Consider the following 72,089-nt stretch of genomic DNA (forward strand, 5'->3'; position numbering starts at 1 on the left):
TTCATGGCCAAAATGACGATATCATTCAACATTTGAAGGAATAAAATGAAACCATTGGGTTTGAGGGTTCTTAGAACAACCCAAATTATCCAAACAAAGACACTTCTTGGTGAAGATAGAATTGGAATTAGATGAATTCCTCTCCAAGCACAGATGCCTTCCTTGTGCATCCATGCCACTGATTTGAAACCATGAGCTCGAAACCGGCCCCCAGACGCTCCGGTTATCATCGCATTCGGCCGACAGCAACACCGGCAGTCCCTCCCCTTCCACCCTCAAGCATTGTTCTGAGCCCATTAACCAGACTGCAGTCCTGTTGCCGTTGTAGCTCCATCGCTTCCTCTTCTTGCAATCGCTCAAAACAACATTACTGCTGTCGTCCACCGAGACGCATTGCCCACTATGTGGATGGTAGATGATCTGGTATGCCGCGACAGACGATCTAGGATCTGGATTCAAGTATTTAGTTGGATATTTATCTGATGAAGGAGAAACAGACAATGGAAGAAGTAAACTGTCATACCTTGTAATGTGTCTTGGATGAGTCTAAACTTCTCTCGGAACCTTGGATTCTTGGGCCGATCCCAATTGGCATCCAGGACTCCATATGTTTCGTTAAACCCAGGGATCCCATTCCTCAGATAGTAGCTCCCCTGCAAGGCCCATAAGGCCCAGTCCAGATCCCTCTCGGCAGCGTAGCCGAGGAAGCAGCTCAAGAACCGGTTGTCGGCCCGGTTCGTGCCCCTCTGGTCCACTCCAAACTCGCTCACGAACAATGGCAGCGATGTTCCATTCTCATTGCGGATCACAAACCCGGCTTGCTCGTCGAACCGCCGGACCATCTCCGAGCAAACCCGGTTCGGAGGCTGGTCGGCCCACACCAGGCGCTGCCCGCCGCTGAACGCGTACCAATGTGCCTCCAGTACTAGCTTGCTATCGAAGTCGGACCCTAGAGGCCGTTTTCTCAAGAAGCTTAAATCCGTGTCGTAGCTTAGGCCAGAGGCTATGATGAGCACGTCAGGATTCGTGCCGTGGATCTTTTGGGCACCACGAGCTATGTTGCGGTACCAGGCCGGCTCACTCTGGTTCGGTCCACGGAGTTCATTGCGCATGCTCATGCCGACGACCTGCCGCGTAACGAGCCCAATTAGGTTGATCACGGGGAGAAGCACAGCTACCGTTGGTCTAGTCTAGTAAAAGCTTGGATCCAGCTACAAATTGCGTGTTATGGGCAGGAAAGTTCACTTTAGTTGGTGAATATCCGTGAACAAATTAATAGTGGGTCATTCTTTTTTTTTTGTACATAATTATATTATTATATTGCATAGTTATATCTGCTTTACACATGATTTCGCGTATGTTACGTATAAATCATGAATTAAATATAAAATAATCATGAAAATAAGAAGTAGACCTTAATAATGTTGCATGTTTAACGCTCGATAATTAAGAATATTATGTAAGATTCTGAAGTCAGACGACCATATTATGTTTTATCCTTAGCCTAATAGAAAAAGCTCCATAAAAGAGCAGTAATTTTGCACAAAAGGATAAAATCTCAGCCTCCTTCCGTGGTGGACCAAACTCATCGAGTTCTACACTTTAGAGCAATTTAGAGCACAATTCTAGAAAGAGTGGTCCTAAAGAAGAACAAAAAATAAAAAAATAAAAATCCTGACCTGGGGGTTGTCCGATCTATATCGCGTGGCGACGAACTCCAAACCCCGGAGCCACTCCTCCGGATCGAAGTACGTATCCCCAAAGAAGCCGTTGCCGTCGTCGTCCCCGCAGCACCACTGCGGCCGGCTGACGTGGTTGTCCAGCACCACCATCAGCCCCGCCTCCCCAATCGCCTTGACCACCGCATCGAACGCCTCTCGTACCGTGATCCCCACCATCCAGCCGTTGTTCCTCCGAACCCCGTCGAAGGCATCTCCAAGGCCCAGCGAGCTCAGCGACTCGGAGACGGTGAGGTTCTCGTAGCTCTCCTTGGTGAAGAGGTGGGTGGCCCAGGTGAGCCGGACGCAGTTAAATCCCAGTCCCGCGATGCCGGCGGCGATGCCATCGAGGGGCTGCCGGTCGAGTCCCTCGGCGAGCACCGCCGGCATGTGCGCGGCCCAGTTGACGCAGTGGAGCTTCACTCGCTGCCCCGAGGCCGAGTCCACGACCCATCTTCCACTCGTGGAGAGAGGCAGCGCATGGACTCGGTACGCGAGGTAGAAAGCAAGCGATAGGTACAGCAAGACTTTCGAAAGGATGCCGAGAGCTTTGGCGCATCGCATTTTCGAACGTTAGAGATTCGTCGTTGGTGGTGAGAGGGAGAACATAAATGAGAGACAAGAGGCTTTGGTAGGAGAAATTAATTATTAGTTATCAACGGATGTTGGGAGTTTTATTTCTGGTAGTTGGGAGAACTAAGTGTTTCTGCTGCACCTAACGAGACCTACTATGTATATACGAGTTTTCAAAAAGCTGGAGAATGCTGACTTTGGCGGGGGAAAGTGAGTTTGTTGGACTCATATTTTATGCATTTGCTTTGCCAGGGCCGGGAATTTGAACCTTTCTTCTCATCCCAATCTTGCCGATTGGGTTGGTTGCAAAGCACTAAACGTGTGAACGTTGCTATGCAGGTCAGTTTTCTGTTGAAATATTTGGAGAATAGAAAAATAAAAATAAATAAATAAATAAAATGAGAAAAGTAATTTTATTTCTCTATTGCATTATATTCGGTATATATGAAGAATTATATATAATCGTGTATAGACTCCATACATAGAAAATAATATAGGTTGATATAGGATCTCACTAACGATGGCAAATATTATAGGTAATACAGATTGTCGTGTGATTCCTAAAATCACTTTAACAAGATTATGCTACCAAAGGAAACTAATATAGGTTGATATAGAATTATGCTGATAAAAAAAAATATTATGAGTGGTGCAGGTTGTTACGTAATTCTTAAAATTATTCTAACATCCCCTCAAACTCAAGATGGTACTATACGTGCCAACTTAAGTTTAGAAATTGGATCACGAATGTACCGAAAAACTGGCATACTATATGTGTGAACGTTACTATGCAGATCAACCTTCCAATAGGATTGGATTGTAAAAATTAGTGGAGGCTGCACAATCTCATTATCCATTCTCCTCAAATTTTTCCTCACTAAATTCTAACGAGAGTGTTCTCATGATGGAAGCTCAGGATGAATGGAAAACAACCACTCACAAGGGAGCATGTGATCTTTTCGTTCCAGGGGAGCGGAGGTGGGACGAGGACCTTGTCAGATTGATGTTTGGGGAGCCGCTTGCGGAGTAAGTCCTCTCTGTACCAATACCTGCACGAGTGACAGCGGACAGGAGGGTCTGGAGCCTGACTGGAAGATTTGTGGTGCGAGCTCGTGATGTGTCTGGGTTGCTGGGGAGGCCCCCGGTGCGACAGCTAGATTGCAGATGGATCTGGAGGATGCATATCCACCCCCGCATTGCTTTGTTTCTTTGGAAAGTGGTGTGGGGGTGTCTGCCCACTAGAGGCGTGTTGGTCAGACGGAGAGTGAGGATCACCTCAGTCTGCGTGGCTTGCCTAGGGGTGGAGGAGTCTATCTACCACGCCCACTTCGAGTGTCCGCGTGCTGGTCGGATTTGAGAGTGTGCCTCGGCCCACCCCAACTATTGGTGAGGATGGTCGTCTATCGAGGACTTTATGGGCTTCTTGGGGGGCTCTGTGAGGAGCCCCGACCATGAAGAGGGGGATACATGGGCTGCCTAACTTGCTTACCACTGTTGGATGGATAGGAATGTCCGGATCTTCGAGGACGGTGGCTCTCACCCGAGGGTAGTGGCGGACCGAGCCCTATTGCATGCTGTGGAGTTTCTCGGCATTCCGGAGCCTGCGCCTACTGGGTTAGCTAGAAAAATCTGGGGGCACTCATTCTGCTACTATAGCGTCCATGTCCATCCTTGTCTCCTGGGTGCCCTCAACCCCTGGCTTCCTCAAAGTGAACTTCGATAGCACTGTGAGTGAGAGAGGGAGCTGCGGAGGTATGGAATTTGTCATCAGAGACCATGACACCAGACTGGTGGCAGCAGGGGGATGACGGATCTTTGACATGTCAGTGGTGTGCGTTGAGCTCCGTACTGCATGGGAGGGGGTGACCTACGCGCAAAGGGGGCTGGGCGCAGAGTGCATACTCTTGGAAGAGGACTTGACTATGGATCCAAGGGCGAGGATGCATGCCTGGGGAGCGGCCGCTGCTTCATGATCCGCCACCTACTGGGGGAGTGTAACTCCCACTTGGTCACGATTATCGGGAGGTAAACAATGCTGCAAGCTGGGTTGCCTCCTTTGTTGTTTATCATTTAGAAAGATTCATTTGGGTGGACTACGAGTTGGTGCTGGAGCCTCTATATAGCTTTTTTGTTTTCTGATCTTATTGACCGCAATCATACCCGTCGGATGTAAGCCGCTGCTGTACCAAAAAAAAAAAGAATAGAATTTATGTATAATCGACAAATCAACCTGTTTTACTAGTTTATAGAGTTGTAATTATATAAATAATTAAGCATGTGATCTAGTTTTAGTATGTCAAAAACCATAAAGTATATTTCCAGAGTAGGGTTGAGTGATAAAAAAAAGAGACAAGAATGAGATTTCAACATAAGACAATGCTATCAGAATAATGCACCAAGGGCAATATTCAAAACCTGAATATCACACTCAATTTTCCAGTGGATAGAAGGTTTTTGAGCGCAGCTCTCCCAGCCTGCACCACAAAGTAATAATCAAGATAAACTATTCAAATCTCTTTTTTTTTTGCTGAAAATGGATTTTCATACAATATGTGTACGAATGCACCCAATAAAGTCAAAAAAATACTAACCCACGGAGAGCCAGTGGTAGCTCCCCCTCCCCCACCCAAAGGGTGTACCCTGAATGATGAGCCGCAAAGGCAGCCACCCAATCGGCTGCCCCATTAGCTTCTCTGAATACATGTTTCGCCTGGACGGCCACCCCAACTCCACACATCATCCCTATATCCCGAACCAAGAGGTGGTTTGTGCCCTCACCCCTGAGCCCCTTCTGGATCCAACTGATAACTGTGGCCGAGTCGCCCTCCAAGACAATGGAGCCATTCTGCAATACGTGCCTCGCATATCGAAGACCCGCCCAGGTAGCTCGTAGCTCTGCCCCGGAAACCGACGTGCCGAATAACTGACAGCCACTTGCTGCCACCACTCTGGAGTGCGGGTTCTGTATCACAAAATCCGCACCACCTCGCGCGCCTCCATCCGGAACCGATCCGTCGAAGTTGACCTTGAGAAAACTCGGGGGTAGGGGTTTTCAGGTAAAGAACACCATCTGAGGAGTTGCCGGAGCAGAGAGGGAACCCCAGATGTCCCCAGCTATCAGAGGTCCATCTGAAGAAGGTCTTATCTCCAATGCTTGTACTCGCGCGAACTCCGCTACAAACCTTGGTGACACCCTACGCTCACCGAAGGTGTGGGCGTTCCTTGCTAGCCAGATCTGATGTGCTGTGCAGGTCGCTCTAATAACCTTCTGACATGTCCGAGGGTGGGCCAACCACTACTGCATTATCTGTAAAAACTGAAGCCTCCCACACCAGACCTCCTGCGGGAACCCTGCCCACAACCATGCTGACCTCGTCCACGTACACTGGAAGAGCACGTGGTCGATCGACTCCTCAACACTGCAAGTCCTGCACTCCGCTAGGATCCCCCAGCCTCGCCTACTCAGCACTGCTCTCGTCGGAAGGCAGTCCCACGCCACCTTCCATAGGAAGAGTGCTGCCCTCGGGTGAAGCTCCGACCTCCAGATCCAAGTCCAGTCCTACCCCGGCTCATGCTCCAGCTGGATAACACCGGCGAGGTCTCCCAGTCTGACACTGGACCGATAAGAGGTGCCCCAAACCCTGACATCAGGCCCCCCACAGCCTGGCACCGGAAGGGATCGGATCCTCTCAGTTAGGTGTCCTCCGAACAACTGCCTGACGTCATCCCACGCTGACTCTCCTGGGGCAAGACGATCGAAGACCCACAACCCCTCCACTGCCTCAGCATCGATCATGGTCGGCCAGCACCTTAGTGGGACGGTATCCACCCATGGGTCCGCAGTCACATCAATACTCCGTCCATCGTCAATCAGCCACCTGGTGTTTGCTGACACCATCGGCAAGTACCTCCCAATCACACACCACATGAAAGAGACTCGCCGCCCACTCCATGCCACCTCTGAGCCGTCGCGGCCATATCTGGCTGCCATCACCTGACTCCACAGCCCGTGTGGCTCTAGCAGAAATCGAGTTGCATGCCGAGCAATGAAAACCTCGCGCCGCTCCAATAGGGACTGGATCTCGAGACCGCCCTCACTGGTAGGCTGGCAGACATGCTCCCAGGCTACCAAATGCACCCCGCGGCCTCCGCCGTGTGACCCCCACAGGAAGCATCGCAACAGTCGCTCAACTCTCAGAAAGGTCGTCTTCGGAACCACGGTGTTGGCCATGAGGTATACTGGCATGGACCCCAACACCGATCTGATCAAGGTCAGTCTCCCCATCATAGACAGGGAAGCCGCTCTCCATCCCTTCAACCTGCTCTCTACCCGCTGCACCAGCTGGAGCACTCTGCCATCCGTAGTCTGCGGCTTGTGATGGAAACTTTCAGGTAGTTCAATGTCTCCTCCTGCCCAGGTATTTGCAGAATCCCTCGAATCTCCTATATGACCTTGCTCTCCATGCTCGGGCTGAAGAGAACAGCTAACTTTTGGAAGTTAACTCTCTGACCTGACGCCGCGCAATAATCCGCTACCACCCTACGAAGGACCCGTGCATTAGAAACCCGTGCCCTGGCCAAAAGAAGACAATCATCAGCGAAGAGTAAGTGAGAAAGAGGACTAGACCCCGGGGTGGGGACATAGACCTCTAGCTCCCTGCGGGCACACATGTTGCCCAAGGCGACAAGCCAAGAGGAGGGGTGAATTGGTTCTTCTAAATTTTTAATTTCTTAATTGAGTTAATTGATGAGTGAGTGATTGTAGTGAAGTTAGAATAATACACAATGCAAATACACAAGAAGTATAGTGGTTCGGTGCTCTCCTAAGCACCTACGTCCACTCCCCAAGCGACCCCTTGGGAATTCACTATAATTTCGCGGATTACAGTTGGATTGTTTTTCGGGCTCACAATCCAAAAATCTTTACACTTTGATTTTTCGAGATCATCAAAAATCTATGTTGGTTTTACGGGCTCACCAACAAACCTTCAGTGTTGGTTTTACGGATTCACCAACAAACCTACACCGTTGGTTTTACGGGCTCACCAACAAACCTTACAAATTGATTAAGAAGAAAATAGTTGAAACTCCTAGATAAGCAAATATAATAATTATGAGCTATAAAGAAGAGTTTAGAGTATAGTTATCGCTTTGATAAGGCTCTTTTCTTCTTTGTCAAGATTGCTTCACTCTTCAAGAGTTGGTGGAGCTCTTAATGTCTCTTTTAATCTGCTCAACCACCTCCTTTTGCTCTTTGAATGTAGTGTTAGCAATATATCTCCTAACTAAATAAATAAATCTATAAATTCAATTAATAAAAAAATCTTAAAGGAAATAATATACATGCATATCATTCGGCATCCAAATAATTCTATTTTAATACAAAATAAATCTATTCTAGCACAAAGTAAATCTATGCATTTAATAAGTTTATATCATAGAATTTCAAATCCTACCAATCTACTAATATTAAATTAAAAATAAAGGTAGAAGAAAGTAGCCTGATTGAAAGCAGGTCGAAGCGCGTAGACGCTATCCCAAAGAAGTATTTGCCCCCACGTACGGGTCACCCGGCAATCCTTCTCGGAGATACGACGACCCTACAACCTCTTCTTCAGCACGTCTCGGAAGAAGTCAAAGCGAACCCGATCGGACTTGCAGATCCAGCAAAAAACGGAATAAAAAGAACTAAATAAACTGAATTAAAAAAAATGTAAAATAAAATTTGGAAGTGGCTAAGAGGGAGAAGAATTTTTCCAGAATTTTTCCACTATTTTTCTGAAATTTTTCGTGCTTCCAAAGAGATGAAATCAAGGGGTTTAAATAGGGGTTTTTACAGGGGCCGTTTGGTCATTTGCGGATGCGTTTTCAAACGCGTCCGTTTTCAAATGCGTAACGCCCGCTGGGCATTACCTTTTCTCAAACGCGCACGCGGCCCGAGATTTTGGCCGCGTGCGCATTTAAGTTTTTTTTTTTTCAACAATCCCCCACAAAAAAAAAAACTTAAATAATTTTAAAATCAAAATAAAATGCTGGATATCTTATATTATGTAATAGGTGTAGGTACCTTTCGGTTTGAACCTTCACTTAGTGACAATTGATTACATCTGTGGAGCCAAGGTGGTCTTAACCTTGAACCTCGGTCCATGGCTCAGATTAAATCAACAACACACATAATATAGCCCGATCTGGGTTCTAAGCGGGTTGCGCTGTTATGGCCATGCGCAGATATCTATCATGTGCTTTTTAGGGAATCGCCCATTTTCCATAATCGCGGCCTCACGACTGCACATATAGGTGAGTCCTAATAAGGAAGCTAGCAAGGAAGCTCCTGCCTCTTGGGTCTCGGACTCATTAAGAGTTATACAAACGAACTCATCCTACCGCTTGCTTTTATGAGCACTAGCGCCATAGGGATGAGGAAAATATGAAATAGTGCTCCTCTTAGTCACACTCCGGTTTGTTTCTACCCATTGAACCTTTTAAGGTTGGGTTCCCACCGTGGTGATCTATCTTTATGGGCTAAGCCCCATCCCCCTCGACGACTCTAGAACTACTGTTCTAGACAAGCCTTTAGTAAGCTGATCAGCCAAGTTATTTTCTGATTTAACAAAATTTAAGGCAACAACATTATTTTTCAATTTATATCTTAATGATTTATGACGCACTTTTAAGTGCCTGTTCATTTTTACATTGGCATTTTCTTGGTTGCACTTATCTATTGCAGATTTACAGTCACAATGTAAGGAGACAGGTGGTAAAGGTGACTCATCTACAGGAAGGTCTATTAGTAGATCTCTGAGCCACTCAGCCTCAGTACTAGTAGTGTCTAAAGCTATCAGTTCAGACTCCATGGTACTCCTAGATATTAAGGTTTGTTTGGTGGATTTCCAAGACACAGCAGCACCTCCTAGGAGAAAGACGTATCCTGTGGTGGATTTAACATCTAAGGTATCGCTGATCCAGTTGGCATCACTATAGCCTTCTAGAACAGCAGGAAACCCACTAAAGTGCAAACTATAGGACTTGGTACCCTTAAGATACCTAAGAATTCTCTCTAATGCTGTCCAGTGATCTCTATTTGGATTAATAGTATATCTACTAAGTCTATTTACAGCATATGCTATGTCTGGCCTGGTGTAGTTTGTTAGGAATCCTAGTGAGCCTATGATTTGAGCATATAGGCTTTGAAGGACAGGAGTTCCTAAGTTCTTCTTAAGATGAGTAGAGGGATCAAATGGAGTAGAGACAGGCTGACAATCCGAATAATTAAATTTATTGAGTATCTTGTCAACATAATGACTTTGGGATAACTCAATTCCATTTGCACTTCTAATTATTTTGGTATTTAAAATTAAGTCAGCTTGTCCCAAGTCTTTCATATCAAACTTATGACTTAAAAATTGTTTTACTTCATCAATTATCTGAAGATCTGTCCCAAAGATCAGTATATCATCTACATAAAGGCACAAGATCACAAATTTGTGTCCAACTCTCTTATGATATACACATTCGTCTGTGCTATTGATTTCAAATCCAAATGTCATTATGGTTTCATCAAATTTCAAGTGCCATTGCTTGGGTGCTTGTTTAAGACCATAAAGAGATCTGACTAGTCTGCAAACTTTATTTTCTTGGCCTGGGGTTTTAAATCCCTCTGGTTGGTCCATATAAATTTCTTCATTTAAGTCTCCATTTAGAAAAGCTGTCTTAACATCCATCTGATGAATCACTAATCTATGAATGGAGGCTAATGCTATAAGGACCCTAATAGTAGTTATCCTAGCTACAGGTGCATAAACATCAAAGAAATCTACCCCAGGTCTCTGAGTAAAGCCCTTGGCAACTAATCTAGCCTTAAATTTATCTACAGAGCCATCAGGCCTAAGTTTCTTCTTAAAGATCCATTTGCATCCTATTGTTTTACAACCAGGAGGAAGATCAGTCAATTCCCAAGTATGGTTTTGGATAATTGATTGCATCTCATTGTCCACAGCTTCTCTCCAAAAAGGTGAATCCAAAGATTTCATTGCGTCCTCAAAGGTAGTTGGAGAGTCTTCTATTAGGAAGGTATAAAAATCATCTCCAAATGTTTTCTCTATCCTGGATCTTTTACTCCTCCTAGGTTCTGCTTCTACTTCTATTTCTTTTGTCCTTATTCTACTAGAGCTACTAGCTATACCGCTATCTACTCTAGTCTTAAGTGGAAAGGTGTCTTCAAAATATGTTGCATCTCTAGCTTCTATGATAGTGTTGTTACTAATATCATTTACTTCTGAACTTATCACCAGAAATCTATTGGCATTACTATTGGCTGCATAACCTATGAATATGGCATCCACTGTTTTAGGCCCTATTTTCTTTCTCTTAAAATCAGGTATTTTAACTTTTGCCAAGCACCCCCACACTTTCAAATAGCTAAGATTAGGTTTTCTATGTTTCCAAACTTCATATAGTGTTAGATCATTATTTTTAGAGGGAATCCTATTAAGGATATAACAGGCTGAAACAAGAGCTTCCCCCCACAAATTTTCTGGCACTCCTGAGCTTATAAGCATGGAGTTCACCATATCCATTAAAGTCCTATTCTTCCTTTCTGCTACTCCATTTGATTGGGGAGAATAGGGTGCAGTCACTTCATGAATGATTCCATGATCTTCACAAAATTGAGTTATATCATTGGATGTATATTCACCTCCCCGATCTGATCTCAGAATTTTAATTTTCTTTTCTTGTTGGTTCTCAGCTTCGATCTTAAATATTTTAAATTTGCTGAGCACCTCATCCTTGGTTTTAATTAGATAGATATAACAGAATTTGGATAGATCATCTATGAAGGTCACAAAATATTTGTTACCTCCTCTAGAAGTTCTACCAGAGTCACAAACATCACTATGGATCAACTCTAATAGATCTGAATCCCTATTAACGGATTTAAAAGGCTTCCTAGGGAGTTTAGCTTCTACACAAATTTGACATTTCTCATGGTTCTTAAGATCACTTTTTGGTATTAGATTTAGGTTCATAAGTTGCTTAATTGAATTATAATTTACATGACCTAATCTACCATGCCAAATAGAAGGGGGTTCTATATTCATAATCAAATGATTTTCATTTATTAAAGGAGCTATTACATTCAACTTGAACAATCCTTCACTAAGGAATCCTTTTCCAATAAACATTACACCATGAGAAATTACAACCTTATTGGACTCAAAAACAAGACGAAAGCCTTGCTGGACAAGCAAGGAACCACTAATGAGATTTCTCCTAACAACTGGAACATGTTGGACGCCGTGCAGGGACAGGACTTTTCCAGATGTAAGCTTTAAGTCCACACGTCCTACTCCTAACACACGCGCCTCCGAGCTGTTTGCCATGATCACAGCTCCTCCACTTGAGATCTGGTAAGAAGAAAACCAGGAGCGATCCGAACAAATATGAATACCAGCTCCGGTATCAATCCACCAATCAAGTGCTTGTAAAGTCATGTTAACTTCAGGAGTGAAGGAAACAGACCTGAAAGCTGTCTCAGAGGAGCCAGCGCCGGAAGTCACCATGTTGACTTGAGCACTGGATGTGTGTGGACCCTTCTTCTTAGATTGAAGAGGTGCAGTTTTCTTATAGAAGCACTGGGGAGACAAATGGTTGGTCCGACCACACACATAACAGAAACGAGCACCACCTTCCTCTTTTTTCTTCTTCTGCTCCTGGGATTGAATAGGCTTCCCATTGTAGTGGTGGTTAGGGTTTCTAGGGTTGTAGGGTTTCTTCTTGAAATTCTTACGGAAGGGTCGGTTCTGATTTTTCTTAGGAGGAGCTTCTACATTATATGCATTATTTTTGGGTCCAGTAGAGGTATTATTTCTGAGCCTATGCTGCTCTTCAATCCTAATGGAGTTTAAGACTTGGGTTAGGGTGAGAACTCCTTGGGTATGGCTCAGGGTCTTGGCAAAATCAGACCAGGAAGTAGGTAGTTTATCTATCAGACAGGCTACCTGGAATGATTCATCCAAATTGGTTCCATTAGCCCTAAGCTGGTGGATCAGGGTTTCAAATTCATGAATTTGGTCATTCATAGGCTTTGAGTCCACCATCCTAAACTTATTGAAATTGGAGGCCTTGAACCTCTTTACCCCAGCATCATCAAGACCATATTTGCTATCTAGGGTGTCCCAGAGTTCTTTGGCACTCTTGGCTGTGTAATAGATATCATACAGCCTCTCAGAAAGAGCACCTAGAATTCTATGGATACAATGATAATCTATCTCATCAGGTGTCCTAGAGGGTGTGCTAGTGGAGGCAGAATGTTCAGTGTTGGAAGAGGTAGTTGGGTTGGACCCATTATCAACTTCGGTCGTACTTTCACCTATGGCTGAGATTAACCCTAATGTGGTGAGCCAGAACCGCATTTGATTCTGCCACCTCCTAAAGTTATGGCCATCAAATTTTTCAGGTTTGGCACTAAGATGGTCACTAGTGTTTGAGGCCATAGGATCAGGGTTACAGAATAGTGACAGAAACCTGATTGAAGGCAAAAAATCTATGTCAAAAGGTTGCACTAATATTTATATTGAACTTTGGATGTCTAATTGATATATTCAAAAAACTAATAGCTAGATCAGCTCCAGATCGGTGGTGGAGCACTAGGCTCACTTAAGTACCAGCCTTTCTTAGGCACGTATGCCTTTTTGACAAGCTTTTCTTAGACACTATTAGTTAGTGGATATAATCACTAGAAATCACACAAATTCAATATTTAAAATAACCTAAATGCAAATTTAAACGAATTAACTAATTTTTGAATTTTTCGTTTGACCTTTCCGAATTAGTAACGATTGATTACTAAATTTAATTCTAGCAAAACAATTATTGTAATTGAAATCTAATTTATCAATTCAATAAATTATATATATTAGAATTGATTTATTTTCTTATTAGAATAATTAATTACTAATTTTGTAGCAAATCAATTATGTAATTAAGATGTCAATTCAATGAATTAAAAGATTTATTTCTTTATTAGAATAATTGATTGAGATCTAATAAGTCAATTCAATGAATTAAAAGATTTATTCCTTTATTAAAATAATTGATTAAGATCTAATAGGTCAATTCAATAGATTAATGATTATGTATCAACCAATTTCCGAATTTCTCGTTTGAATGGGATCTGGAAATTACTCCTTGAGGAGTCCAAATGGAGGTATAATAAACCTCTTGGAGGTTAACCAAATTATTACCTCTTTAGAATAATTTATTATTAATGATGTGCTAGCAAAAACAATTATTGCAATTAAAATCTAATATGCCACAATTGTAATAAAAAAAATTTAATTAATTATATATTACTAACAAAAGCAAATACTTCTTTGGATTGTTAGCAATATATCTCCTAACTAAATAAATAAATCTATAAATTCAATTAATAAAAAAATCTTAAAGGAAATAATATACATGCATATCATTCGGCATCCAAATAATTCTATTTTAATACAAAATAAATCTATTCTAGCACAAAGTAAATCTATGCATTTAATAAGTTTATATCATAGAATTTCAAATCCTACCAATCTACTAATATTAAATTAAAAATAAAGGTAGAAGAAAGTAGCCTGATTGAAAGCAGGTCGAAGCGCGTAGACGCTGTCCCAAAGAAGTATTTGCCCCCACGTACGGGTCACCCGGCAATCCTTCTCGGAGATACGACAACCCTACAACCTCTTCTTCGGCACGTCTCGGAAGAAGTCAAAGCGAACCCGATCGGACTTGCAGATCCAGCAAAGAACGGAATGAAAAGAACTAAATAAACTGAATAAAAAAAAATGTAAAATAAAATTTGGAAGTGGCTAAGAGGGAGAAGAATTTTTCCAGAATTTTTTCACTATTTTTCTGAAATTTTTCGTGCTTCCAAAGAGATGAAATCAAGGGGTTTAAATAGGGGTTTTTACAGGGGCCGTTTGGTCATTTGCGGACGCGTTTTCAAACGCGTCCGTTTTCAAATGCGTAACGCCCGCTGGGCGTTACCTTTTCTCAAACGCGCATGCGGCCCGAGATTTTGGCCGCGTGCGCATTTAAGTTTTTTTTTTTTTCAACATGTAGCACTTGATTGAAGAAGGCTAGGGCTTGCTTTTTCTTGAATGAACTTTGATTTTTTTTCAAAAGATGAGATGCTCTGATGAATAGTGTCACTTTAAATACTTTTCCACATCTTTTGGTCACTCTCCATTTGTCAGATTTGAAAAACTATCTGTTACTAGCCGTTGGAAGGTCAAAAGTACTTCTGCAGAACTAGCCGTTATGGCTCTGCCCGTGCTGGAGCCGACCCAAGTTTTTCTGGGGTCGACTCAACTTACTGTGCATCATATTTGGGGTCGACACAACTTCTCTAGGGTCGACCCAACTTTCACTGGGGTTGACCCTTGCTACAGTGGGGTCGGCCTTCTCAGGAATCACATAACCTTGTATTTCCGGCTGTTCTCACTGAGGTCGACTCAACCTATCTTGGGGTCGACCCATGCTATAGTGAGGTCGACTCAAACTCCATTGGGGTCGACCCTCTCAGGAATTTCAGAGACATGATTTTTGAGCATATATCCTTGGGGTCGGCTCATGTTCAGTTGGGATCGGCTCCATTGGGGTCGACTCAAGTATTCCTGGGGTCGGCTCCAGCTGGGGTCGGCTCAAGGAAGCTTGGGGTCGGCCCTCTCAGTAAATTTCAGAGAGTTGTTTTCTTGAGGCTTGAAGTTGGGGTCGACTTAAGGTTCTTTGGGTCGGCTCCACTCCTGGGGTCGACTCAAGCATACATGGGGTCGACTCCACTTACTGTTCATCTGTGCCATTTTTGCAGGAGTGTGCCAGATGATTCCATGATGTGCCAGAGTCGACTCCACTTATGTTGGGGTCGACTCATTCCACACTTTCCTGCATCTTAAGGTTAGGCTAATTCATATAATCAATGAAATATATTTCAAGCAATTTTGAGTGTATGCCACGGTAGTGCTACATATTCTTAACAATGAAAATCACTGTTTTTCCCTTAAGAGTATATTTCTCTTGAAACCTTGCTGAATTAGAATTAAGAATTCTCTATCCCTTTCTATTACAAATTTTTTCTCGTTGTTAATCATTGGAAGACATCTTGATCTCATTCTCTTAATGTATCGATGGTGTCATATTCATTAGTGATGTATCACGTTAAATTGTATTATTAATTTGATATTTCCTCAATGGTTGTGTCAATCATCGAAATAACACTAGCATCCTCAATCTTTCCCTTTTTTATGATTACAAAATATTGAGTATGAACAGATTGATACTTATATTAAAATTAGGAGTTTTGTTTTAGAAAAAGCTCAAATTGCTGAATTTCAGCTTTTCAAATTTGAAAGTGAAGATTGTTGGGAATAAACTGTCCCAGAAAATTTTAAATCTATAATACTCTACTTCAACAAATAATAGGCAGAAATAGGCTTAGAGAAAATAAATAGAGAAAGTGGAAAAATGGAACCCGAGATGCTGAGGCGTGGTATGTTGGTCACTTTCCTTAAAGTAGATTTCGCCGTCTTACAGTGCACTAGGCTTAGATGGCGTTCTACTCCTGAGATACAACAGCCTCTCGCACTGTTCCTTCTGCCTCAATGATTTGCACGGATCAAAGAAGCCTTCGAACCCAGAATCAGTATGCAGCAAGCTCGTTGATTGAAAGAAAAATAGCAAACAGGAAGAATAGAAGTTCTCTGTTTTCAAATTATATATCTTGTCTAATCCGAAGAGGTCTATTTATAGACTTCTTCGGGACAGACGCGACCCAAAACCGATCCAACCGTCGAAATCGGTAAGAAAGTTTGAAAAAACACTGGGAGTATGGCCAGCGGATGCGAGGTCGGTTGCGAAGAGGTGCTAACAAGGAAGCGACGTGGCTCCTCGTGCTATGGGTGCGAGGCACGGCCCACGCACCTCTTGGCTCATCGTACCCGTTGTCCGACCTCGGCTCCTCTGGGCTCATCACACCTGTGGTCCGACCTCGGCTCTTCGCGCTTCAATTGAGGTGGGTCGGACGAGCACAGGCACACAGAACCTCGGACGAGCAGGGCCGAGCGAGCACAGGCACAGGCGCAAAGAGTCTCGGACGAGCAGGTCGGACGAGCACAGACGCACATAACCTCGGACGAGAAGGGCCGAGCGAGCACAGGCACAGGCGCAAAGAGCCTCGAACGAGCAGGGGCAGGGCCCAGCGAGCACAAGCACATGCGCAAAGAACCTTGGCTCGGACAAGCACAGGCCCAGCGAGCACAAGAGAACCGAGCTTTACGTAATAGAAATAAAAAGGAGGGAATGGGGAATCGAACCTGTTATCTCATCCCCACCCAAACAACGCACCAACCACCAAGCCATACTCCCTTGTTAACATATATGTATAATATATATATATTAAGTATGAAAACTTTTAATCATTAATTTAACCAAAAAAAAATCTAACATTCCCCCACCTGATTAAAATGTTTTCAAAACTTTATAAAATCAGAAAATAGTCAAACCGGGCTTGTTTATGTCACGACTTCAATAAAGGTAGCTTGCGGCTTTGAACCTTTATCTAGTGAAAGTATATTTTCATCTGAAAGGTATAGTGGTAGCTAAAAAGCTTTGAACCAAATCCTTTGGTTCAGATTTCTATATACTTCACCCATGACAAATGCAAATATTGGGTTCATCATAGGTGGTGCTTTTTCTGGCCTTATGCACCAATATCTCAGTTTCATGAGTGCTCTAGGAGTTAAACCCTTATCCCCATAGACTGCGGCCACACAGTCACACTCACATAGGTGAGTCCTCCAAGGGTGCTCGCAGCACAGCACCTTGCCATAGACTCGGACTCATTCAGAGTTTTAAACTCTTCCGTATACCTCTGCTGTATTTAGCACTCACATCACAAGAAGAGACCAAATGACATAAAGTCATTTTATAATAGTGCTAACTAATCATTAAACAACTTGTTTTTCCCGTTGAACCTTTCATCTTGGGATCTCCAATCAGAATAGGTTGGGTTGCCATTGTCAATGATTCCTTATGGGTTTCAGTCCCATCCCCTTTGATGTTTCTATGACTTTGCTTCTAGCCAGTCCTTTAGTTAAAGGATCTGCTAGGTTATCTTTAGATCCAACAAATTCCAAAGTTATTATACCATTTTTAATTAGGTATCTAATAGTTTTATGTCTCACACTAATGTGTCTTCTGTTTCTCTTGTTATACTCAGTATTTCTACAAGTATTAATTGCAGCTTCATTATCACATAACAAAGAGATAGCAGATATAGGCTTTTCCATAATAGGTATTTCAGACATAAGATTCTTAAACCATTCTGCTTCTTGACTTGCAGAATCTAAGGCTACAATCTCAGCCTCCATAGTGGATCTTGTGATCATAGTTTGTTTGGATGATCTCCAAGCAACAGCTACACCACCCAACATGAATATGTATCCACTAGTTCCTTTTCGATTCACTGAATCAGTGATCCAACTAGCATCACTGTATCCTTCAAGTACAGTGGGAAATCTTGAGTAATGTAAACCATAATATATTGTACCTCTCAAGTATCTAAGTACTCTATCCAGTGCTTCCCAGTGACTAAGACTAGGGCAACTATTAAACCTACTAAGCTTTCCTATAGCATAAGAAATGTCAGGTCTACTTGTATTTGCAACATACATCAGTGTCCCAATAATTTGAGCATATTTCTCTTGGGCCACTAGATCATCTTTATTGCACTTCAAGTTCAAACCATGCTCATAAGGTGTACTCACTGGTTTACAGTTGTACTTATCAAATTTCTTCAATATTTTCTCAATATATTGTGATTGATCAAAAATTATACCATCAGGTATTCTGGTAATCCTGTTACCAAGAATTACCTCTGCCTGACCTAAATCTTTCATATCAAAATTATTAGACAAGAAAGTTTTGATATCAGTCACCATATTCATATCAGTACCAAAAATTAAAATATCATCAACATATAAACACAAGATAATACATGAATCATTTTCTAACTTTGAATATAAGCACTTATCTGATTCATTTGCTTTAAAGCCATAAGAAACAATTATTTTATCAAATTTCCTATGCCATTGCTTAGGAGCTTGTTTTAAACCATAGAGGGATTTGAGGAACCTACAAACTTTTCTTTCCTGTCCTTGAGCCACATATCCCTCTGGCTTATCCATATAGATCTCTTCCTCTAAATCACCATGAAGGAAGGCAGTCTTGACATCCATTTGATGAATTATCAAATTATGGATTGAAGCCAGTGCAATTAAAGTACGAATTGTGGTTATCCTAGTCACAGGAGAATATGCATCAAAGTAGTCAATACCCTCTTTCTAAGAAAAGCCCTTAGCAACTAATCTTGCTTTATATTTTTCAATAGAACCATCAGGTCTTAATTTCTTCTTAAATATCCATTTACAACCTATAGCCTTACTACCAGGTGGTAAGTCAGTTAAAAACCATGTTTTATTAGTCATAAGTGAATTCATTTCACTATTAATAGCTTCTTTCCAAGACATAGAATCTAATGAGTTCATAGCATCTTTATAAGTTTTAGGATCATCTTCAACCATAAAAGCATAGAAATCAGATCCAAAATCTTTCTTTTTCCTAATTCTTTTCCCTTTACCAAGTTCATTAATATCATTAAGTTCATTTTCATTTTCATTATTAGGAATAATTAGAGAATTAGATGGCGAACTACAAGATGCATCATTAGATCTATTTATTACATGCTTTTCTATTTTATCCTTAAATGGAAAAATGCCTTCAAAGAAAGAAGCATCTTTAGATTCAATTATAGTATTCTTTTCTATGCCATTAATATCAGAACTAATGACTAAGAACCTATAAGTAACACTATTAAGAGAATAACCAAGAAACACAGCATCAAAAGTATTAGGTCCTAATTTTCTTTTCTTGATTAAAGGAATATTAACCTTAGCCAAACAACCCCAAACTTTTACAAAGTTTAGGTTAGGTTTTCTTCCTTTCCAAAGTTCATAAGGAGATTCATTAGAACCTTTAAATGGAACCCTATTAAGCAGAAAACATGCAGTAAGCATTGCTTCCCCCCACCAAACCTCAGGTAAACCTGAGTTGGCAAGCAAAGATCTTACCATATCTTGCAGAGTCCTATTTTTCCTTTCAGCCACTCCATTAGACTGAGGTGAATAGGGAGGTGTAACTTCATGTAGAATTCCATTAACTCTACAGAATTCATTCAAGTCATTAGAGGTGTATTCTCCTCCTCTGTCTGACCTGAGAATCTTTATTCTCTTGTCAAGTTGATTTTCTACTAAAAATTTATAAGTCTTAAACATCTCAAATGCTTCATCTTTAGATTTCATTAAATAAACTTGACAATACTTAGAATAATCATCTATGAAGGTAATGAAATACCTTCTACCCCCTTTAGTCAAAGTTCCATTTAGATCACATACATCTGAATGTATTAATTCTAATAAAGTTGAATTTCTATTTACTATTTTAAATGGTTTTCTAGGTTGTTTAGATTGAACACAAATTTGGCACCTTTCCTTTTCATTTAATGAAACATTAGGCAATAAACCAGAGCTAATCATTCTTTTAATAGTATTATTATTCACATGTCCTAATCTAGCATGCCAAAGAGATGAAGAATATATTGAAAGCACAATTTTATTATTGTTATCAGAAGAAAAATCCAAAGATACATTATTTATTACATACAAGCCATCACACTCATAGCCTTTGCCTACAAATGTTCCATTCTTTGTTATAATCACTTTCTTAGATTGAAATAACAAAGAATAACCACTCCTATTTAGAAGAGATCCACTGATCAGATTCCTCCTTCCATCGGGCACATGGTACACATTAAATAGTGTAAGCACATTCCCAGACGTAAGCCTTAGAAGTACTTTTTCAGTTTCAAGCACTCGTGCCGAGGTGGAGTTCCCCATAGTTACTGTTAGGCCGCTCCGGACCTGATAAGTAGTAAAAAGGGTATGATCAGTACACATATGAACATTCGCACCTGTATCCACCAACCAATCGGTAGAGCAAATTGCCAAATTTAATTCTGAACTTAAAGTTACATACCGATCATCAGTACTAGTAGGACTAGTACTGGATAGCACCATGTTGGTTTGTGGATTTGCAGGTTGAGAAGGCGCATGTTCATAGTTCTGATACTTCTTCTTCTTCATCCGGCATACTCGAGCCATATGACCGAGTTTCCCACAATTGTAGCAAATCGGCTTCCGATTATTCTTATTGATATGATGTTTTGGCTTCATAGGTTTTCTTTTGTTTCTAGGTCCACCCTTTTCAAATTTGGAGTTCTTGAACTTATGGGTCTTATTCTGGCCTTCTACAAAATTCACCTTGGTTAGAAGCTCAGGATTCATGAGTTGCTCATTATCTTTCTCAAGGTGTTGTTCTTGGATCCTAATGGCAGACAATAGAGTTTTCATTGTCATATCCTCGGTTTTATGTTTTAGGGATAACCCAAAGTCTTTCCAAGAAGGTGGGAGCTTGTCAATGGTACAAGCAACTTGAAGGCTCTCAGTTATACCCATTCTCCTTAGCCTAATTCATGATAAATCACTATTAACTCATGGGCTTGGTCAACTATGGGCTTGGTGTCGACCATCTATAAGATAGGAATTGACTAGCAGCATACTTGTCCATTCGGGCTTGGTCCCGATCCTCCGTCGACCGGAACCTCAGGGCTAGGTAGTCGTCTGCGAGCGGGATGACGACCACCTCCTTCAGTTTAGACCGAGCGGCGACATCTTTCGCCACCCACTCGGCTGGGACATGGCGGCCGAAGCTACGGACCGCCGCCGCCCGCCCTTCCCACTCGAGCCGAGCCGCCTCAATCGGCTCCTCCGGAAGAACGAACCAACACTTCTGGGAAGCAGCGGCTCAGCCGCTCCACCTCCGCGATCGTGGGCCATTGAGTCCCCCACGGCCTTGGCCTCGTCCAAGCGCTGGAACCCTTACCGTTGCCTCTCGCCGCTCCCTCCATTGCCGTCCCCGCTGGTTGCTTCCCTTTCCGATCCATCGGGCGCCCTACAAGGAAGAAGATGGTGAGTAGGGGGTGGCCTTGGGAGATGCCGAGCTGTTTGCTTGGATCCCGTTGCTCGTCCCGCCGCCCGGAAAACTTGGACGGCCGGCCTCCCGCGACGCCGGAGTACCTCTTCGCCTAGACCGGTGTTGACACCGCCGAACAATTCTCCGGCAGGAAACTAGCCATTAGACTATTAGACAAAAAAAAAAAAAAACACTTCACGGTTGTGCTGCTCTTCTGACATTCTATTCAAATCTCTTAGCTATATCAAAAGAGCATCATAAAAGCTTTAGTATGTCAAACCAAATCAAGTTGTACTTTGCTATCATGACCGATTGGCTAATTATAAAATACGTCAAGATTTTTTATGGGGCAGTCAATTTATGCACAAAAAAGATCTCGGCATAAACCAATTATTGTAACTCGTGAAAATTGGTGTGATGCAAGGGTGGTTAAGAGTTGAGCTGCCATGCCACTATCAATAGGCTCGAGCAACTTTATAATATGAATGAAATTTAAGTATTTCTTAAATAATCATGTGCAACTAGTCATACTTCTAGAAATTTAGTTAGTCACCAACTCTCCTTTGGAGTGGAAACGAATTCCTTGACTTCTCTACTCCCCCTTTTTCTTGCAAGGCCTGGGTTGGGCAGGTGGGATCAAAATAAAGGCGATGCCCGTTAAAGTAACAAAGGACCGAATTTGACCCGATTTTAATTAGACTCAGCCCAAACCCAGCAAAGACTCAGTCGAAGCAGACCGGGCCGGACAGGCCGGGCTGATTCTGCACAGAGCAACCCGGGCGGCCCAACGAACATAAAACATCATTCACTCTCCGCAGCTACGAGAATAATTCCCCTTCTTTCGCGACGTCAACCGTTGGATCTCTCAGTATCAGCTTCAATTTTCGTGGAGGCAGATGGAAGATTATAAATAAATTGGAATGCTTTGAAAGCTGTGCAAAACGAGATCCAACGGTTGACGTCGCGAAAAAAAGATCAATCGCAATTTCGCGGGAAAGATGCAGCCGAAACCCCCCGCTGGAGACAGCGCAGTTGGAGAGAATCCTCGGGAGCACCTCCGCCAGAATATTCCCCGTCCATTGGATATCCTCCAAGTATCCCAAAATGCCATGCCGAACACCCCGAAGGGACTCTCGATATCTCCCCAAGGCGACGCGAGCATCGGCCGTCGGGCGATCTCTTGTTTATCAGAGGAGACAGCGTCGTCAACTTTCGGAGAGGTTGGTTTCCGTTCGCAGGGGAGAAGATGCTCGCAAGGTCAGAATTTGTTCTTCGTCAGTACTTTGTTTTCCCCTCCTTTCTTTTTCCTTTCGCCCAGCTGATAAACTCCTCTCAAGATTACCCAAGTAAAGGTTATAAATTCTAGAATATAAATTCCGCATAGTTGTTACTGTTGCGTAAGATTTTGAGTCAGAGAATTTAATGCTGTAGAAAAAGAGAGATGGAATTCCTGTCCCGTCTCGGGAAGCAAAGCAGTAGTAATATGGATTGAGTTATCCAAAATTCTAGACCCAGAGCCTATTTATACAGTACGGCGTTTCCATAAATTGCTTCTCCATAGTAGTTACTTATGGAGTAAATTATATCCGGTCATTGGCTTTCATAGTCGATGATCAGGGCAAATACATGACCAGAAAAATGGCTAGTAGATAAACGTTGAAGAGATGTGAGTTTGGAGGTTTGGCCTACCCCAAAGGGTTGCACTATTCCTCTGAAAGGTGGCTTGGGACCGACTGCCGACTAGCTCAGAGTTGTGCCGACGGGGTGTTAGCATTTCTCCCTTGTGCACGCTATGTGAGGTGGATGAGTCAGTGGATCATGTTCTCTTCTAGTGTGGTTGGGCGAGGAGGACTTGGAGGCTGTCAGGGCTCTCGGAGGGCATCTGGAGCCGTAGGGATTGGTTCCTGGAGGAGGTTCGGAGTTGGTCTAGTTCCCCACTGACGCGTTTTGCGGCTATTAGAGCGTCATGTATAGCTTATCAGGTTTGGTTGGCCAGGAATGGTCGCATTTTTGGTGATATCAGTCTGTCCCCGTGGTTTGTGATGGAGCGGCCACAGGCACAGGCAGCGGAGTTCTGTCACGCAGATACGGACTATGAACCTTTGACAGCTCGGGACACCTGGGGCCCCCATTCTGCTTCGGCAGCTCCTCATATGGTGTTTTTCACCTGGGAGCCCCCACCCCCGAGCTTCCTCAAGGTCAATTTTGATGGCTCAGTCCAGGATGGAGGCAGGAGGGGAGGAGCCGGGTTTGTCATCAGGGGCCCGGATTCCAGAACGGTGGCAGCTGGAGGCTGTCAGATCTTTGATATCTCGGTCCTAGGTGCAGAGCTGCGTGCGGCTTGGATGGGGTTGCGATATGCACGATTTGTTCTTTGGGCGAGTTCCATCCTCTTGGAGGGAGACTCGGCCACTGTGATCAGTTGGGTTCGGCAGGGGCCTCACAGCAATAGGGGAGTTCACCCACTACTCCGGGATATATGGTTGATGGTGAGGGAGGGGATTCTCTTTCGAGCTGGGCATGTATATCGGGAGGCCAATGGGGCGGCAGACTGGGTGGCGGCGTATGTTGCGAGCCACTCAGACGACTCCCTATGGGTTGGTGAGGATGAGTTGCCTGGTGCATTCCGGGATATTTTGTATGCAGACTCTTCTAGGTGCATTCGTTCTCGTATAGTATGAATCACCGCTTTTAGCAAAAAAAAAAAAAAAAAAGAGATGTGAGTTTGCAACAAGGGACACATCTGGGCAATTAAAAAAAAAATCTGAGGATGTAAACGAGGGTTGGAAAAGGTGAGAGAAGACGTAAAAGTAGCCTAGATTAAAGTTGTGAGACTATTGTCATTGTCATTGCTGTTCTTTTAGCATAGTTGTTATTTTAAATAACTGATTATATGCATAGAAGAGAAAATATTACATGGGCACTTCGAGGAATGAGAGCTAGATGATTTGAAATGTCTATTTGTTAGCCTTGATATGGCAATAGAGATTATCTTAATATGCCTTAACACAGCTATGAATGATCAGGTTTACAATTCCTTATCACCATTGATATCTACTAAAGGTCGCATCCTTTGTGCCTACTGGTTCATCCATTAATTTTCTCACAATTTTCATCAATACAATGTTAGATTTCCCTCATTCTTGACCCTCAAGAACAAATTTCAGCAACTCTTTTTACCGCGAGCCTCTCAAAGTTTACTTTCACCATATGCTCTTTACCATTTTCGTTTAACTAGCGTAAATCTTTCAGTTAATCTAACCTGCATGGTTCGAACCGTATCCTTGTTCTTCCACACATCCACAATGGCAGCCTGAAGTTTGTGTTACGATTTTTCTTCTCAGTTTGAAATATGACTTCCACAAAATGCTGTAGAGGCACAGTATCTCTTCATCCTACTTTGCTCTGGCACTATTAGCTATGCCACTATTTCTATCCGTTCTCCGAAATAAATTTTAGATGATACAATCAATCACACCAGGTTCTGCAAAAGCATCATTTCACTTCATCCCTACTTCCTCTAGAACTATTAGCTATGCTTTTGTTTCTATCTGCTCTTCCAAATCAAATGTTAGATGATTAAAAAATAACATTAGAGCATCCATTTGCAATCATTATACCCACTTTTAGCTCTACTAATTCTCTTTAGTCCCTACACCTCTCTCTCCCTCTCATGATTGTGAGATAAGGAGATTGAGGGACCTCAATTATGAGAGGAACAAGGAATACAGATTCCTGGCAATTTTTGAACCCTTTCGAGACAGTAGACTTGCATTATGAAATGCCCAAACAATGACTTCGATTAATTCTAATAAACCAAGGTGCTGGAACAAACCTCTATAGAGCTCTTAGCATCACGTATATTGCAAAGTAAAGAAAAAAGATCATATGGATATTATACACAGGCTCACATAAAAGGAGAAAAAGATCATTTATTGCCAAAACTAAAGAAAATCAATTTCTTTCGACTATTTCTGTTGTCAATGCATTTTGGTTTCTTTTCCAGCAAAACTTCTCCTATAAAGGTACTGGTGCTTAGACAATGAGGGCATGAGAGAAAGGTGATGGCATTTAATTTCAATTAACTTTTCCTTTATAAATATATCTTTTTTTGCAAAATTATTCTAGATGATATCATTCACCACCTTTTCATCCACATTTGCTATCTTGATCTGTGAGCTAACATATGGTTTTGTTGGTTTTGGTTATTTGCTAGCTAAGTAGGGATACAGTAATGTCTTTGCAATGATCAGCTTGGTTTTTCTTGATTTTGTGGATTTCTGTACTTCTGCTGTTGGGACACCCCTAGACTTCTTCTATCTTAGAGCACTTTCAGAAACTTTAAAATGTGTCGGTTCATCTATTAGGAAGTTTTCTTAATTGCCTCAAAATATATTTTGCATTTTATTGCTCAACATCTCTAATTTAACTTTCGCTTTAGTCAAGATGCTGAAAACTTTTCTGGTTCTGGCTTGCAAAGTTTCTATATGAGCAATTATATTTGAAATTACATAGAAGTTTAGATGTCTATCTGTTTATTCAAGATGCATAGAAGCTTTTATATTTTGTGGTTTTCTATGTCAAAAATCAATAACAGACAGTCTGCAAAAATTTTTAAGCTCAAATTAGATTTATGGGTTTAAGACCTTTAGGTGCAGATATATATCTAGTTTCTGCTTGTCTCAATGTTTCCCTAAAGAGAATTCTCTTGCCTTCCTCTTCTTATCTATCCACTAATGTCGTTTTAGTTACTGAAATGAGTTTTTGAGCGCCAAATGATGTTCTTCTGATCATATTGAGGCCGGAGCTCTGTTTTAATTTTTTTTTTTCTTTAGCTGCAGAGAGAAATTAAAATCTTGAGTTTAATACTGACAGGAATCTGCCTGTTAAAGTTTTCTCCACGGGTAGAATTTTGCCTTTTCTGTTTTTCCGGCGATGCCTCAGATAAAAATTTCAAGGTTGTAGTTGCACATTTGGAGAAGACATCAGAAAACTTATATATTGTCTTTTTAATTATTCATGTCAACTGAAAAAATAGTTGCATCTATATAGGATCTCAATCAACATATAGAGATAATTAAACCCAGCAAGAGTGCATCTGTTGAAAAATAATTTATTTATCAAGGAGATATGGCAAATTCCAATATATAGTAGACAATCATTGACCCACTTTACTCCTATTTGATTTTGATGAGCTCAAAGCATTTGAGTATATCTTATGTTATACTAATGAATTCAATCTAGTGTTTCAGCCAAATATTTGTGAATTTATGTTTAATTATCTCTAGCCTTGGTTCAATACATTTTGGCTAAGTATGGAACTCAGTTTGAACCAAAGTCCGGAAGATTTCGAGTCGACTCCGAAAGATTTCGAGTCGACTCCAAGTGTTTCAGACGTTTTGGCACAGACTCGAGTCGACTCCGGCACATTACGAGTCGACTCCGACTGAGAACAAACAGCAGGACAGAAAGATGAATCTCAGACCCTGTCACCGAGTCGACTCCTGAAGAATTCGAGTCGACTCCGATGCTTGCCGAGTCGACCCCCGATAGTTCCGAGTCGACTCCAAGGAGTAACAGACAGAAAGACAGAGAAGCTGTTTTGGACTCTGAGAACCGAGTCGACTCCAGAAGAACTCGAGTCGACTCCAACGGTTAGCGAGTCGACTCCAAAGAAAGCAAGAGTCGACTCTCAGAGGAATGCAAGACTAAAAGTCAGAGAGCCAACTTCAGTCTCTGAGAGCCGAGCCGACTCCCGCAAAGTCCAAGTCGACTCCGAGGCAGTTCAACTTCAACGACAGAAGAGCAGTTTTTCCGTCTCTGAGAGCCGAGTCGACTCCAACAAAGTGCGAGTCGACTCCGAGGCAGTTCAACTCAAAACACAGAGAAATAGTTTTCGGATCCTGAGAGCCGAGCCGACTCCAAGTACTCCCGAGTCGACTCCCAAGTCAGCCGAGTCGACCCCAACAAAATCCGAGTCGACTCAGAGGCAGTTCAACTCCAAACACAGAGGATCAGTTTTCGGGCTCTGAGAGCCGAGTCGACTCCAAGATGATCCGAGTCGACTCGAGAAAGAAATACAGAAAAACAGATCTCTAGAACCCTAAGAACGAGTCGTCTCCGGAGGGCCGAGTCATCTCCAGACATTGGCGAGTCGACTCTAGGGTTGGCCGAGTCGACTCTAGAACGGGACAGCACTTTAATTCAAATCCTGAACAGTGGGCGAGTCGTCTCCAGTAAAGCATGAGTCGACTCCAGCAACAGCCGAGTCGACTCCAGATCGAGCGAGTCGACTCCGATCCCAACGGACACTGTGTCAGAAGTTGCAGATTGTGCAGAACGGCCCTAAAAGTGAGTCTAACGGCTAGTTATCTATGGGGATTGCTTAAATAGCCAGATTGAACAGTAATAGACACAAAGTAAGAGACTCCATTCAAAGAAAAAGGGATTTCCACCTACCAAAGCCTCTCTAGAGTAAATATAAAAGAAAGAAGGAAGAAGTACATTGAAGTCAATCCTCCAAACGTCTTCCTCGCATTCAAAGCTCCCTTTCTGACAGCAAATCTTCAGCACATTCAAGAGGAGTTGCAGAGTTTGAGAAGCTCCTTTCTCCACATCCAAAAATCTATTTGAGGGCTTCTAACTCTTCTTTGTTCATATTGTTTATATACGCTTTTCAAGAAGCTATCCTTGTACTCTCTTCAAACTGCTTTTCTTACTTGATTCAATCAGGGGATTGAATCAAGGGTGTTGAGGTTTGTTGGTGAGCCGAGGTTAAAACCAACGGTGTAAGGGTTCGATTGTGATCCCGGAAAAACAGTCGGGTGGTTCTAGTCGGTGAGCCTGGAAAAACCGATCGAGTTCGTTGTGATCTCGTAAAACAACAAGTTGGGTTGTGAGCTTGTAAAACAACCGGCTGTAATTCAAGGGATTATAGTGAACTCCCAAGTGAAGCTTGGGGAGTGGACGTAGGAGCAAGGGTTAGCTCCGAACCACTATAAAATCTTTTGTGTTGTGATTGTTTCATTGTCTCTTCCATTCTCTTCATTCACTGCATATAGTAAACTAATTAATCCACTTGCAATAAGGTTTAGGTTTAATTAGTTACTCACAAAGTTTTTAATAGTTATAATTACTTAAAACCCAATTCACCCCCCCCCCCCCCCCCCTCTTGGGTTGTCTTTTTGGGCAACAAACATGCACTTATGTAGATATGTTTTATGGATCATTCTAGAGCAACTCAAAAAAACAGTTTCTAATCCATTACTCGAGTCTGTCCTTTGTCCGGCTCAGCTCAAATCATTTCCTTGCCTCAACATATCATATATCGTATGATGTATGATTTTAGTCAGCAATTGAGTCATCATACATGGATAGGAATAGGAGCAGGCAGCTAGCAGTCCGCACTGATACGCTATAGCCATTAAAATGTAATCAATTTTATTGCCTACCAAGAGCTGCCATCTACTATTTAGATCCTTCATAATTATTTCTGATTTGTTTATGATATTTATGCTACAGACCACCTTCCTTTCTGCAACTCTTTCTTATTTCTGTTAACAAGTCCATTCCTGGGAATCATGTCAGTGGGGCACCTTTTTCATATGTACTTTATACCATGCTTTTGTTGGAGAATCAACTCTCCAAATTGGACAAATCAATATTAACCTGTTTATAGTGTAAATTATGTTCAAGGCCACTCAAATTTGAAGTTTAGGCTGTTAATTTTTCTAAACCTCACATGGAAGTGGAGCAAAATCCATTGACCAGAGTCGTAGGGTCAATGGTTCGATTGATTTACCTTGCATCACATTATATTCTTAAGAAAGGAAAATGATTTGGTTAGGTTTGAATGCTCATGCTGCATATTGAATCACTAAAAACAATGGTTCATTGTTCAACTCATTTATGTCATTTATTATGCAAGAGTCAAATAGTAACAGCGGTCAACTGCGAAGCATATTGTTGTCATAAATCTTTCAAAGGGGTTCTGTCTGTCCAAACTCTCTCTTTCTTCTGTTAGTTTTGTCTGTTGTTTCAGAACTGGAAGTGAAGCTTAAGGTGTTTGATTTTACAAATGGATTGAATCTCCTAGATTACCAATAATGAAACCTAAAACAAATCAGTCTTACTTAAAAAATTGACATGAGGATTGGATCAGCACCAAGGAATTAGCTATTCAAGTTGATGGGGGATTGGGGTTTAGATTAAATCAACTTGAACTTGTGCACTTGACCTTATCATAAGTGAAACAGCAAGTTACGAATTGCCCTAAACCTTGACCTGCCTGCAGGTTTTTAAGGAATTGATTCCGACCTTCTTCTGTTCAGAACTTGGTCCCGCCAAGACCCATACCTAGACCTGTTCGAAATATGGGTTAGATTTAGATGAAGCAAACACCAAATAAACTGCATCCAATCATCTCAGAGGACATATTGATGTATGTTGAAGTATTTTACTCCTTTTCGGGTTTTGTGATCAAAATAATTAGACTCGTTCTATACCTTTTAATTTCCTAGTGAAATAATATTTAACCTTTTGATTTAGAAATCTTTATTTGCATACTCCTAGAGCATTATATTTCAAATTTCTTCTATGTATTTATTATAAATAGGGGCATTATGGAATATTAAAACATTTCAAATTTTGAGACCGAAATTTTTTTGCCTCTTGTAATATGATTGAAATTCACTGGACATGGAAAAAGCTGTATAGGATTACCTGGATTATGAGACTTGGTTCTTTTGTCATAGTTTGTTGTGAATTTAAAACCTAAATTTCCTTCTGAAATTCTTCAAGCATAACAAGACTTTTGATGAGAACCTAACGAAACTCTACCTTTAAGCCTAAGCCTAGTTATTATTTCCCCTTCATTCCCTGCTTTCCCCTTTCTTGTATTTGAGATATTTAACAGACCAAGCTTTTCCCAGGCACTTGAACAATTACCTGTCAAAATATGCATCATAAGGCTTGGGATTTTTCCCTCCATGAGAAATACCAATGGATTTTTCCCTCCATGAGAAATACCATTGTTGTGGGGCGGATGGGGACCCGGAACTTTAGTCCCATATCGAAAGAGTAGCGGAAAGGATTGTACCTTATAAGGTGGAGCCACCCCTTTTCTTCCAGAGGGCCCTTTTAAGAAAAACAAAGCCGTGAGGGGAAAATTGCCGTGCACGATGTTAAACACGTGCGTGCTCCCCCAAAGCAGACAATACCTCTAGTCGAGACGCAGTCCTTGTTGAAGCAGAAGGAACTCTATTATTTGAAACCGGTCTTGAAGCGTGAATTAACACTGTCCTTAAGCGAATTTTGCCCCCACTATGTTACTGTTGGTGATTTAGCAAATTCGCTCCAGGATACAACAAAACCGAAATAAAGTCCTATCCGGCAAAACTAGGATTCCACAGAACAACGGAATGAAAGATTTTTATATATGAAGTTATATTAATCTGTGAAGGATATTGGCAATTTATAACCCTGAATTAAACTCTAAACCAACACAACCTTTGGAATAGTGCCTGTTCAAAACATAACTGCTAGTGCAATTATTTTGTGCAAAACGGATAAAAACTGCCAATATGAATTTTAGGCCAAGTGCCAATCTTTGATTAATATAATATTGGCTTTCCCTCCACAACTTTCCACCAAAAAGTTACTTTATCATGTATAGAATATGAATGCTTATAAAGCTATATAAAAAACTCTACACAAGCAATGTGGGACTAAAACCCTTCTCAACATTACAAACTACTAAAAGGAAGGAGACTTCCAACAGTCCTTTTCCGCTCTAACTGATGGCGCTAGAGGAAGGGCCCCGCCGAAACTTTCCCGCACGAATTCTTTCCACTGGAGAGGTAGTGTTGGGGGGCGGATAGGGGACCTGGAACTTTAGTCCCACATCGAAAGAGTAGCAGAAAGAATTGTGCTTTATAAGGAAGGACCACCCCTTTCTTTCTAGAGGGCCCTTTTAAGAAGGACAAAGCTGTGAGAGAAAAACTGCCGTGCACGAGCCGCGCAAGATGTTAAGCACGTGCGTGCTCCTCCAAAGCGGATAATACCTCTGGTCACTTTTCTACTCTAACAATCATCACTTGGTTAAGTCTATTTAAATTTACATCCTATTCTCATAATTTTACAAGCTGACATCCTGACCACGTGTGGCATGCGGGCATGCACGTGCGGAGAAATTCTACCATACACACAAACACACACGCATATACACATGTATATGTATATGTATATATATATCTTAATGTATATATATGTATATGTATGTATGTATATGTATGCGTGTGTGTATGTATATGTGCTATCACGTGTGCCTAATCCTGTAACAACAGTGAATTCCAAAGCTAGGAGAAGTGGATAAATGGCTTTATAGCATCCATGCCCATATGATGCAAAAGTTTACGCTGTGGTCCTTCACTCTAGACACAGTTACTTAGGCGCTAGCCCTGCTTCTTATAATTTTTTTGAAATTGTCTAGCTTCAGATTTTAAATTCCAACGTTGTATCTTTGTATAGAACTCCCAAGGGTATAAAAGTATACATTTTAAAATTACTTGACCATTTTATCATTTTCTTCTCTCCACGGATTTCATTTCTGATTTCTCATTTAATAATAATATCTATCTCTGAAAATATTATATGAAATAAAATAACGATAAATTTCTCAAGATGCTTTTTTTCTTAGCAGCTAAGGTTGCGGCTCTTCAGAGTTTAGAGGGAGAATAAAAACATGCAGGCCCTCATTTCCTCGTTCGGCGGTCCGGAATGACGTGCACCGTCAGTGCCGGTGCGTTTCCGCTGTCGCCCCTATGGTAGCAAACAGCCTTTGAGACCAATGTGCCAGCGCGTTTTTGTCCATACGGCCCATTATTCAGGATATATCTTTTAGGTAAAGAAGAGGATCTTAGTTGCACTCCATGTGTTTTTTAATTTTATTGTATATATTTGTATACGGATTGTATGAAATTTTTTTTTTAAAAAAAAAACATAATGTGCCAGTGCCGGGCGATCACGTTAACAATGATCTATTGCTGTCCGAGACCAGGCAGCGGATGCAGTGCATCCATGAGCTGCCACGTTATGGATCGGGCAGAGCGTCGGTCGTGCCGGCGGCGCCGAGGAACAAAAAAAATAACGGGACGTTGACGTCCGGTCACAGGAAACGCCAGAGGGCGGGCCGTCCAACGCAACGGCCGTCTGCGCACCGTCCGTGAGGCACGAGGCTTGGACTCCTGATCCGACGGTCGAGATCGCCCCAACCAGGCTCGGCCCCTTTATAGCCTCCCGCTTTTATCTTCCGAGAGAGTAGAGATAGCGGTGGGGAGAGAGAGCTGCGACGAAGTTTGTACGGCATCGGAGTTTCTGAGGCGATGGCGGAGAAGAAGGAGGAGTCGGTGGAGGAGTCGGTGATGGAGAAGATAACGGAGAAGTTCCACCAGGAGGACTCCTCCTCGTCGTCCGATTCGGACAACGAGAAACCGCAGCCGTCCGCGTCGTCCGTCAAGGCCAAGATCTACCGCCTTTTCGGCAGGGAGAAGCCCGTCCACACCGTCTTGGGCGGTGGAAAGCGTAAGAAATCGCCGCTTCGTATTTTTCAGATCTTTCCCGATATTTGTTCCATTTATTTTCCGGAAATAGAAATTTCATTTTTTTTCTGTGAATTTTCTTATGATTTTTTTTTAATAAAAAAAAATCTATTCGAGATGATTTGAGCTGAGATCCAAGGAGTTTATTAGCTATTGTTATCCTATAATTTGACTATTTTTAGTTGGATTAATCCAAAAGCTTGTGCTTTTTAGTTTGAGGAGGCAAATTACTTAGTTAGGGTTTGCGTCTCTTTACTCAATAGTGGCGAAAAAAAATCAGCTCCGAACTGCTTTATAATATTTTCGAAGAAACCCTAATTTGATTTAAGATACAAGTCGTGGATTTCGATTGGTGGTAGTTGATTCGAGAATATTCCACCGCCTTCTTACTTCAGGAAATACCAATCTGAACATTATCTAGTTGTCTTGCTGATTTGTTGATTTATGAATACATGTGTAATGATTTTACTCTTGATTGAAATCAATTGATCAAATCCTCCTTGGTCGGGGGGACGACCAATACTTATATAATTCATATATTTAGATGTAGTAAATCTCTCTTTTTTTTGTGTGTATATAAAATATTTATTTCGTTGTCCCCAATTCGTGCAAGGAATCGTATTATTGTTATTATTATTTAAAATTGTCCATATGGAGCTTGAGCTATAGATGCGGTATAATTTGGCTTATGTACTTGATGGGGGAATTGTTGGATTCAGCGGCAACGGTACGTTCTCAAGGTTTTTTTTTCCCTCCACCATCCTTGCAGCTGCTGATATTTTCCTATGGAGGAACAAGAAGATCTCGGCCGGTGTGCTAGGTGTGGCCACGGCCATCTGGGTCTTGTTCGAGTTGATGGAATACCACTTGCTCACTCTTGTCTGCCACTGCCTCATTTTGTCGCTGGCAATCCTGTTCCTCTGGTCCAATGCGTCCACCTTCATCAACAAGTGAGCTCTTGAGCTAAGTTTGGCATCGCTTCCAGTGGCCTAAAGATTAATCTTTGTCTGGTTACTTAAATTTTTTGTGTCATTGTTTGTAGGTCTTCGCCTCACATTCCTGAGGTGAGCATCCCTGAAGACGTGGCTGTGGATGTTGCACTTTCACTGAGATATGAGATCAACAGGGGCTTTGCTGTTCTAAGGGACATTGCATCAGGACGTGAGCTGAAGAAATTCCTCATGGTATTTTGGTCATTTAAAATGTTAGTGGATCTAGGAGTTTGAATGAGCATTATGCTGATTGGTGCCTTGGTTTTCCAGGTGATTGCTGGTTTATGGGTTCTTTCTATCATTGGGACCTGCTGCAATTTCTTGACCTTGTTTTATATAGGTAAAAAGATGTTTCGACCAGTTATTTAATGTTCTGTTTTCCTTTTTTTTCTGTTTTGTCATTTGTTTTGGTCTAACATTCTTGTCTTTTTTTTCTTTTTGAAAACAGTATTTGTTACGCTGCACACGGTGCCTGTTCTGTATGAGAAGTATGAGGACAAAGTCGATCCATTTGCAGAGAAGGTGATGGCAGAAATCAAGAAGCATTATGCAACATTTCATGCCAAGTGTTTGAGCAAGATTCCAAGGGGGCCGTTGAAAGAGAAGAAGCACCAGTAGATTCTGACAGTTTGTGGCTAGCTGTGGATTTTCGTGTTGTTGTTGTCTCTTTCCATTTTGCTTAGAACTTCCTCTTTGGTCTGTACATGAAGTGTCTAATCTCTTGGATTTGATTATTCTTGTATCGTTAGCAGGAGTGAATCCAAGTTTTTATGTTATGGATCGGAAATATGTTTGCACTGTTTTACCCATGTGAGCGTCCTATTATGTGCTGTTTCTGCTGGTGATTTGATTAAATCATTTATATGCTATGAATAAGTTGATGCTACCTTTGTGATTCATCTTGGTCCTTTAGTGCCTCCAGATCTCTTCAAGTGGGATTTATAGTAAATTAGATGAGACAAAAAGAAGGCTCAGTCTCAGAGCTTGAATGAAGAACATTCACATGTTTTACAATGTAACTGCAGGGCTCATGTTTCAGTTGTCTACTAAGGGGTCATTGAAACATGCCTCCTATATTTGTGCCCCATATTGGAGTTGTTAGGGATCTAGACTGCATTTTGAACTTGTAGCTCATGTTTCAGTTGTCTACTGAGGGGTCATTGAAACATGCCTCCTATATTTGTACCCCATATTGGAGTTGTTAGGGATCTAGACCGCATTTTGAAGTTGTGCAGCTTGTTGGTCTTTTATGGTCTCTGGTCTCGAGGGAATTTATTTTAGACAGAAGTGTTTACTATTTATTTTCATATACTAGGATTTGCACCATAATTCTCTCCTATTCATGTTCTTCTTACCTTGTTTTTTCTTTTGTATTTTCAGTCTTAAAGAATCTTCAAAAATTTTCTTTTTTTACACTGCAACTGACTACTAGCCTGCAGGGAGTGGAACTGAGTTTGAATTGGCATATGATTTGTAGTTAAACATGATTCCTCTATTGGATGGTTCAAGATAACCATTGGAATATCTCACATGACTTATTTCCATTTGAAGTTTATGTATATGCATTTAATCTTCTAGGAAATCTCATTCTGAACTGTGGCTAATTGTAATATATCTGAACTATTTTACCAGTTAGGAGGTTTTGAAAAATGTGGGATCTTGAAAATGACAGTGACAGATGTTATTGAAGAATTCATTCTATACTTGTTTACAGAATTATGTTAAAATGAGTGTGGAATCGAGGTAATACCAATCTCTTGGTAAACATGAGTAGAAAGCTTTTTAGATGATGTCCGATTAAAACAAAGGATGATTATCGTGTGTGTGTGTGTGTGTGTGTGTGTGTGTGTGTTACTTACCTGCCATTACGCACAGGGACGGTGGAAATGCTTTTGTTGGAACATTGGTGAACCAGACTCTTGATTCAATAATGACAAGGAAAACCTTACCTGTTGGTCACGCAGAAGCCAATGGACAGGTTGAATAACTTAAACAAGTGCTAATTGAGCTTTTTGGCCAATTTACTGGCCGTTTCATCCAAGATTTTTCTTGTATGGCTAGAAATGCTGGGTGAGGGATTGCAAATAGTTAATTGGAGCTAACTTTTCAGATGGTGAGGGTTGTCGCTCAAAGGAATGTTGAAATATATGAATTTCTTCTGCAAGATTGATACAATTGGATAAAATCTTTGGTCGGGAGCTGTTGTTCAAATCTGGTTGCTGGTGGCAAGTAGTATGTTATTCTCTGTCTAGCATTTATTGTGAGACTATATCCATCAATTCCTGTGATTGTACTTCTTATAGAACTCTAGCTTGATATTGATGTCCTCATGTTGAAGTAAGAGCTCATGATAAGAAATGTGCCTTAGAGTGGACTTACCAAGCAGCTGCTTCAGGGTTGTCACCTTATTTTATTTAATGAACTCAGACATGGTTTGTTTTCATTTTGTTTTGTCTGAAATCATTTAGGGGCCTCAGTAGGCTTCGCAAGCCTATGTAATTTAATGACTTTAGTGAAGTTTTGGCTAGAGAGCTGTTGCACTTATTCTGTGTTTTAGACTTTGTGGGGAGATGGACAGGAAAATCTACTTCGTCGCGCGTTGCAGCAATCGGATAAGGGCGTCATCACTTCTTACCTTGCACATTTTTGTTGTTGAGGAAATGGAAATGTTTTCATTTTTTTTGAAGAAATTGGTTCTTCATTTTGTTCACCTAATGGAGGTATGCTGTGGTTAAGTTTGGAACCGGATCTTCGAGATCTTAGACACATCCTGGTCAGAACTTACGTGAGAACGTTTAAAATGTTATCGACAAAGTTGCTGTAGTTTTGCGCTCAAAATGCCTTTTGATTTGTGCGAATTTTATCTTTATGACATTCTTATGGTAAAATATCTATATGGGCAATGGACATTCCCAAGTTCTTACGGATGGATAAGTTCGGTGAGATGAAGATTTGGCGATCAATTCAACGATGTGATCTCCATTTTGGCTCTTGCAACCTTCCGTCCAACAGTTCCCCGGCGTTGGAATTAATTAAAGTGTCTGTTAGGAGGATTTAACTGCCATGTGAATGAAGACATTTAGAGTGATTTTTTTGCTCCTTAACGATGACAAAAAGATTAAAGATCGCTGTTTAGTTCAACATTCAAACGCTTTGGAATGTACTTGTTTTGTACTGTAGCGATTTTTCTGTTTGGAAGTTTCGTTTCCCTTTGGGCAACAGTTTCGAATAGTAAGTTGATCCAGTATAAGTCGCGGATCATCAGCTTGCGCCGTCTGTAACGGCTCTTTTTCTATGCATTCTTGTGTTCAGATGTCGCATCCTTTCATTGAGGACTGTATATGCTTACAGTGGAGTCAATGGTGCAATGCATGTTGGAGCTGTGGTTGACAATAATAGGTAGCATACGGTGTCTTAAATACGAGAAAAATGGCATACAATGTCTTCCCCAGGCTGTTTGGCAGTGCCTTGATGCGGTGGCAAAGTTTTTTTTTTTTTTTTTTTGGTACTAATGGCAAAGCTTCCGTCTCAGCCTGAATGCAAAGCTTGAAATTTGAGTTCTTTGATGCGCAGGTGGCAATGATATGATACCAAGCTGTAAATGCATGCTTGCTGAATTTGATGACCTGGGAAAGAGATTATTTTCTAATGAATATATAACAATCTAGCCCTCTTCTTAACTCGTTTTGTCTTTCCTTTTCGTGCATCCTACCTACACACGTTCGGCAATGATATTATACCATTCATGCGGAGATTTGATGATAAGAAGTTGAAGTGGTAAAGCTGCAAAAAGATGATAACCAAATTCTTTCGTTTCTTTTGTCACACATCACCCTCAGAGGAATCAGAAACTCGCCAACTTATGTCTTAGGTGCTAACTGGCCAAATCGTGTGAAGTACTTCTGCCCATCTGCTTTTAAGAGACCGAGATTGGGTTTGCAAATAAATGAGGGAAAGGAAGAGGTATCTTATGCAAATGCAATGTTCTAATTCAATTGCACAAATATATGCCGGTCAAGACAGTAAAAATTGGGAGGAAATATTAAGCTACTCACAAGGTTAATTTGATCATCATATCATCCATTCCATCATGCAATTTTAAACAGATGTGCATCATTTTCCCCCTTTCTTGATAGAACATTTTCCCATAATCATCAACATTTTCCCAGTTTGATAATTTGGTAACCTCTCAAATGACACTCATGAAACAACACATGCTAATAAAGAAAAGAGTCTTTTTTTATTCAGGAGGTAGAAAAGGGGGTTTTGTAACAAAAAGATATTTATTTCTGTATTAATAGAAACAGGTTAAAGTTTTATTTGACTATAGATAAGGTCCGTTCTGAAATTTATTGGATCATTATACCCTTTTTTCTGCTTTTAAGGACATTTTACATGTCTGTCAACCTTATATTACAAGTGCATCCAGCAGCAACACGAGCATTGGCTGAAACAGAATTGGCTAAAATATATTTTCCATTTGTGTGTGTCAGAGAGAGAGAGTGAGAGTGAGAGAGAGAATTTGGCCAGTTAGGCCACTCAGGCAACAGCACTTTCTGATCATAACCGGTGGAATGACAAACGTGCACTCCACTCTTTTACATATTAAAAGAATGCAATCAAAATTAGAATACACTGCATTTCATATAAACAAATGGAATATTTACCTCAACAAATTTTAAATAACTGTATCCTCATTAGCTCTTACCTCCACTGCACATTTCTAATATCAGTATCTCTGGGGCAACCTTGAAAATGAACTGTCAGATGGATGGACTGAGGATGTAAGAGGAACTGTTGCAAATTCAGCATCTAAAGGTTTAAAGTGCTGATTTTGTTTGGATGGAGGTCTAGATATCTGTACAGTCGGAAAAATGGAAGCACCACTAGTACTTTTCTCAGGGGCTGATTGCATCCTTGTAGAGCTTGTGCTTCTCTCCTGTGCACTAGCAGATACTCCGGCTGCTTCGGAAGATTCCCTCCTCCCTCTTTCTTCAGATTCTTTGAGAAGATAATCAACCCACATATCTGCAAATGACTGTCAAACAAGACAACGATGAGAAAATTAAAAAAAATTTAAAACAGAGTTTTTTGCATGAATACTCTTCTAAAAATTTAAATTTGTGTGAATACCCCCTTAAAATTTATATTTATTTCTCTACCCTCATAAAACACTGTTTTTGCACAAATGCCTCTAATATAACGATCCTTCTAACGCCGTTAATAAAAACCATATTTGTTTTAATTAAAAATAAAATAAAATTTTGCAATTACTTTTTTTGTCCCCCATCGTGATTGCCTTATAAATGTTTCATTTTGCACATCTACCCATTAAAGATATTTTAATCATTTTAATTTGAAATCATTAATTTTTTAACGGCATTAGATAGCATGGGCACATATGCAAAAATAAAGATAAAAAAAGAGAGTAAAATAGCAAAACAAGTGTTTTGCGAGGATATACATGCAAATATTAATTTGGAAGGATATTCATGCAAAATTTGATATTTAGGAGGGTATTCATGCAAAAAAACCCTTTAAAAAATCAAGCAACTCAACCAACATGGCTCATCCAATTATCGAAGTTTGTGAAGGCCATAGTTGGTCTGTTGTTTGCTGAGGAATAGTGGACCTTGGATCTCACTAACCACACTATCCACAAATTAATGAGTACTTATGACCCATAGAGGTGCCAACATGCTTACAAACACATGATTGATAAGTCTTCTGTTTTTCTAACAGATACAACACCATGGACCAAAGTACAAATACAAGCAAATTCTAAACAACCTGTTGATACATTGATCCAACAACAATTTTTCACGCTGCATAGTACCATGATTGATTTTAGCAGGGATTTTGTTTCACTTCTCCTAAACAGCTTAGATGTTCTTCACACAACTGAAGTTGTTAATCCACTTGATCAAATGTCATGGCATGCAAATACAAACATATTTATCTCTGTATCATGCCAATCTCACAAACATGCAGACTGATGTGTAATGGATATTTTCCTTTCATGTCATGCCAATCTCACAAACATGCAGACTTATGTGTAACAATGATACCTAGCAGTGCATCTAGGCTGTTCAGAACAGCAGCAGACCCTAGCCCATTTCAACCCATCAAAGACAACATATGGGAGTCTGCAAAAGTCAATTTACGGAATCTGGAACTACCAATAAACTTCAATATAATATAATGAATCCCTTCTGTTAAGGGCTTGTTTGGCAAAATCCTGCCAGATCATGTGGGATAGGCAGGGAGAGAGAGAGCACATGGTATGAAGAGGAAGGTATGAAGCGGGAGAAGGATAGCATGGGGGGTCATGGTCCGATCCTTGTGCGCGCACAGATCTAGCCCTGCAACCTTCCATCTCCCGCTTTGGCTCCCTCCCTCCCCGAGACATTCACCAGCGAATCCTGCTGGATCCAGCAGGGCTCTCCCAAACAGGCCTTAACGGTAGATCAGGATGGGAATCATGAAACAGAAGAGTTCCGAAGGTATTGGGTTGGTGGGGGCAGGCGGGCGGGGCGTGGTGAAGGACACAAAACTAACCTGGTTTTCTGAAGATGCATGAGAAGATGTTTCAGGTGAGCTTCCTCCCAAGATACCTCCAACAAGGCGTCCTGGTAGACCCAGGACACCTCGAACAACACCTTTACCTGCAGAATGTTGAGCAAAACCTATTCTTTGCTTCTCTTCCTCAGAAAAGCCTAGCATGCGAACCATAAGATCCAGAACCTGGCAATCACTAAATTTCACAAATTAGCCCACGGCCATCTGTAGAAGGGTGTGTACATCCAACTTGCATAAATTATCTGCTCAATAGGAGAAGTAATTACCTCTTTGCTGTGATTCCTTTGAAAATATGTCACTAATAATTTGATCACAATACGCCTGCCAGCAACATCAACATCCACCATTTTTTGAGTTTTGTTGCTCAATTTGCCCAAAAGAAGATAAGAAAATAAATATACTGCAGAGAGTTGCAAATAAATTCTAAAACAAGGAAATATCCTAGAGTCAATCTAAAATTTGATGATAGAAGATACAGCACTACATTTGTCCAGATATGTTGGCTTATTTGCAGATGGCAATTGCAATGATGAACACTATTTAATTACAAGAATATAAATCCATTTAATTCAGAAAAATGTCCATCCAGACAAGAAAATGAATATATCAGAGCATGACAGCTGAAAGAAGCCTTAAACAAGGAAATATCCTACATTATATGAAAATGAGAGAACATTTAGCACTGCATTTATAAAGACATGTTGGCCTCTCCAGAAATAACAATTGCAATGATGGAGATCATTAATTTACAATAACATTGATCTCATCAATTTGTGAATATATATATATATATATATATATATATATATATATATATATATATATATATATATCCAAATAAATCAGACAATAATGTGGCTGGGTTGGAAAAAATCTAATTGCCAAGAAGCACGGATCTAACTACCAAACGTCAAAGATGAATGAAAGGAGGGCAGCAAGGGATGCAGAATTGAACTTCCAAAGCAAATGCCTGGAAATAACTAAACTATTATTGCTACAAAGAAAAGATGCCTGTCCACAGATAATAAAGACAGACTATAAATCAAAGATTATTTTTGCACATTTGGAAGGAGAAAAAGATTTTCAATGCACGGTTGCCCCAAAGAATATCACTGGGAAAGCTTAAAAATGACTATTATGGAAATGGGATGTTCAAGGTTTTGGATGTTCTCATAGTATCATTCTCTTATTGGTACAAAGTTTAATTTCAGCACTGAGTTTTCTCCGAAGACACATGCAAAATTATCGACTCCTTCCAGACAACCAGTCTACCACCTGTTTACTATCCCAGTAGATGTGACTGACCTCAAATCCTTTACCTCGTCAGCCATTCCAACATGAAAAGAATGTATCCATTCAACTCATGCGATCTACTTAAAAACATTAGAGGAGGTTTGTGTAATTACTTCCAAAGGTGCAATAGCGATTGACTAGAGACTGAAGAAAAAATCATGACAATAGGGTGCTCCTCTGAACCCAATATGGAATGACAAATAAGTTGAAGCTTACATGGTCAACTAAAGATGTTTGGAATCATCAGATTCACATATAAATTTCTAATAAATTTGAAGAAAAAAAATTTTTACTCCATAGGGTGGTGGGAAGGTGCTTTTCTTGATACTAGTGTTCGGATTAATTTAAAAGACCTTTAAACAGAGCTCACAATATAATCAGAACATGCTACTAAAAAGAGTCTTGCTTATTCATGTTTGAAGGTCTATTAATAATTTGGGCAGGCAGGTTGGCAAGAGAGATGAAGAACAAGTTTTCAAATATGACATATTTACTTACTAGTAAGGTAGGCAAATGTTGTACAAATGCAGTTGAAAAGCAGACCACAAACTAAAACAAGTCATCAACTCATCTGTCTCCTTAGAGACAAATTCTACTCTACATGAGTACACATAGAGAGAGAGAGGTACCATTATTTTAATATTTCTACTTGAAAGAAAAACTACTAATTTATTAAGAGAAGAATAACCAAAAGACCCCAATCCTGATCCTGACTAACCACCACAAGAATCATCCAGCACAAAGGATCAATTGCGAACCTCATTCTTCATTGGATTAGAGCTCAAAGCCATGAATGTTGCATGTCCTCCACACCAAACCTATCCATTGATATTGCAATTTATCCCCATTTTGATGACAAGGATCTCAACATTCACCTAGGGCAGAATGGTAAAAGGTAATGCTTGGTCCAGACACTAGTGTCTACTATAGTGCGAAAATATGGGTTACCTTCCCAATCCTGTTATTTCCTTTTATGCCCTTATTTTATTTGTTTTGTGCAAGCTCTCTTCCATACCCTTACAAACCCCTTTCCACTTTATATCAAACTTGATCCCTCTTTTCTACTAAAGACCAACATGCAAGCTCCTGTCTGCACACTCTTCCACTACAACATGATGGATCAATCCATTTTCAGTAGCGTTGGGGATTAAGAACTCAAAATTGCACATAACTTTGTCAGTGAATAAAACTGTGAAGCTAGACCCATCTAATGAAGACCAATAATTTCAACCAACATAATCCAAGGGTGTTCACAAAAAATGGCTTTATGCAAATGACTTGAAAACAAGGCCAAAGAAGTAACCTGTCGACATAATTATCTGAATCAAGTGACATCCTATTTAGTCTTGTCATACTCTGCTCAAGTGCCCGGCGTAATTTTGAATTCTCCTCCTCAAGCTTCTGTATGGAGTGCTTGGACTCTGATAACATCCTCTCAGCTTGCATAAGTTTAGCAGCCATCTCTTCCTTCTCTCTATTTGACATTTCCAGCCCTTGGTGTGCAACCTAGAAGATGGAAAAGAAAATGATATTACAGTGATAATATTAGTGTATGAATAACAAGAAAATCATTTAAAGAATTCTGACAAGGACAATAACATGAAGCTTTTGAAGATGACAGTCTGCAATGTAAAAGTAACAAGATCAAAGCTTTGCCTAATCAAGGGCTTAAAGACCATGTACCATTGTTCATGCTACTTAAAAAATAGCTGAACTTTACATATTGGGTGCTCAGATTAAAAAGGTGGAACATAAGGATTGCATATTCATGGATGACAAATTTGTCTTTGAAAGATACACAAACTAAGCTTTCATACAATGGATTATATTTTTAAGTGACAATGAAATGCCCCATCATCATAAAGCTAGCTCCAGGGTAGGCATGAGTCAGCTCTAATGACTGAACCAGAATACACAGAGATATGCCACTGACGCACCAGCCAAGAGACAGTCCAGTAAGTCCCTCTACTGTTCTCCAAACCTAACATGAAGTAACCTCAAAAAGCTGCTCAGGGAAGAAGAAAAATTGGGAACAAAAAAGAAAGAACAAAATAGTCATCTCCCGGAACCTCCTTTGAGAAAGTAACAATTCAAAGTCAATGATCCAGCAAACACCAATGAGGCCAAGGCTCCTATCCATGAGTGATCATATGTCATCAACTTTTGAATTTTTGATTTTTGAGGACCTAGGCCAGGAGCCAACAGTCTCCCCCAACTGCAAAAATGCAAATCTTGTAGATGCCAGCAAAATAAGCAAGACAAATTCAGTAACGCTGTCAGCTAGCAAGTGTCCATGGTCTCAGTCACTTTGGAACACTTGCACCGTCTGTCAATACAGATCTCGCACTTGGCGAGTTGATCAACAGTTAAAATCCTACTTAATAGCTATCCACAAGAATGCCTGGGCCCTAAGATGTACCATTGGCTCTAGTCAACCCTATGCTAGCATGGTAAAGTTTCCCTAGAAGAGACTTAACCCATATAAGGAATGAACAAAAATTACTTTTAGCATTATTTTCTCATCATGCCTTAAACAAATTAAGACAAAATCTGATATTATTGGATTGCATACTTATAAATGGATATGCTTGGTATCACATGCATGTAACTACAAGTGTTTGTTCGCATATTATATTTAGATTTTCAAAATCAATTGAAACTATCACCATGTTCATGCAGTCATGTAACACATACATCCATGGCTATGATGGTCAAGGGTCAAGACCTCCGAAAGATATAATGAAAGTTAAAAAATGAAAGATGCACAAGTAATATCATTACTGACATGTTCTATCTATATTAGGTACCTTGAAACATCATTTCATGAAATAGATGCTTATGAATCACTCACATGATAAGAGATCAACAAGATAAATATTTGTATTAGTTATGCAAAGAGGATGCAACCTTTGAGGTTCCATTTGGTAAACAAATGAAATCTTGGAAAGAAGTAATGAAAAGAAAATTGGAGATGCTTTCCAAATTCCAAGTCATTGTTTATTGTGATTTGATGAGTCATTAGCTAAGTAGGAATCAAGTAGCCAACCAAAGTCAATGGATATAGCACGTTCTTAAGTCCATTTTATGCATATGTCAAGATCATGGTATGCTGAACCGGCCCGTACCTGTACCGGATCAGTCCGATACGGCGGTGGAAAACGGTTCCGGCCCCATAAGGGCCGGAACCGAACGGTACGGAGGACGTACCCGGTACGAGTCGGACCGGTTCGCACCGGTATGCCTTCGGGCGCTCTGTGGCATTTAAATGCCATAGCCTGTGGCATCGTCCACAACGCGCCACACGCGTTGTTATCGGTTCGACCGATACCTAACCGATACCGAACCGGTCCGATAGGCGACCGGTACCGATTCGGCATACCTTGGTCAAGATAATAGGATAGCATCAATACAAGATCTCATATTAAATCTGTATCACAGCTTTGAATCTCAGAGCGGCAATTTACCTAGACATCACACTAACTTATATAAAAATTGTTATAATAACAGTTCTTGAGAACTTATCCCGGAAAGGTTTGAACCAAAGTTCGAGCTATACCATATAAATCTTAGAAATGAAAAAGAAAAAGCAACTCTTCGTATAAAGGTAAAATGGAAAATGATATATATGTGCATGTAACTATAAACTCGGGGGTGCATTCCAACTGCAAATTTGGTTATTACGGTACATGTAGAGATTCAAAACATACTGAAGCACTTAATTACAAGCTATAATTGAAAATGTAATCATAACTCATCCGAGGAATGTAATACATATAGATCTATAAGAACAGATTGTCCTTTCTTTTGTAACGAGATAAAGAAATATGAGTTAGAAATTAACCAACGAGTTGTCTAGAACATATGGAAGGAGGGTTACCTTTAAAGATTCAGAAAGTTTAGTTGACTCTTCTCTTTCCATAGCCAAATCTCTTCCTAATCGTTCCTATTAATGGGCATCCAGACAAAACCAAACATCAATAAACTAGGTCCCTCTAATTGATTGGTTTTTTATTGACAGAAATTACATTACAATGTTCAACGTGTGTAAAAAAACAAACCTGAAACCTGTGAGAAGCATGGCATAGAAATATGTAACACTTACCCTTGCTTCACTTTCAGCATAGTATTGGCCAAGGGCAGTCTGAAGATTCAGCAGTTCAAGATCTTTTGATTCAACTGTGCTCATACAATTTGCAAGTTTTTGCTTCAGATCATTAATTATTTCATTTGACTTGAGAAGTTCATCACTTTTGATCTTTTTGATTTCCTCTTTCTTTGATATTTCCTGCTTTAAAGCCTTCTCCAACTGCAATATGTGAGCTCTTTGATATTCACAATTTGCACGAAGCTCCTCAATGATTTTGCTGTCCTCATCCATCTTATCTGAATCTTCAAGTTCCTGGAAAATACGATAGTACAATGAGTTTTCTTAATCCAACCATATTCCACAGGGCACCACCTTAGGCAGTTTTAAACTAACAATGCCAAGACCCATCAAAATTCAATTTGAATAGGTAGAAGCTTCAAACTGGTATCAGACATAAGATAGATGAGTGCACAAAACAATAAAAACTAAAATTGTAAATTCCAAAGAAAACCGTGTGGAAAAACCTTGGGCACTTGGTGTTATAAATCCTTTGTCATCTATTAGAAGAGTAAATCATCTAACATATACCACAAAATGAGTCAAGAATTCAGCTAGCAGAATGACCATCACATGTCTTAACATTTCTTTCTAACATGTTTCTACATGATGGAAAAAAGAAAAATAATTTGATGTGATGCGGTGCAACTCAAGACTACAATATCATCACTATTATCAAATAACTTTTCAGATTTAGAGAATCTGGATCGTAACAGTTTATTCTGGCATTCAATAAAATGGTCCAGATTCCACAATGCAGAATATACTTTTTTTCTAAAAAAATATATAGATAAAGTTTAGATAAGTTAATATGTACACTTTTTGAAGGGGCATTTATCTGAAATATTCTAGAGAACTCGATAGATTAATACTCGCTGACACAATCATATTTCCTCTTTATTCCAAATGCCCATGGGCAGTCGATCTGAGAAATAGGAATTACCAAATTCCCAGTACGCACTTTCAAATATTTGTACAGAGATATGATGAAATAATTGAAAAAACATGGTGATGCAAACTGTTTGAGAGTTTTTGACAGTGGTCTTAACAGTCATTAGTGACCAGATAGTCTGCTATAGATGTAGACCTATAATTAGAAGAGTTTAACGTCTTATAAAGAAATGGGAAACTATTACCTTCTCTAATATGTGCTGTTTGAGTCGGGCCAATTCTTGCAATGCTTTGTCTCGTTCTTTGCAGGTGTCTTTTAATGTTCCCTCCAACTTCCTTATTGACAGAGTCATCTCTTCTGTCACCTTCAACATTACAAGTAAACACAGATTAGTTCTGAATATCCCCTTCCTTTGCATCATCACTATGAAAAACACAAAATATCAGACTTCTACTTTGTGATATGCAATATGCTCAGGTAGCAATGAATGACAAAGCAGAATTGACATGGTCAACCCCACCAGATTGTTGTCATGCCTTTACATTAGCTGCAAAAAGTTGGGACAAGAATGATCTTTTTTTTGTTTTGGTACACCGGCTCCTCACACCAAACGTAAATGAGTACAGCCAAGAAAAGCAGAAAAAAGAAGCTGGCTAAGCAAGTAGGGAAGAATGATGGTTTTTACAGAGATATTCTAACATGTGACATGGTCTGAAACCATGCATGAACTAGTGCCTGCTCATTAATACCAAGAAGGAGAGATAAGGACTACCTCATGTGAGTTACTTGACTTCCTATTCTGAGAGTCCAGATCATCAGCATCATTCTTTTCAGATGCACTCTTCATGCAAAGTTGCAGATTTGCTTCAAGTTCATTCTTCTCTACCTGCAAAAAGATATCCGTAAGAAAGAATAAATTTGAAAGTACTCATGCATTCAGTAAAAGGTATTCTGATCATTGCAATCAGTTAGGTCTTTGAAAAATGAAAAACTGATCCAAGAGCACTAGTAAATAAAGACTATAAAAGCACAACCATATGACCTGAAGCATGTTTCACTAAAGAAGTTTATCTGTATCAACCTTCAATTTTGCGTTTTCCTTCTCTAAAGTCCTGATTGCATTTTTCAAACTCCCCAGAGATTCATTTGACTCTTCTTTGATGTCCCTTCTGCTTAACTCTGCTTGCAGTCGACTTAGTTCTGATATCTTCTCATTCAATTCCTTGTGCAACTCTTTCATCACAATTGAGGTCTGCCAGTTAAATACAAAAACATTCATTTCATAGAAGAGAGAGAGAGAGAGAGAGAGAGAGAGAGAGAGAGAGAGAGAGAGAGAGAGTAAGAAAAACATTACATTCCAGAAAAAAGATACTAGAAAATTGGGCATATGTGCTATTAGATCTGGCATCATAAAAGCATAAGATGTACATAGAAATACTCAGAAAACACACAATATAGCTGGTAATTCTTTTATAATGGTATCTTTATGCCCATCACTGTTAGGGAATGATTATAATATACACGGGGTACATTAAAGAAGTTTGCACATAGGGGTGAATCATCCAACCACTCATGGTCCTTAATCCCATGTGCTTAAAAGCTTTGATTAGTAAAAACTTTTCTTCATTGATGCACCCACGTTCAGCCAATGTCTCTCAAAAATGTAATAGAGAGTGAGATGCAAGAAAGAAGCATCAATGAAAAGGATACTGCATTTAACAGATGTATTTCACATGCATTGCACATGCCAAAAATTAGTGGATTTTGGTCTCAATATATTTCAGAACTTTTAATGTGATAGAGAGTGAGAGACAAGAAAGTAGCATCAATAACAGATTGTATTTCACATGCATTGCACATACCAAAAATTACTGCATTTAAGATTGATGAAGCTAATTGATGATGCAACATATGCATGCAACAATATAATGTAAGAGCATCAGCTGCACAATCTGATGCACACCAAATAATGCCAAGATTTTATAATTGTATAAACATTCATTAGCAAGTTAACAAAGCTAAAGTTAAAAAAGAATTGATATTATTGAGAAAAGAAATTGAAATGATCTGAAGAAAAGAGTTTCAGAAGCATAAGAGTTCAGCCGTCATTAGATTAAAAAGGAATTAAGATGCAACAGAGCATACAAGGTATATTACATCAACAGATTGACAGAAGAAAACTAAAAGTGAATGGCAAAATTCTAAGGCAGAATCTGCAAGCAGGTAAGCTGTGTAGCACCTGCGCACAAAATTGTATCACCTTCTCCAGTTATATAGTCTAGACTTGATACAGTCATTAGCAAACCTGACATCAGCATCCAGTTTTCCCTCAATTGTGACAAAAATATAGTCTACCTTCTTTAACCAGTACTCTATGTTTTAAGGCAAGCGCCTCTCTTGCCCAAAAGTTGCTTTGGTAAGAATCTGAAATCAACTCACAACAGGTTGACAGCTGGTTGAGAAACAGTATTAAAAATTTCAAAACTTTGATGGACATTGATAAGGCCATCAAAATTGATCCTATAGATGGAATGTGCCTTGCTTTTAAGGTCAAGGATTGCTCTTGGGTCCAACACAAGGAACACGTCATTTTATGGGCAAGGAAATAGAGAACAATTAGACATTGTTACAAAGAAACATATTTCCCCACATCATTAGATGTTATCAGGATGCTGCTTTAATGGTTCTCTCTCTATGTTTGTGTTTTCACTTCACTAAAATAAATCCACCTCACTTCCTCATGTGCATTTTATATGACATGTTTCTCACTTATATATCATAGAGTGCTTCCAAGATCTGGAAATTAAGCAACAAAGAGAACTAGGAAGCAAAAAAAGAAAAAAGAAATGAGAAAGGATGGCAAAATGGAAATGAAGCACATATAAGACAACCCCATAACTAAACAAGTTCAAAGGGCACAAGGGATACATAACATCAAGAGAAAGAAGCTGCATATATTTGTCATTCTTATATTTAATACAGAAGTAACCTTGAGAAATATATATTGGAAATTGAAAAAAAAACATCCACTTTTCTTACTTGAACTTGGGATGGTGAAAGCACATGGTTCAAATAAAAAGGGAAAAGGATCCAAAAAAATTAATTTGTCCGAGAAGGGGAAAGTGTTCCTCACCAAAAAAAAATAATATGCATGCTAACCAACCTATAAGAGAGTTCACACTTAGTAGAACTACAATTTGTGATGTTCTCGACCATTAAAATATATATCAAGCTTCCTCAAAAGATCAAACCAGCCTCCAGGAGCAGGAAATTGTCCCTTAAGCCAACATGCAATGCTAAAACAGTCCACTTCTGTACCTCAATAATTAACCTCTCCGCTTTAAAAGTTTTCTAAAGCACGTGCTGATGAAGTTCAAGTCTGGCTTCATTTAGACCACTAACCCTTACATATTCTAGGAACCTTGAAACACAATTTTTTCCATCTCAATGACACGGTAATTAATCATAGACAAAGCTAAGTTACCACAGAGCAATCAAAGTTGATTTTAATGGCACTTTCACACAAAGGAGACCAAGAAACTCAGCACTAAGTTGACAGAGGAATAATAAAGTTGTCATTAACATGTATCAGAAATCCTAGTCAACCAATTAGCTCGGAAGCATGTTGAGTCTGAGCAGTGAACACAGAGGACATAATGAATTGTGGACAACTTTTAAGTAATGATGGATAGACTAAAACCAAGATGCTGTCAAAGGATAAAAAGAAAATACATATAATGCTCAAAATTCTTACTGGAAGTTCAGAGTATAACTTACCTTCTCCTTGTCCATCTTCAAATCGTGGAGTTCCCTCCAAGAAGATTCATTCAGCTGATGCTCCTCTGAGTAAAAAAAAAATATCAGTAATGAGATTAAATAATGAAGGAATTATGCCCACAAACTATTTTATCAATTCAAAGGAGCAAACGCATAATCACAAGATGACACCTCCTAACTTCCGCTTCATGATTGTTGCATTCTCACATTCATTGTCAAGTTGTGCCTTGAGTTGTTTAATTTCAGACTCAAGTCTAGCCTGTGCTGCTGCCAATGATCTGTTTTCCTCAAGCAAATCTGGGTACTCCTACAAAATGATTAATTTACTAAAATCATGTAAATTCATTGTATATAAACAATTGCAGTACATGATGTCTGCATGCATCAAGAGAATACTGAACAAATATTACCTTATCATATAAAGTCAAATATTTATCAACCAATTGTATCAAGTTTATTGTCATAAATTGTTTCTACACATCCATTGGAGCGAGAGTGAAGAAAAAAAATATTATTGTAAGTACCTTCCCATTGCCCTGTGAATTCACAAATTTCAGCTCTCTCTTTCGTTGCACAGCATCAAATTGATTTGGTTGCATACGACTGTTGCTGTATCCATCCTGTGTGGAAGCATGACCTTGCGGTGCATGGTTTCCTGGAGAATTAGAATTTTCTTGAGCTGTATGTCGCTGTCGTCTGATGGGTGATTGGTCAGCAGTGCTCTGCAAAGATCTCAAACTGAATGAGCAATCAATGGCCTAAATGAAGGTGACAATAGGATAAAATTTTCTATAAAAATATTAAAGACTAAAAGCTGTACCATTAGCATAGTAGTGGCAATTGTGTGCATCTCCATATAACAATTGAACAAACATATATTGAAAATAATGGATGATGTGAAAGCAGAAAGTAATGATTCCGTAACAATGTGATTGTGATGACTGTAACCATCTAAGTAACAGCTGCAGAACAACAAAGAAACAAAAACAGTAGAGAAGCACAACTTGCCAAAAGGAAATTTGAGTGTGTAAGACAGAGAGAGAGAGAGAGAGCAGAAGAGTTGCAGTGGAAAGGTTTTCCGTGACCAGGTGTCTAGACAGGCAAGTCTACAAGTTATGCATGTTATAACCGTGTAATTCAAACATTAGCATAGACACACATACACAAACTTGAAAATGCAAAAACATTCACTTGCATGACTTTTGCACCAACTATATAATATTATATGATATGCAAATAAGATCATGACAATGAAAAGAACAAACAAATGTTATCTCAACCAATGGCATTCACTCTATGAATTCTTTTTACTATTTTTCCCTGAATAAAGGTCACCAGCCTTCATTGAAACAAGTCATCAAGGTTTTTCTTTTTTCTCTTTTTTTTCTTTTGACCACTCCTATAGAAGACTATGTATGAAGAATGGAGATTGATGCCTTTTCCAACAAAATTCAAAATGTTCACAAGCTAAAACCTATCATAATGTGAGAAGCAAAGGAATCCTTATATTCAACTGAACAAAGGATCATACTTAAGTATGTCTACAGCTCCAGAAATCATGAAAAATTAACATAAAGTTGAAGAAGATGATTTGATTTACCAGCTTACTTGATAAGGAATAACGACAAGGTTAACTAATCGAAGCATAAAGCATTTAAACCTGTAACAGGTTCCATACAATGCACAGTCTACGTACTACTGCATAATAAAGAGAAGAGGCACAAAAATACATTCTTAGTAAGTCCTAGTTAGTAATTTGATAAGTTAAACACTTTCCAGCCTATCATTTTAGACTTCTAAATCTATCGAATTGAATAATATGGTTCTATAAAACATCTTTCATGGAAAGATTACCTTGAACGCATCAGAGCTATTTGATAATGTTTTAAGGCTCTCGTCTTTTGATGTATGTCCAAGAGCATTTTTTGCCTCCAAACTTTTCCTTAATGAACCATTTTCCTCACATAGTTTAGAAAGTTGCTCCTGTCAAATATGACAAGATAAATACAATGTAACATATGCCTAAAGCCAGAATCGACATTTGTTGTGTCAAGCTATAGGCATCACTATGTATTTTTGACTATATAAAAGAACTCCAATCAAAAAAGATGACGGGCAAAGTTAAAATTTTGGAAATAATTGTTAAAATATAGTATGTTCACGAGTGAAAAAAAGGTATGCTTGACAAAAGGGAGGTGATAGAAAGATCTTCCATAATAAAGAAGGAACATCATTTGAACTCAGTCCAACTAACCTACAAGATTTATCAGGGAGGACCTCTTGAGAAAATTATAATAACCATTGTAAAATGTATAATTCCAACAGACATCAAGAATTTAAAAAAATCATTTTTCTGTAGCCCACATAATAGAAAATTAACCAACAAGGAACCATCAGAGATATTATATGCTATAAAGTGATGCACAAAAAATATAATAACCATATAGACACGTACACATCCAAAAGATATAAGGAATTGAAAAATCAATTTTCTTGAAGCCCTCGAAATAAAAAGCTATATAGCTAATAATAGGAAACCAACAAAGCTATCATATGCTACCAAATCATGCATAAAAAATTAAAAAATGGAAATTTTCTATTCCCCTAAAGTTGAAAAAAGGACAAAATACGGCACCAAATTATGCAAGTCCACATACAAAAGACAAAAGAACCTAAAAAAAGACAGCAGATATTAAAGCGAAGAGGTTACTTGTAGTCACGGAGGAAAAGAAGCACAATGTGCAATTATCATACCTCTTTCTCCTTCAACATAGCAGCATAATTAAATGAAAGTGCCTTAATTTCAGCTTCAGATGCTTGAAGCTTCTGGATATCTGCTTTGTATTTTGCTATCTACGATAAAAGGAACAGTTTTATCACTTACACATGTCATTCATCATTACATGTAAGCAATCTCCTGCTAAATATGAAAATACTATGCAGGTAAGAAAAAACTAAAAGCCAGCATGATCCAATGAACCAAATCCTACAGTAAATGAGACAGAGATTCTAGGGAATATCTTTAATTCCTTATTAAAATTTTCCCAAGTTTCACATGGGTACAATGAAGTATTGTTAATATAAAGCAGAGTCGGAAACAGAACATGATTTGCTTGAGATTAATATAACAGTAAGTAGCTCACTGCACACATCATGTAAACATCTACCTAGCCACCCAGCTAACCTGATTCATTATTGTAACCAGCCATGGACAACATTTGCCATTATACTCTTACAGGAAAGAATTGGACATATGACCAACATATAAGTCAATAAATCCCACTGATCAGAAAGATAATCCTAGCTAGTCGAGAATCTGAGGGAACTGCTTCTTGACAATTATTCTCAACATCTATGATATCTAACAATCTTGACATGATAAATAAGGCTGTAGACCTATCCTTATATGAGTGAAATTAACATGACATCGATCTTCTCATTGTTTTTGCTGAAATTCCAAGTTTGCACTTGAGCATGTGGGGAAGGAAATATCTTAACATGAAGAACATTCCTACTGAAGACTAATTTACAAGTAAGAAATGCTAACCTCAGTTACAGCTGCAAATGAAAGTAACATATCAAGATATGCCATTTTTATGATGGAAACTAAATAAAGGCAGGACAGCTTATTCTACATTATACCAGAATATACCTTTGGTACATTGAGTGAGGTGCTTATAACAAGGGGGAAAACACGTAGGTATCAAATCTTTCTAATATTTAAGAATTTATTTTTCCAAACTAGTACCCAAGTGTGGTACCAACGTCCATGTCCAAGTGTTGATTTTGGTTCAGGTAACATCATAAATCACACAGATATGTGTGCACATGCAAACTCGCCTCTTCTACACAAATATTGTGCTTTTCAAACATCCTATCTTGCACCCATGAAGCAAGGCACCAGTTATTAAAGTTGATCGCCCCAACTTTCAACTTTGAAGTTGGGAGCACACCAATGAACTACATAGAAAATCTCCTGAAAACCCAGCTCCTTCTTGCCACCTTGGGCTCCAAAGGATTATGGAGAAGTATAACTTTGAAAACTCTGTTCTCAGTTGCAAATCCCGCTCACCAAAAAAAAAAAAAAACCAAGAAGTATAACATTGAAAGCTCTGTTCTCCAGTGTAAATTCCGCTCACCGAAAAAAAAACAACCAAACAGTTCCGTGGGCACGATGAGATCTTTCTCCCAAGTATCACCATTGTCATATTCCAAACTATATTGCAAGGAAGAGCTTATGTTATCATTTTTTTATCAAATTGAACCTTACCACCATCTTTTTGTACTTTGAGAGATCATCTAAGAATCCTAGACTTTTTACAGATTGAACAAAATGACATAAGAATCAAGGACGACTCTAAAAAAGACAATAATACCATCTGGCTCCTCGTGCAGATACTAAGTTTAATATTGATTGAAAGATTCGGATGCTCTTGTATGGATTCAGATAAATTTTCAATACCAATCTGGTTTTGTAAAAGATATGACTACTAATTCCAACCTCCAAACCAAAGAAGGTTTATTTGCCAAATTTTCAAGCCAAAGTCAGGATCCTGAAGCTCAACTAGTGAGAAGATAACGCCAGCTCTAAACTACCAAGGCGAGATTTGTCGCGCTGAAATCAGGAAACCTTTTTTTCCCAAAATGGTCACAAAGATCCATAATTCCACGACCAGCAAGTATTAACCCAATCTGAAATCTAAATCAACCTAATAGCCAAATAATTCTCATAAAAAAAACTCAAAAATCTATCATCATACCTCGTCCTGGGACCCCGAATCGGTCCCATTGGCGACCGGAGAACCGGTTGGGGACCTAAACCTCGAAGATCGCCGGCGAGAAAACCGGCGCCCGGAAGCCGGCGAATCCTCCCCCACCGCCTCTCGAGTCTGGGGGTTCTCGAGCTCTTCCTCGTCGTCCAGCACCTCGCTGGCGATCCGCGAGAGGCTCTCCCTGTACGTCGTGATCGAATTCCGCATCCTCCGATTCTTCTCGTATCCCACTGTCCCACAGCCCCCTTCCAGCCCGCGATCAAGAAGACGAAATCTTGGGCAAGAATGCGATCCCGATGAAGATCGAAAAGAGGGATTCGAGAGGTCGGTAGATCTGGAGAAGAGGAAGGGCGGTGGTGCGATGGATTTTTTTTATAGGGGAATAATTCCAGGAGGAGAATCGTTCAATTGTGTCGTTGTTTTCTTGGAAAAATATTTGGATCTCGGGAGGTGATGCCTTCGTGCAGGAAATAAGATAGCGGTGGTTCTGTCGACGAACGGGTGGGTCGGCTCCTATGAGAAGGGTTTACGGACACGGAAGATTTAATTAGAGCGATGAAAATAAACTCCTCTCAAAAAAAACAAAGGGTTTGCGTGCGTTTTCTTTTTCCCTTTCTTTTTCTAAAAATATGATTAATCATAGCCGTTGATTATCTCAAGTTACCCCCACCGATCAACCCATCCTCCCTCTCTCTCCCCACTTCCTTCTCTGGCGTTCTTCTCTCCGTTCGCTTCCTCTCGCTCCCGCCCTCCCTCCCTCTTCTAACTCGCCGGCCCCTCCCCCCGTTCGCCGTAATCCCATCCCCTTCCCTCTCTCTCCGATTTCGATTCCATGGGATGAAGCGAAGGAAGCAGCGGTTGCTCCAGTGAGGCGTCAACAGTTGGAGCAAAGGAGCACGGGCAATCGGGAGACGGAAGGCTTCGGGAGAGGCAATGCAATTGCGAAAGAAGGATTTATCTTCCTTCCATCCACCATTAGATCATTCATTGCACTTATCTCAAAGCAGTCTAAACCCATTGCTCAAAGGATGCAACCATGATCTAATGGAAGAGAGAGTCCTGTAACAAAACAGAGAAGAAAGCAAAAGCTGCTCAAATTACCAAATTATCTGCACACATTCTCGACCATTCTGTCACATGGTATGAATTTCAACCCTCGATTTTATTGGAATTACACTTCTTGCCATCCGTACTTCATGCTTCCGCCCGTTGTTATAGGTTGTCTTGCGAAAAAATTTGGACCATCTAATGGTACAACTAAGGATGCAAATGGGTCGGATCGATCCGTGACTCGACCCGCATAGACCCGATCCAATCCGAATTTTAGGATTCGTGGGTCCGAATCGGGTTCGAAAATTGGATCCGAATCATTTTTTGGATCGGATCTGGATTTACCGAATGGATCCGATCCGACCCGAATGGATCCGAAAAGAAAAAGAGAGAGAAAAAAAAAAGTGAAGGAACACTCGACCCGTCAGGATTCTCTCTCGATCTATTACACTGTTGATACCTCTGGTGTCTCGTTAGCTGGCTTTTTTTTTTCCTTCTGTTTTTGGGCTTTTGTTTCTTTTAACGTTTGAAGGGCGAAAGTGAGGGAACACTGAACTGAATATGGGTCTTGTGCCAATTTTCTGCAATGGAATTGGATTTTGGAAGACGGTCTGGGATTTTTTTTGTCCTCGTGAGAGGGGAGCTGGGAGACACCAAGTTCCGTCCAATCAGTCATATAGATAAAAAATAGCGTGGTATGACATTTGGCTTGTAGACCGACTTAGTTAGTTATGGGTCATCTGTTCTGACTCAAGGTCATCCATAACTTAGCAAATCTTTCGAGTCATGAGTCACCCAGCACCTCATAATTATGATATGACCAAATTAGATTTGCCCAAATCTTTTTCCAAAAACACAAAAAAATTGGACCCGATTCAGATCCGAACCCGACCCGACTCGAACCCGGATCCGAATCGGACCCGACCCGACCCGACCCGATCTTCAACTGGATCGGGTCTGGGTCCAAAATTAAGACCCGAACAAAAAACTGGATCGGGTCGGGGTTACTTAGGATCCGACCCGAGCCGACCCATTTGCACCCCTAGGTACAACGGACAACGAACAAAAATAAAAAATTTAATCCATATATAAATTTTGGAAGCATTGTAGCAAATCTCGTTGTTTTCGGTTTTGCTGAAGAGCCTTTTCTAAGAACTGTAGTGGTATCCCTCGCGCGATGGAAGGATTCACCTTGCTAGAAGGAGGTGGATGGCATTATGGTGAAAGATGGAGCGCGACCAACAAGTGAGGGGAGGGAGAGAGAAGTGGGATGCCAGAGTGAATGACTTGAAAGTAAGGCTGCAACTGGGTCGGGTTGATCCATGACCCGATCTGAATTAGATTCAAATTTTTTAAGTCAAGTTTGGATTATATATGGACCGAACCAGTTCCGAATAGCTCTTTAGGTCAAAAATTATAGTCCTGTTTCAACCCGATCTTCAAATGGATAGAATCTGGGTTCAAAATTAATATCCGAACAAGAAACTAGATTGGGTTGGGATCAACTCGACCTTATCCATTTGCACTTCTACTTGAAAGTAAGGGTGATTAAACGATTTGATACAATGGGGGATAGGAGATGGGGGCAAAGGATTAACTAGATGGATATCAGTTAATCTAAATTTTCAATAATCAAAGGCTACAATTAATCATATTTTTGGAAAAAAAAAGGCATTGTAGCAATCTCCAAAATAGAAAAAAAATGGTTGCTTGTAACAACCATCCAGACCCCTAAAAACTGTTAGAACAATTTAAATGCGCATGTGGCCCGAGACTCGGCTGCGTGCGCGTTTGAATTTAGTGAAACACCCACTGGGGTGTTCGCGAAATCATTACGGAAGGCGTTGACGCGTCCACAAAATGACCAAAATTCTCCTGCTCAAATACCCCTATAAATACCCCCAATTTCATCTTATTCTGGACACGAAAAATTAGAGTAAAATATCAGAAAAATTTTGAAGAAAAGTTCTTCTTCTTAGCCACTACTGATTTTTATTTTTTCAATTATATTCAGTTTATTTTATTCTTTTTATTTCGTTCTTCGCTGGATCTGCAAGTTTGATCGGATTCGATTTGGCTTCTTCCGAGACGTACCGAAGAAGAAGTTTAGGATCGTCGTATCTCTAAGAAGGAATGCCGGAAGATTCGTACGTGGGGGCAAACTTTGGGACAGCATCTACGCGCTTCGACCTGCCTTCAATCAGGCTATTTTCTCTTACTTTTGTTTTAAATTTAATATTAGTGGATATGTAGGAATTGCAATTTTGTGATTTGAATTTATTAAATGAATAGATTTATTTTGTGTTAGAATATATTTTTTTTGTAATAAAATAGATTTATTTTGATATCGAATAAAATATATATATTATTTTTTAAAGAATTTTTATTAATTGCAATTATTAGATTTATTTGCTTAGTTAGGTAATATATTGCTAACAATCCAAAGAAGTATTTGGTTTATTTTTTTTGTTAGTAATATATAATTCAATAAATCATTCTAAAAGGTAATAACTTGTTTAATCTTTAAAAGGTTTATTCAATCGTCAGCATGTTGATGATTGAATTTTGTAAATGAATTGACAAATTAATAAAGTGTTATTTGGCATTATTCATCATTTCATTGTACATCTTCAAATAAACTTTTATATGATGAAGTTCTTAGGACTTGTTTTATGATAAAGGAGAATTTATCTTCAAGTTCTTAAAACCGTTCGCGATCAAATGATATGTTGTTACTAGGACGACAGCATTATCGAGCTTAGGTCGTTGTGTGACATATACGTTGGTTGTCTTCTTAACCAAGGAGTGTGGAGACACTGATATGTCACACAGGTGAAGTGTAGGAGTATATTTCACTGAATGTGACTAATTCCGAAATGCTCTACTGTGAAGAGATGTTCCGAGTGGATATGGGTATAAGTTTGACCCTCTGACCTGAGACCGCAACCTGTGACTAGCAAGCAACTCATTGTACTTTGGTACCGGACTACCTGAATTTTTAATTCAGTGATGAAAGGTCACTGGATACAGTCAAGTACTTGCGTAGTCAGTTGTGAGTCAAGATGGAATTGACCCCTCCTGGAAACAGGAGATAATGCCTTGTGTTCAATTTAGCAAAACCTTGACCTGGGTAATCCTTGTGAGAAGTCACAGGATTTGTAAAGTTTAATCACATCATGGATGCACTTATTACAGAGTTGACAGAACTCTGAAGTCATCCTGGCATTTAGGAGTCATAGGGATAGATTATACGGTAACCATAGTTCAAGGGTTCTTGAATGTTGCTTTGCAATCATTCGACCTATCCGGACGTCAGGTACCATTGCTAGATGGTCATTTTGATTAGTACAAGAAGTTGTTCTTGTGCTACCGGCTTAGGTTCGAACCTATGGGGTCACACGCATAAAAATTTTTAGGTTGATCAAATGGCTGATTGATGATTAAGAATCATTCAGGGGTAATTTGGTCAATTTGATTGACAAATTATCCTAAGCAAAAGTTGCATTAAATAATTATTGAATGATTAGAGGGTTAATTAGTAATTGGATTACTAATAAATTCAATTTGATTGAATTATTGGACTTTAATTAAGCCAAATTGAATTAGATTCAATTTGGGCTAAATTAGGGTTTGACCTAATTCGATCGGATTCGACCCGAGCCGATTGGGCATAACCTAATTGATTAAACTTGACCCAATTGGATTGGAATTGACTCAAGTCAATTAAGAGTCCTTATTTGATGAGAATTAAGAGTCCAAATAATCAGAATTTATTATGGAGAAGAATTTCTAAAATTTAGGACCATAGCTTTTTTTTCTTGGAGAAGAAAGATACCTCATCCTTATCCCTAAAAGCAGTGGTGCCTATCCTCTTTATTTTTGGCCAATTTTTAACATGAGGAAAGAGGAGGCATGGGGCTATTTTCAAGAAAAATATGGCGCCTCAAATCTTCCTAAAAAGATAGGAATCAAATCCCTAATTTGTAGGGACTGCATGACGCATCAAGTAGGGTGGCGTGCAGCTGAAGTTTGGGGTGCAATAACCCCCTGATTTTTATGGATTCTTGGCACAAGATTAAAAGAGAATTTGTTCAACTCTTAGCTGCTGATTCACCAAAATTTTTTGGAAAAATTATCAGCCATATTCGTTGGCCAAAAGAGGTGTGAGGCGTGGGGGGTCTTTTGGCTATAAAAGGACCCCCACACTTAGGGTTTATAGAGATGGTCTTTAGAAAGGGTTCTAAATTCTGAAAAAATTCTGAGAGCCAGCCACCTTCTCTCCTCCTTCTTCTCCTTCATCTCCATCCTTCATCCTCTCGAAGAAGAATCAAAAGTTGAGTGCTTCGAGGGAGAAAATTTCAGCCACTGCAGCACCTCTGCATGAGCTAACACTCCTGCAGTTGTGGATCTTCCTAAAGCTTCGTGTGGACTATCCGTAGAGACCGGACACATATGCGGCTATACAAGGTGATCAAGGCATCATCAAAGTTCTCAAAGCAAAAAGGTATGAGATTTGATTTCATTAAAAATTAAAATTAGAAATCAACTAGGTTGCTGAAATTCTACATGACTACATGTTAGACATAGAATCATGCCTCATTGTTTAGGATAAATGTTTAAAGTTCTGCATCTATTTTGTTGTAGAGATATGATCTCATTAAAAATTGAAATTAGAAATCAACTAGGTTGCTGAAATTCTACATGACTACATGTTAGACATAGAATCATGCCTACTTGTTTAGGATAAATGTTTAAAGTTCTGCATCTATTTTGTTGTAGAGATATGATCTCTAGCATGCATAGGAATTAAATAGTGTTGCTGGAAATTGGACCCGGGGGCAATCTTCGGTCGAGGGAGAGGGAGCGGCGAGTCACCACGGCGGGGCGGCGACCGGTCGGCGGGCGGCGTCCTCCGTCTGGTGTGGTCGGAGAGAAGGAGCAGCTGGTCCTCGTGGTGAGGCGGCGATCCGTCAGCAGGTGGCGTCCTCCGTCTGGGTGCCTGCACACGAACCGGTGGCCGGGTTTTCCGGCGCCGGCCCTCCGATGCTCAAGTCAGGGAGGGGGCAAATAGTGTGAAAAGAGAGATAAACAGTGTCTGTAGAGTGTATCCACCGTCCAACCCCCTCCTGAGAGGCCAAGGCTCCCTTTTATAGGCGGGGGTCGGTTTACCTGCGATGTAACAGGGCGAAGCCGTAGTACGGCTCGGCATGTCGTTCAGGTCGGCGCAAGGTCAGGCGAATCATTGCACTGATGTCGGCGGTGAGGGCGTCGTACAACCCGAACTAGCACGCTACCAGGCAAATTATTGCATTGATGTCGGCGGTGAGGGCGTCGTACAACCCGAACTAGCACGCTACCAGGCGAATTATTGCATTGGTGTCGGAGGTATGGCCGAGATCAGAGACTTATCATAGTCGACTAGACTCTGCTGGGCTAATTTGCCATGGAGAGCTGAGGGTCCGTAGATGACAGGAGCCATGCGCATTAATTGTGGAGTAAGCCGGAGATCCGCATTTATTGTGGAGTAAGCCGGAGATCCGCATTTATTGTGGAGTAAGCCGGAGATCCGCATTTATTGTGGAGTAAGCCGGAGATCCGCATTTATTGTTGAGTGAGCCGGAGGGTTATAGCGGCCATGCGCAATAAATGTCAGAGGGGCGTCAGGATATGGTCCTCGGCCGGACCTCAGAGGTGCACGGCCGTAGCAGGTGGTTGACAAGAGTAGACCTCGAACATCGGGGTTTTTCTCAGATCGGAGGTCTCGAGGTCGGTCGTCTTGAGGTCGGGCGTTCCGAGGTCGGACGCCGACTTCGGCCGTCCAGGGTCGGAGGTTGTGCAGCTTCTTAGGGGCATTTGCGTCCTTTGGGAAAAAATCTTATTCCCCCCAACACTACCCCCCGACTTCCGAGTTCGAGCGGCTCGTGGGCTCGGACGTAGGAAGTAAAGTCCATTATTAAAGTTAGGAGGGCGCATTTCGTCCGCGCCCTTGCGCTTCTCGGAGTTTTTATGACGAAACCTGCGCCCTTTGGCGCCCTGAGGTTGCTTTATCCAGCGAGCTTATGATGAAGCTCGTATCGTTACGCTTCTTGAAGCGGGGGTGGCGTCTCTTGAATCGCCAAGATTGCTTTGCGGCGGATTAATGATGGGGGTCCTCGAGCTCGTCGAGGCGGTGTCTCGATCCCGTAATCGAGACCCCTTGCTCATCAATGAGTGTGCCGTTACAGGATCTAAAGCGGACACGCGGCACGACCTAAGGTCGGACGCTTCCGATTTCGTGTTACTGGATCATAATTCCGGGGAGGTGGAGGCCACATCGGGGCTCCACGTGTCTCAGATCTTATTAAATGAGGGGAGCGGGGGCGGCGCCCGCTCGTTCCTCAAGACGATTTGATTCTGCGGACCCATGATGAAGCCCCGAGATCCGATGGGACAATGCTTCGATTTCGTACCCGATTTATTAATTCGGAGTGGATACGGTGCCTCGGCTTTCGAGGTCGACACGTGGCGCAACCCGGTCGGGGGATGGGGACCGACCCTGTTGATCTGGGCCGTCAGGGGGGTCTATATAAACCCCATGAATCTGCCCTAAAGGTCTTACTTGGCTGCCTCTCATTTTCGTTGTCTTCCTCCCTTGCTTTCTTCCTCAACCGAACTTCGTCGTTGGTGCCTGGAGCGATTTCCGGCGATGTCCAGTAGGTCCCTACCTTGTGATTGCTAGGGTTCCTCTTTCCTTCTTCTCCCCAGTTTTCATCCTCTGCTTTTAATTTTTATTTCGCTCTTCTGTGGGAATGGGTTTGGGTCCCGAGGAAGTAGGGTCGAGCCTGTCGGGGGAGGAGTTGGAGTTGATCCGCTCCCGGTTCTTCTTCCAGCCCGGGTTTCGCCTTGAAACTGCGGGGCCGGGGGACAGGGTGACGCAGCCGCCCCCAGGTCGGATCGCGGTCTACCGCGAGACGCTCTGGGCTGGCCTGCGTTTTCCTGTTCACGAGTTTGTGAGCGACCTGCTGGCCGAGTATCAGCTCGTCCCGGCGCAGTTGGCTCCGAACTCGTGGAGGACCATAATCGGGTTCTTCTCCCTGTGCCTCGGGCATGGGATCCCGATCTCGGTAGGCCTTTTCCGCCGGTGTTTTTTGTTAAAGAAGAACCTGGCGGACGCAGGGTAGCTATACTTCGCCTTTCGGGGCGGTATGTCACTCTTTCAGGGCGCCCCTTCCTCGATTCATGAGTGGAAGGGAAAATTTTTCTTCCTGGCGTCCGAGGCGCCTTGGGGGTTTGACCCGACATGGGGGCACCCTCGGTTGAAGGCCCTCAACAAGCTCTCCGAGCCCTCAAGGAGGGAGTTGAGGACCCTGGACTCTGTGCGAGCCCTCGGGAGGGGCAACGACCTGACCGAGCTCCTGCGGGAGGACGCTCTAGCAAGCGTGGGTCTGAGCTCGGCGCGCCCCGAGGGTAAGGGTGGTTACGTTACTTTCTTTCCTCGTTCTTTGCTTTCATTGCCACTGGCCTAACACTTAACGAAATTTTCGATTTCAGATATTCTCCATATGCCGACCAGCAACACATCACTTTTTTCTCGCCTGAGAAGGCGAGAGGCCGAGGCCGGGGGAGCCGTGCCCCAGCCTCGGAAGAGGGCGAGGACGGACGGCGCTTCTTCGTCGGCCGGGACGAGTGGCCCCGAGGCGGGGGCCTCCACAGCTGTCCCGAGGTGGGCGCAGGTCGCCATTGTGGCGGGTCCATCGGCGGCCCCTCCTTGTCCCGCCCCAATTGCCCAGCGGGAGGGGCCGTCTGCGATCCGGCTGCAGCGCCCAGGGCCCGAGCCGACTCGGGGCCCCGAAGCGAGCGGCTCCGGGACCTCGGGCTCGGGCATGCCGGGCCCTTCCCGGGTCTTCCGGGAGGAGTCAGCCGAGCCGGGCTCCCCTATTCCCGAGGGGAGCTCGGCCATCTATGATGCCGAGGTCGCACGCTCCGTGTTGCGGCGCGCGATGCTTCTAGCGGACCGGGCCGAGTTCCGGAACATTTCGCTGGAGGAGGTCGTTGGCAGTGCTTACTACAGCACCGCCCGGGTAAGCTTTCTTCTTAATTTCCTTGAGTTACTAGCGAACTTATGTGCTTTCCAACTCACAATAGCTTCGTTTCTTTCTTTTCAGCATATTCACGAGCTCGACACCTTGGCGTTCATCGCCCATGGGTGTCGGGAAGAAGTCCGACAGCTCGGCCAGCAGCTGGAGCCGGCCAAGAAAAGAGTCGCCGAGCTGGAGGCGGCGTTGGCCGGGGCCGAGGCTCAAAGGGCGGCCACCGAGGCCGAGCGCCTTGCTATGGCGGGGGCGCTTGAAGAGGAAAGGGCTGCTCATGCCCTGACCAGGTCGGCCATGCGCGGTACGGAGGCGCGCTTGGGGGAGGTCCAGGCCGAAGTCGCGGCCCTCAAATATGAGGACGGGGTTTCCCGCCTCCGAATCGAGCAGCTTGAGGCCCGAGAGAGGAGGGCACTCGAGCGAGCTGAACATGCCGTGGAACTCTTCAAGGAGTCGCAAGAGTTCCGCGACATGTTGGAGGAGGAGACGGTAGACGGGTTCCTCCGGGGCTTCGAGAACTTCCGGCTGCAGATGCGCCGGTACTGCCCTCAGTACGACCTTTCGACGGTCCGTCCGAGGAAGGACCTAGGCTGGGGGTCCGACACAGAAGGCCTTCCTGCCATTTTGACATCCGAGGCGGGAATATACGAACAAGACCCCGCCGAGCCTTCGACGGGGGTGGCCGAGGCGGACGGCGTCATGGAGGCGGCTCCGGCGGGCGGGACGGACGCCGTCCCGGAAGCGGTAACTGAGGCCCCTGCCCCCGACCCCGAGCCTGTGCCGGCTGAAGATCCCGAGATCATCAACGTGCCAGACGACCCCCCGGACGCTGCTCCCGCCGCTTAGGACTTAGCGTATTTTTTTCTTTTTTCATTGTATCCGGGGTCGGCTTTTAAATGGTCGACCTCCAATTTTGTAATCGGCCTTCCGGCCTTTTGTCAATGAAAAAATACTTTTGTCATTCTGTGCTCGTTCCACCCTTTCTTGTCGTGAATGTGGCTAGAGCCTTAGCTAATCGCCTCGACGACCTCTGACTCCGTATTTTGATTTTCGGGCTGTTTAACGAAGGTGCCCCTTCTTTCTGAGTTGTGCCTTGGCCTTCTCGGATTTCAGTCATTCCGACCAGAGGGGGCCCCGAGCTTGGGTTTCTAGCAAATTTCTCTAAGTCCCATAACTCGGATCTTTGAATCGCGAAAGTCGTCGCGTTCGGCCTTCGGAGAAATCCCAAGGCATTGAGGTCGGGCCTTAGCCCTTCAAATAAGACCGGACTAGGTCTGTGCATGCTGCTATTCGGGGAGTTTGGTCGGGTTTCCGAACTCAACTCCGAACCCCTCGTAGGGAGCGCGGGCTAATAAACAAGTTATTGCCGAATGTTTTCATAGTTATCGTTCTCGGACTCTGCCGAGATTTCGGTAAGCAAGGCTGGGATTTTCAAAGGTTGCCTTGGTCTTTGTGTTTGGCTGGTATACTCGCGGCCGAGACCACTTTCTCAGCTAAACATCGGAGTTTACGTAGGGGAACCGAGTTGGACCCTAATCTGTGGAGACTTTGTACAAATTGTGGAGACTTGGCGGACGGAGCACGCATAATGTAGTTAGGAGGTCGGCCTTAAGCCGACCTATCGGAGAAGCCCGGCTTTGGGGCGAGATAAGACTCCAACATTGGATGAGATTCCGTCCAGCAGTACGTAGATAAAATTTGACAAAGAGGGCGTCTAGTTAGATGTACCTCTTGCATTCTCAGAGTTATGCTTCGCATGGTGGAGTAGGTTGCCTCCCTTCCTCGTCGACCTCCGGAGTCATTCTTGACTTTAAGGGGGGGCTCGGGCTTCTCACGGACCCAACGGCGCCCGTCGAGGTTGAGAGGATTTGGGGAGGCTTTATTGATTTGTAGCTCTTTGCGAGGTCAAGGGAGGTTGAGACCCTATGGTCGGACCTCGGGGCGTCCCAACCTTGGTTGAGGAGCCTTGTGTCAGGTCGGCGGGCTTGGAGGCGCTTTGCTGACCTGTGATGCATCCCGAGATCGAGGGAGTTTGGGACTCTTCGGTCGATTCTCGAGGCCTCCCGACCTTAGTCGAGGGATCATTCGTCAGGTCGGTGGGTCTGGGCACGCTCTACCGACCTGCGACGCTTCCCGAGATTGAGGAAGTCTGGTTCTCTACGGTCGACACTCGGGGCATCCCGACCTTAGTCGAGGAATCGTTCGTCAGGGGATCGGGGATCGTCGACCGCTCCCGGGGGTCCACTTTGTGGCGCCCCGGGTGGAACCACCCTTTCCACCCCTCACGGCTTCTTCCCGAGGTCGAGGGAGTCTGGTTCTCTATGGTCGACCCTCGGGGCATCCCGACCTTAGTCGAGGGATCATTCGTCAGGTCGGTGGGTCTGGGCACGCTCTACCGACCTGCGACGCTTCCCGAGGTCGAGGGAGTCTGGGACTCTACGGACGACACTCAGGGCATCCCGACCTTAGTCGAGGAGTCGTTCGTCAGGGGATCGGGGATCGTCGACCGCTCCCGGGGGTCCACTTTATGGCGCCCCGGGTGGAACCACCCTTTCCACCCCTCACGGCTTCTTCTCGAGGTCGAGGGAGTCTGGTTCTCTACGGTCGACCCTCGGGGCATCCCGACCTTAGTCGATGGAACGCTCGCTTCGGGGATCGGGGATCGTCGACCGCTCCCAGGGGTCCACTTTGTGGCGCCCCGGGTGGAGCCACCCTTTCCACCCCTCACGGCTTCTTCCCGAGGTCGAGGGAGTCTGGTTCTCTACGGTCGACCCTCGAGGCATCCCGACCTTAGTCGAGGGAACGCTCGCTTCGGAGATCGGGGATCGTCGACCGCTCCCGGGGGTCCACTTTGTGGCGCCCCGGGTGGAGCCACCCTTTCCACCCCTCACGGCTTCTTCCCGAGGTCGAGGGAGTCTGGTTCTCTACGGTCGACCCTCGGGGCATCCCGACCTTAGTCGAGGGATTCTTGCGTCAAGCCGATGTTTCATCGTCCTGCGATACTTCTCGAGATCGAGGGAGTTTGGGACTCTACGGTCGAGCCTCGAGGCATTCCGATTTTGGCCGGGGAATCTGAGGATCACAGACGACCCAACGTTAGAAGAGAGTTACAGCCATCAAGATGAGAGAATTATTTGTAAAAAAGGAACTGAGTCCATTGTCCTGATTGTTTTGAACCCCTAGGGGTTTCACTGGTAGTACATTCGTAGATTCTCGGAGTTCCAGCTTCGCAGGATCAGGGTCCCCTCTAGGGACTTCAATTTGTACGCCCCTGGTCGTTGCACCCGGGCGATCTGATACGGCCCTTCCCAATTTGGGGCGAGCTTTCCTTGCTCGGTCGGTCGAGAAGCCTCGGCTCTCCTGAGGACGAGGTCCCCCATTTTGAAGAGCTTGGGCTTGACTCTGGAGTTGTAGTATTGAGTTGTTCGCTGTTGGTACCTCGCCATGCGGACCCGGGCGACCTCTCTTGTCTCTTCGACGAGGTCCAAGTTACTCCTGAGCCGGGAAGAATTGGTGTCGGGGTCGAAATACTCCACCCTTGGAGAAGGCAGGCCGATCTCCAACGGGATGACGGCCTCAGTGCCGTATGCTAGGTTGAAGGGGGTCTCTCCCGTGGGCAGTCGGAACGTGGTCCGATATGCCCAAAGGACATTGTACAAGTCCTCGACCCACTGTCCTTTGGACCGATCAAGCCTAGCCTTGAGTCCCTGCAAAATAGTGCGGTTAGTCACCTCAGTTTCCCCGTTTGTCTGGGGGTGAGCGACCGAGGTGAAGCGGTGATCAATGCCGAGCTCAGAGCAAAATTTCCTGAAATGAACATTGTCAAATTGTCGACCATTGTCAGATATAAGGATACGGGGTAGTCCGAATCTGCAGATTATGGACTTCCACACGAAGTCCCGCATCTTTTGCTCGGTGATCTGGGCGACGGGTTCGGCCTCGACCCATTTGGTGAAGTAGTCGATGGAGACGACCAGGAACTTTCTCTGTCCGGTGGCCAGGAGAAAGGGCCCCAGGATGTCGATCCCCCATTGGGCAAACGGCCAGGGGGCGATGATGGAGGTCAGCAAAGCTGAAGGGGGGCGCTGAATATTGGCGTTTCGTTGGCACCGATCGCACTTCCGGACGAAATCCGTTGCATCCTTCTGGAGTGTGGGCCAATAATATCCTTGTCGCAGGACCTTATGGGCTAATGCCCGACCCCCCAGGTGATTTCCGCAGATCCCTTCATGGACCTCTCGGAGGGCATAGTCCGCCTCGGAGGGGCGGAGGCATCTGAGAAGGGGAGAAGTAAATGATCGCCGATAGAGTCTATTCTCGTATAAGACATACCGGGGGGCCTGGCGCTTGATTCGGCGAGCCTCCGTCTCGTCATGAGGTAGGGTTCCGTCCTGAAGGTAGCAGACGAGCCCATCGATCCAGCTTGGCTCGGAGTCGATGCACATGGTGGGCTCGGGTTCCTCCGTGCTGGGGATCCGAAGATACTCGAGCACTGTTCCCTTGGGAAGCTCGCTCATGCGGGAGGTTGCCAATTTGGATAGCTGGTCTGCCCTGAGGTTCTCCGCTCTGGAAATGTACTGAATATTGAAAGAATTCAGGGCAGATATGAGCTCCCGCACCTTTTGGAGATACTTTTGCATGGATGGCTCTTTAGCTCCGAAATCTCCTTGAATCTGGTTCACTACCAGCTGGAAGTCGCTGAAGGCCGTCAGGTCTTCCTGTTGACCCCCTAATGGATTTTGATGAATACAAAACACTAGAGTATAATTCCATTTATCTTAACAATTTAATTGAGAAATTCATGTGTTTTATTAAGAATATTGTTAAGAAATGTCTAGGCAAGTTCCCATAATTTTTATGAATTTATTGAAGAATTTTTTGAGATGAAAGAAAAAGTTCAGGGACAGCCGAGACGTCTCCTGATAGTCTCAGAGACGTCTCTGGCACAAACAGGAAGAACTGGCACGTCTGGAGACGTCCCCGGCACCTGCCGAGTCGTCCCCGCGATAGCGGAGTCGACTCTCTCAGTAGCGGAGTCGACTCTCTCAGTGGCGGCAGAAAGGCAGTTTTCAAGAGACATGCGCGAGACGTCCCCACCATACGCGGAGTCGTCCCCGCAAGTAAAAAGCAGATCTCCGGAGTCGTCCCCTAGATAGCGGAGACGGCTCTCTCAGGGTTTTCCAGAGAATGATTTTTTCGGTGATAAGGCAGCGGAGACGTCCCCTGAAAGAGCGGAGTCGACTCTCTCAGGGAATTCCAGAAGACATGTTTTTCTGAGATAAAGAAGCGGAGTCGTCCCCGAGGGAGCGGAGTCGTCCCCATTCAAAAAGTGCAAACAAGCCGAGACATCCCCGTAAAGTGCAGAGACGACCCTCTCAGCAAATCAGAAAGGCAAGGATTCAAACGGTACAATTCCAGAGTCGTCCCCGTAAAGAGCCGAGTCGTCCCCAGACAACGTAAAAAGTAAAATCTTGTAGCCGAGACGTCTCTCGTTGAAGCGGAGACGTCCCCGGAACGCCTGGGACGCGACTGACAACTTTTCAGGTTTGGTTTGAATTTCAAATCTCCTTCACTTTATCTCTAACGGCTATATTTGCTTTTTGGGCTATAAAAGGAACCTCTTAAGTGCTTCTAAACAACTCTTCACCAACCCAAAGCAAAATCATTCAAGAGAGAAGAAAGAAAAAGAGGTTCAAGGGAGTTAGTGCATTCAAGTGAAGAAATCAAGTGCTTTCAAGCTTCCCAAGTGATTTCAAGCTCAACTACTCTCTTCCGCTCGTGCATTCAAAGCTCACACTCAAACCTACGCGATCCACATCGGAAGAATCACCATTTCCCACGCTTCCAACGGCAAAAGATTCTTCCGGGTTCTATTGTTTATCATTGTCATATTTGCTTATTTAGAGCTTTCCAATTGTTTGTAAAACTCTTTTAACATTGTGCTTGTTCCAGTCAAGGGACTTGGAACAAGGAAAAGGCGTCCCAAGCCTAGGTTAAATTGGGGGTTTTAGGGTTTGTTGTGAGCCCGGTGTAAAACAACGAGTTGGGTAGTGAACTCGCAAAACTACCGTACTGTAATCGTGGATTATAGTGGAAATTCCCAAAGGTGCTTTGGGGAGTGGATGTAGGAGCAGTGGAGGCTCCGAACCACTATAAAAGCCTGTGTTTGTGATTGGTTGTCTTCATTGCTTTATTCTTGCTTTAGCTCTTATATTTGTGTGTTTTACTTTTAGATAGTCAAAAAGTTTTTAAAACACCCAATTCACCCCCCTCTTGGGTGACCATCTCTGGGCAACAAGTGGTATCAGAGCGGGTGCTCTGTGTATTTCTTGAAAGACCTAACCGTCTTAGCCAAAGATCTAGATGGCAACACCCTTTAACAATGTTCCTGCCGAGGGGCAAGCAACCAATAGACCTCCACTCTTCAATGGGACAAATTATACCTATTGGAAGACTAGAATGAGAATCTTCATTCAAGCACAAGACTATGCCTTGTGGAGGGTTATAGTCAAGGGACCACAAGAACCATCACACATGATTAATGGCATTCGAGTTCCCAAACCTGAAGAGGATTGGGATGAGAATGATGATAGGATGGCTCAACTCAATTCTAGAGCCATGAACTCATTATTTTGTTCTTTAGATGCAAATGAGTTTAATAGAGTCTCCACATGTAGTTCCGCTAAGGAAATATGGGATAGGCTTGAAGTTACCCACGAGGGTACAAATCAAGTCAAGGAGTCCAAAGTGAACATTCTAGTTCACAAATATGAGATGTTTAAGATGGAACCCAATGAAACCATCACATGCATTTTTACACGCTTTACCGATATAATTAATGGTCTAAAAAGTTTGGGTAAATCTTATACTAACCCGGAACTTGTGAGTAAAATTCTCAGGTCTTTGCCAAAAGCATGGGAAGCAAAGGTCACGGCGATCGTAGAAGCCAATGACCTCAACACCTTGGGGCTAGAACAACTTTTGGGCTCATTAATGACGCATGAGCTCACGATGAAGCAACATGAAGATGATTTGCCAAAGAAGAAGACAATTGCACTCAAGGCTACTTCGAGTGTGTGTGAAGAAGAAAGTAGTGAGAGTGAGGAAGAAAGTGAGGACGAGGACTTGGGTTTGATAGTTAGGAAGTTTAAAAAATTCATGAGGAAAAAGAAACCCTTCCCTAGGAAAAAGTTTGGAGGGAGAAATGATTGGGAAAAGGAAAAAGAAAAAGAAAGAGACCCAATCATATGCTATGATTGCAAGAGACCGGGACACATTCGTTCCGAATGCCCTCAACAAAAGAAGTACTTTGGAAAGAAGAAGAAGAAGGCATTGAAGGCAACATGGGATGATAGTGACACATCATCCTCCGAGGAAGAGAAGGAAGAGACCGCCAATTTATGCTTCATGGCGTTCGAAGACGACGAGGTATGTCAAAACCCAACTATAAATTTTACTTTAGAAGAATTGTATGAAGCTTTTCAAGAACTTATGGGTGATTGTAGTAT

General features: G+C 42.0%; 3 protein-coding genes across 5 annotated transcripts in view; 1 reads left to right on the forward strand and 2 right to left on the reverse strand.

Annotated features, from left to right (window-relative positions):
- Positions 1–2,345, reverse strand: part of LOC103722247 (glycosyl hydrolase 5 family protein-like) — a 2,369-nt gene extending 24 nt beyond the window's left edge. The window contains exons 1-3 of the mRNA XM_017846443.5: positions 1,680–2,345; positions 524–1,127; positions 1–449 (exon numbers count right to left, since the gene is read on the reverse strand). The exon at positions 1–449 is cut by the window's left edge and continues 24 nt beyond it. Of these exons, the coding sequence (XP_017701932.2) occupies positions 22–449; positions 524–1,127; positions 1,680–2,282 (1,635 nt within the window). The 5' untranslated portion in view covers positions 2,283–2,345 and the 3' untranslated portion in view covers positions 1–21. The remainder of the gene's footprint in view (positions 450–523; positions 1,128–1,679) is intronic.
- Positions 2,346–32,538: 30,193 nt separating this feature from the next.
- Positions 32,539–34,891, forward strand: LOC103722240 (reticulon-like protein B5). The gene is made up of 5 exons (XM_008812714.4): positions 32,539–32,996; positions 33,783–33,963; positions 34,056–34,197; positions 34,276–34,345; positions 34,454–34,891. The coding sequence occupies exons 1-5, from the start codon at positions 32,798–32,800 to the stop codon at positions 34,621–34,623; spliced, it is 762 nt and encodes a 253-aa protein (XP_008810936.1). The 5' UTR covers positions 32,539–32,797; the 3' UTR covers positions 34,624–34,891.
- Positions 34,892–38,558: 3,667 nt separating this feature from the next.
- Positions 38,559–56,385, reverse strand: LOC103722239 (golgin candidate 4). 3 transcript variants are annotated; one of them, XM_008812713.5, is made up of 15 exons: positions 55,451–56,385; positions 53,445–53,543; positions 52,545–52,673; positions 51,215–51,412; positions 50,862–50,997; positions 50,691–50,755; positions 47,995–48,165; positions 47,686–47,799; positions 47,158–47,277; positions 45,980–46,276; positions 45,755–45,820; positions 43,181–43,383; positions 40,851–40,905; positions 40,564–40,749; positions 38,559–39,043 (listed from the first exon to the last, which is right to left on the reverse strand). In XM_008812713.5, the coding sequence occupies exons 1-15, from the start codon at positions 55,667–55,669 to the stop codon at positions 38,735–38,737; spliced, it is 2,367 nt and encodes a 788-aa protein (XP_008810935.3). In that variant the 5' UTR covers positions 55,670–56,385; the 3' UTR covers positions 38,559–38,734. The 3 variants fall into 3 exon arrangements, with proteins under 3 accessions (XP_008810935.3, XP_026666251.3, XP_088564449.1); XM_026810450.3 differs by lacking the exon at positions 52,545–52,673 and having other exon boundaries at positions 55,451–56,016; XM_088708323.1 differs by lacking the exon at positions 38,559–39,043 and having other exon boundaries at positions 40,620–40,759; positions 55,451–56,011.
- Between the last annotated feature and the right edge of the window lie 15,704 nt (positions 56,386–72,089).

This window comes from Phoenix dactylifera, chromosome 1 (genome assembly GCF_051530095.1).
Source record: "Phoenix dactylifera cultivar Ajwa chromosome 1, Ajwa_hap1_PhDact_Kaust_v1.1, whole genome shotgun sequence".
Taxonomy (NCBI): domain Eukaryota; kingdom Viridiplantae; phylum Streptophyta; class Magnoliopsida; order Arecales; family Arecaceae; genus Phoenix; species Phoenix dactylifera.

Coding starts and splice junctions, on each gene's coding strand:
- LOC103722239 (XM_008812713.5), bottom strand. CDS start 55,669: ATGCGGAATTCGATCACGACGTACAGGGAGAGCCTCTCGCGGATCGCC. Junction 52,674..53,444: donor CTATGTTGAAGGAGAAAGAG/GTATGATAATTG, acceptor CATATTTGACAG/GAGCAACTTTCTAAACTATG. Junction 47,800..47,994: donor AGGAAAACGCAAAATTGAAG/GTTGATACAGAT, acceptor ATCTTTTTGCAG/GTAGAGAAGAATGAACTTGA.
- LOC103722240 (XM_008812714.4), top strand. CDS start 32,798: ATGGCGGAGAAGAAGGAGGAGTCGGTGGAGGAGTCGGTGATGGAGAAG. Junction 33,964..34,055: donor GCGTCCACCTTCATCAACAA/GTGAGCTCTTGA, acceptor CATTGTTTGTAG/GTCTTCGCCTCACATTCCTG. Junction 34,198..34,275: donor AGCTGAAGAAATTCCTCATG/GTATTTTGGTCA, acceptor TTGGTTTTCCAG/GTGATTGCTGGTTTATGGGT.